Source organism: Bufo bufo, chromosome 8 (assembly GCF_905171765.1).
Source record: "Bufo bufo chromosome 8, aBufBuf1.1, whole genome shotgun sequence".
Classification (NCBI taxonomy): Eukaryota; Metazoa; Chordata; class Amphibia; order Anura; family Bufonidae; genus Bufo; species Bufo bufo.
Window position 1 is genome coordinate 160,897,722 of NC_053396.1, and position 60,948 is coordinate 160,958,669.

The 60,948-nt window shown below is 45.0% G+C and overlaps 1 protein-coding gene across 3 annotated transcripts; it reads left to right on the forward strand.

Annotated features, from left to right (window-relative positions):
* The first annotated feature begins 10,774 nt into the window (after positions 1–10,774).
* On the forward strand, positions 10,775–60,205 carry MOSPD1 (motile sperm domain containing 1). 3 transcript variants are annotated; one of them, XM_040405351.1, is made up of 7 exons: positions 10,775–10,976; positions 29,249–29,283; positions 45,692–45,946; positions 52,132–52,207; positions 55,374–55,597; positions 57,814–57,975; positions 59,678–60,205. In XM_040405351.1, the coding sequence occupies exons 3-7, from the start codon at positions 45,793–45,795 to the stop codon at positions 59,707–59,709; spliced, it is 648 nt and encodes a 215-aa protein (XP_040261285.1). In that variant the 5' UTR covers positions 10,775–10,976; positions 29,249–29,283; positions 45,692–45,792; the 3' UTR covers positions 59,710–60,205. The 3 variants fall into 3 exon arrangements, with proteins under 3 accessions (XP_040261285.1, XP_040261286.1, XP_040261284.1); XM_040405350.1 differs by lacking the exon at positions 10,775–10,976 and adding an exon at positions 22,470–22,628; XM_040405352.1 differs by lacking the exon at positions 29,249–29,283.
* Positions 60,206–60,948: the final 743 nt, after the last annotated feature.

A 60,948-nucleotide genomic window follows, 5' to 3' on the forward strand; every position in this document is an offset into this window, starting at 1 on the left:
GTACTCCGTTATGCATTCCGTTTCCATATATCCGTTTTTCCGTTCAAAGATAGAACATGTCCTATTATTGCCCGCAAATCACGTTGTGTGGGTCTATTCAAGTCAATGAGTACGCAAAAAAAATGGAACGGATACGGAAGACATACGGAGTATATTATTGCGGAAACATCTATTGAAAATTTTATGTCCAGCCCAATTTTTTCTATGTCATTACTGTATACTGTATATGCCATATGGAAAACAGAACGTAAAAACGGAACAGAACCAGAAACACAAAAAAGGAAAAACGGATCCGCAAAACACTGAGAAAGCAATATGGTCGTGTGAACGAGCCCTAAAGTTGTAGATTCGAAGGGCGAAGTTCTTCACTGAAGTCTTGTGCAACTTCGAACTTAATGAAGTTTGTCTCACCGAAGCCCATACATTTTAATGCTTTATAGAAACAGGTCTCCGTACAGCATTAAAACGAATTTGGGGAACTAATCGGCTTCGGATCTTGGATCCGAACCGCGATTCGCTCAACCCTAGTCACCTTTATCAGATTGGTGGGGGTCCGACACCTGGAAACCCCTCTGATCAGCTGTTTAAAGATGCTGTTGCGCTGCGGCCTCCTCACAGCATACCAAGCACAGCGCCGTACATTGTATAGTGGCTGTGCTTGGTATTGCAGCCAAGGCCTATTTACTAGAGTGGGACTTTAGCTGCACTTAGGCCATGAGACTGAAGAACGTGACGCCACTGGCCGAGGAAGAGGCCAGAGTGCTCTCGCTTCACACAGCTGATCAGCAGAGGTGCCGGGAGTTGGACTCCCACTGATCAGATATTGATGACCAATCCTGAGGGTAGCCTATCAATATTAAACAGCCAGGAAACCCCTTTAGTGTTGATACCCCATTTCAATGAATTATAGTATAATATAATATATGGTATAAGTACAGTATAATGTTACCCTTGCCACCTAAATCTGCACGAATTGTCTGAATCTACTACATTTACATGCAGGCCTGGACTGGCTGACTGAAGTAACAGTGAATCCTCTGGGGGGCCCCTACATATTAGGCTACATTCACACGACTGTACGTGTTTTGCGGTTCGCAAATTGCGGATCCGCAAAACACGGATACCGGCCGTGTGAATGTAGCCGGCCCTATGATAGAAATGCCTATTCTTGTCCGCGATTGCGGACAAGAATAGTACATGCTCTATCTTTTTTGCGGGGCCGCGGAACGGATCTACGGATGCGGACAGCACACTGTGTGCTGTCCGCATCTTTTGCGGCCCCATTAAAATGAATGGGTCCGCACCCATTCCGCAAAATTGCGGAACGGATGCGGAGCCAAAAATACGGTCGTGTGAATGCACCCTTAATGAACCTTAAAGGGGTTGTCCAAGTTACTTTTATTGATGACTTATCCTGAGGATAGGTTATCAATATCAGATCGGTGGGGGTCCGACATCCGGCACCCCCGCCGTTCAGCTGGTTGAGGAGAAGGTGTGCGCCGTGCCAGCAATATATTACGCTATTATCAGCGCACAGAAGAAAAAGCGAACATCGATCAGGGCTGAACTGAGCGCTGCTGTATGTGATTCAATAGTGTGTGAGGAAGAAGTAAATTAGAAATGAATATTCAAAACAGACAAGCTGCGACTGTAACAGTACAGCGAGATGTTAGAGTATTCTGTTTCAAATGTATTACACTCTCTACACATACAGCCCGTTTCATTTGCAGTCATAGCAACCAGGGGGCGCATCCCCTTCTCAGTGTCCTCGCTGACCTCCTTCCCCCCAATACATTATTGTTTCTGAACCATCTGCATAAATTTGTCACTAAACGTTTATCATTATCGAAAAACTTTTACCAACATTAAAGGCTATGGACACATTAGAAAATGTTCAGCCGTTTTTGAGATACAAAGGTTAAAAATCTGCCTGTTTGCAGAGTATCACTTCTAAGTCCCATTAGCTGAAGGCTCATGTGAAGCCTTATCATTGATTTCCTGACCTCATAATCACTCATTATAGCTAAACTCTTATCTAACTGATTAAGAATATGGCTTAAAGGGGTATTCCGATAGGTAAAAGTTTATCCCCTATCCACAGGACAGGGGATAACTATGAAATCGGTGGGGGTCCTACTGCTGGGACCTCCATGATCACGAGAACGGGGGCCAGAACCACCTACAGCCCAGCTGAAATAAACAGAGCAGCTGGCTGCTCTGTTCATTTCTATGGGAGATCCGGAGATAGCCAAGTACAGCACTCGGCTATCTCCGGAACTACCATAGGAGATGAATGGAGCGGCCGTGCGCATGTGCGACTGGCCGCTCCAGTCATTTCAGGGAAGCAGCAGGGTCCTGCAGGGAGTATGGAGCAACCATTCGCGTGATTGGTGGGGGTCACGATAATATAGGGTAGTGATGGCTAACCTCCAGCACTCCAGCTGTGGTGAAACTACAACTCCCAGCATGCTCCATTCATTTATATGGAGTTCTGAGGACAGCCAAGCAAGTGTACATCTCGGGAGTTGTAGTGTTACCACAACTGGAGTGCCGGAGGTTAGTCATCACAGAGATAGGGGATAACATTTAGCTACAGGAATTCCCCCTTTAAATGAGTTAAATGTTTATGAGGTCAAGAAATCAGAGACAAGGCTTCACATGAGCCATCAGCTGACCGGACTGAGATGTGATACTCTACAAACTGACAGATTTTTATCCCCTGTATCTCAAAAATGGCTAAACATTTTTAATAAAGACCAATTGAAAAAAAAATTGTATTTAGCCCTAAATGAGTAAAATAGAATAACAAAAAAAAATTGCCCTAAAGTGGTCTATAGCCTTTAAGGATCTATATTATTAAGTTATCTTTTACACATATTATAGTAACAATATGGAAACACTTCCCCCTCCCATCTTTGAGATGTTCATTGTTCTAAACTGCATATAAAGGTTGATGTCCATGCCACGGCTATATATCTTCTTTTACATCTGAAGAGGTGGTGACCCCTGAAACGCGTTATGTTTCTGGAAACAATAAAGCAAGGATTATTTTTATATTGGTTAAGTGCTGGAGTTCATGATTTTTCCACCGTGGTACCCTGGGATTTGTCTGATTATATGTAGCCTCGTTAGCGGTCTGTAGTTTATGTAGTTCATCAGTTTATGGCAATCTGAAGAGGAACCTAACTGCACACTATTGTAAAACAAATGTATCGTGGTACCTAATTATAATAGCGCTCTATGAAGAAACTGGTGCTTTAGCACTTCTCAGATTTTCTGCATAGCAGCTCCTAAATGGAGGTTTCTGTGTTAAAATACTAGGAAATTGCAATGTCCGATTCCTCAAAAAGTAACTTAACCTTTTTAAAACTTTCTTTTAAACTGTTCTAAATAGCCCAAAAAAGATTTTTGTAATGTACTTTATTAATCAATTGTGCTGTTTTCCTACATTTTCATACAGCGCTGACATGTCAGACTGTACTGGTGTACGGACTTAAAAGGAACCTGTCACCAGTTTTATGGTGTCCTAACTAAGGGCAACATAAATAAGTGACTGATTCTCTTAGCAAAATACTGGCTCACTTTCTTTAATTGACCCAATCTGCCAACATCTTGTAATGAAAAGCTCCAGCTCATAATGATGATTCCTGAATATTCATGAGCTCCTGACTCTCCCCGCCTACCTGCTGCTGATTGACAGTTATTTTCCATATGAATCAGCAGCAGGTGGGCAGGGGAGTGGCTATAGCTCTGAATTAAAAAAACACTGGCTTCACTGACATCACGCTGGATTCAAATCAGCTCATTAGCATCTTTGTGTGTATATTATGAGGTAACCATCTGTCACACCAGTAAGTGAATACATCTAAGGCACTTTTTAGTAGTTAATGATAGATTATAATCTAACTAATTATATACAAACAGGTTCCCTTTAACTGGCTTCCGCAGCGAATGCTGCACAGGCCGGAGAACAGATTGCTGCTCCTGCCTGTGCTACCCTGTGCCTTGTACCAATGTGCTATGCCAGGATTTAGCTGAGTGGAGCAGCCTTTTAGATTTTTTTTTTCTGTTATGCCATTCGCTGTATGGGATAAATATTTTTACATTTTAACAGTACTGGCGTTTTTGGAGACGGCGATGCCCATGATGTTATTTTTTTTCATGTTTATGAATTTATTTTTTTATTTTAGGGAAAGGGGGGATTTAAATAAAAAAAAACATTTTTTACCTTTTTTTAGCCCCTCTAGGAGGCTAAAATATTCACTAGATTTATTTTAGCTTATACTGTAGTTCAATTGAACTACAGTATAGGCTTAATTTGCAGTCATCCTATGTTGTCCTGCCACCCTCTAAAGGGAACTGCAGCTCTAATATGCTGAGTTTTTTCAGAGAGCACATTAGAACGAAGGATCGCTTCCCCGATTGCCGCACGGAGGAGCCAGTCCTCACCGGGAAGCACATGCTTCTGGGGTTTTTGCCATTTAGATGCTGTGGTCAAGCCTGACCATGGCATCTAAAGAGTTAAATGCCCATTAGCCACGGGCCTCTGATGTTTGAAACTTGCTCGCAGGCGCCATATTTAAAGACCCTCCCAGCACCATACATGTACAGTCCTAGGAGTCTAAAGGTTAAAGTGGTTATCCCATTATAATGATCACTAAATGATTTGACAGTGATCATTTTTGTAAATATATTTGATTAACCAATTCCCACCGTTTAGGAGAAAATTCATCCCCACTTACCTCATGGTTGTCATTCGGTCTCCCCTTGTTGCGGCCACCAATCTTCTCCGGAATCCCGGTGGCCGCACTTGCGCAGAAGACTCCTTCTTTTCTCCCGGCCGTTCGCTGTCCTGGACGCGCACGCCGCCGCGCATGCTCGATGGTGACTTCTTCCTGACCAGAATAGTACAGAGCTGCGAACGCGCACGCCGGCTCTGTACTATACTGGCCAGGAATAAGTCACCATGGCGCATGCGCGGCGGCGTGCGCATTCAGTCCAGCGCGCGGAACGGCCGGGAGAAGACTTCAATCAAGATGAAGCCCACCCCCAGCCAGAATTCAGGAAGTGAACGGCGCGCTGGCAGCAGGTAAGTATGAAAATGCAAAGTGGCAATACCCCTTTAAAGAGGTTTTACTGGGACTGACAAGTTGATGACCTATCAGCTGTAGTACCCAAGAACAGACACAGTGTATGGCGCTGCAGTGTTTCAGTCTGTACATTCTTTAATTCTGGAATCTGTAGCTGCTACTAACAGCTGATCGTAGGGATGATGAGTGTTGGACCCACAAAAACTATATTTTGGTCCCAGAAAACCCTTTTAAAGGGGTCACCCTAAGACAGATATTGATAACCTTCCTATAGGATAGGTCATAAATGTATGATTGCTGGGGGTCTGACCATGTGGACTGCTCTGATATCTAGAGTGGCGGTCCCGAGCCCCCGGAGCAGGGGGTCACTCCATTTGAAGCATATGGGACTAACAGAGATCAGGGCCGTCTTTAATATTGATTGGACCCTGGGCAAGAATTTACTTGGGCATCCTGGATCCCGCTTTCCCACACCCTAGCATGCAATCACGCCCTCCACCACAACACACACACGCACACAATTTCAGTCCGTTTTGTCTGCGATTGCATTGCGTTGCTCAGTTTTTTCCATGCGAGTGCAAAGCGTTTTGCACACGCGTGATAAAATACTGAATGTTGGTACCCAGACCCGAACCCGGACTTCTTCACTGAAATCTGGCCACCAGCACCATACATCCGGGATGTGACCAGGGATCTAATAATGTATGGCGCTGGTGGCAAGATTTGACACATAAAACAATAGAGCTCGCATATGAATGAATGATCCTGAGACAACATCCCATTGTATCTTATAGACACCACTTTAAAGGGAAAGTGATACATTGTGTGTTGATATACACTGACACTGTAAATAAACAATATTGGCACACATCTCCCACAGTGGACAACTATATACTAATGTGTGAGAGATTACAGTGAAATGGTTGCTGTGTCCTTATAATTTGTGGACAAACACCTCCCTCTCACATTGAGCCACAAGTTTTTAATAAGTAGTATTTAATAAAATGGTATTTTAAGCGTTCTATTTATTCAAGCAGTTAATCAATGGTATAGAATTTTGTATAACGCAAATCTAGTCATCAAATATAAGTTAATCCTTATTATTTTTTAACCCTCAATTGACATTTTACTTAGCATTCTGTATTAAGAATGCTATTATTTTCCATTATAACCATGTTATAATGGAAAATAATAAAATCTTCAGAACACCGAACCCAAACCCAAACTTCAGTGAAGAAATCCGGGTTCGGATCTGGGTACCAACATTCCGTTTTTTATCATGCGTGTGCAAAACGCTTTGCACTCGCATAGAAAAAAATGAACAACGCAATGCAATCGCAGACAAAACTGACTGAAATTGCGTGCGTGTGTGTGTTGTGGTGGACGGCGTGATTGCATGCTAGGGTGTGGGAAAGCAGGATCCAGGGGGCCCTGCATCGGATACTCGTTTTCCCTTCGTATTCACTAATGTAGGTTTGGATCAGTTCTGCTTGCAACAGGAGCAATTTGGTTGACTGTAATCAAAGCAATTATACCTAACTCAATTTTCTGGAAGCTGTAGTGACAGATAAACTAATGTGCAGTGCCCGAAGAAGTGGTGATGATGGATGAAGACGCAGTGCAGGAAGCTGTGGTCATAACTGATGAAGGTGCAGAGTACAAGAAGCAGTGGTGATGATGAATGGAAATGCTATTAGCAGTGATGATGTATGAAGGTGCAGTGCAGGAAGCAGTGGTGATGATGATGATGATGATGATAGATGAAGGTGCAGTGCAGGAAGTAGTGGTGATGATGATGATGGGTGAAGGTGCAGTGCAAGAAGCAGTGATGATGATTATGTATGAAGGTGCAGTGCAGGAAGCAGTGGTGATGATAGATGGAGGTGCAGTGCAGAAATCTGTGATGATGATGATGTGTGAAGGTGCAGGAAGCAGTGGTGATGATAGATGGAGGTGCAGTGCAGGAACCAGTGATGATGATGGATAAAGGTGCAGTGCATGAAGCAGTGATGATGATGCTTGGAGGTGCAATGCAGGAAGCAGTGGTGAAGATGAGAGGTGCAGTGCAGGAAGCAATGCTGCTGCTGCTGATGATGGATGGAGGTGCAGTGCAGGAAGCTGAGGTGATGATGCACGGAGATGCCGGAGCAGTGGAGATGCTGATGTAGGTGCCATACAGAAAGCAGTGATGATGATGAGGATGATGATGATGATGATGGATAGAGGTGCAGTGCAGGAAGCAGTGATGATGATGATGATGATGCATGAAAGTTCAGTGCAGGAAGCAGTGATGATGATGGATGAAGGTGCAGTGCAGGAAGCTGTGGTGAGAATGCATGGAGGTGCAGTGCAGAAAACAGTGATGATGATGCATGGAAATGCTGTGAAGGAAGCTGTGATGATAATGGATGAAGGTGCAGTGCAGGAAGCAGTGATGATGATGATGGATGAAGGTGCAGTGCAGGAAGCAGTGATGATGATGGATGAAGGGGCAGTGCAGGAAGCAGTGATGATGATGGATGAAGGTGCAGTGCAGGAAGCTGTGGTGAGAATGCATGGAGGTGCAGTGCAGAAAACAGTGATGATGATGCATGGAAATGCTGTGAAGGAAGCTGTGATGATAATGGATGAAGGTGCAGTGCAGGAAGCAGTGATGATGATGGATGAAGGTGCAGTGCAGGAAGCAGTGATGATGATGATGGATGAAGGTGCAGTGCAGGAAGCAGTGGTGATGATGATGATGGATGAAGGTGCAGTGCAGGAAGCAGTGATGATGATGGATGAAGGTGCAGTGCAGGAAGCAGTGATGATGGATGAAGGTGCAGTGCAGGAAGCAGTGATGATGGATGAAGGTGCGGTGCAGGAAGCAGAGATGATGATGGATGAAGGTGCAGTGCAGGAAGCAGTGATGATGATGGATGAAGGTGCAGTGCAGAAAACAATGGTGATGATGCATGGAAATGCTGTGAAGGTAGCTGTGATGATGATGGATGAAGGTGCAGTGCAAGAAGCAGTGGTGGTGATGCATGGAAATGCTGTGATGATAATGGGTGAAGGTGCAGTGCAGGAAGCAGTGGTGATGATGCATGGAAATGCTGTGATGATAATGGGTGAAGGTGCAGTGCAGGAAGCAGTGGTGATGATGCATGGAAATGCTATGAAGGAAGCAGTGATGATAATGGATGAAGGTGCAGTGCAGGAAGCAGTGATGATGGATGAAGGTGCAGTGCAGGAAGCAGTGATGATGATGATGGATGAAGGTGCAGTGCAGGAAGCAGTGATGATGATGATGATGATGGATGAAGGTGCAGTGCAGGAAGCAGTGGTGATGATGGATGAAGGTGCAGTGCAGGAAGCAGTGATGATAATGCATGGAAATGCTGTGAAGGTAGCTGTGATGATGATGGATGAAGGTGCAGTGCAAGAAGCAGTGGTGATGATGCATGGAAATGCTGTGATGATAATGGGTGAAGGTGCAGTGCAGGAAGCAGTGGTGATGATGGATGAAGGTGCAGTGCAGGAAACTGTGGTGAGAATGCATGGAGGTGCAGTGCAGAAACAGTTATGATGATGCATGGAAATGCTGTGAAGGAAGCTGTGATGATAATGGATGAAGGTGCAGTGCAGGAAGCAGAGATGATGATGGATAAAGATTCAGTGCAGGAAGCAGAGATGATGATGGATGAAGATGCAGTGCAGGAAGCAGAGATGATGATGGATGAAGGTGCAGTGCAGGAAGCAGTGATGATGATGGATGAAGGTGCAGTGCAGGAAGCAGTGATGATGATGGATGAAGGTGCAGTGCAGGAAGCAGTGATGATGATGGATGAAGGTGCAGTGCAGGAAGCAGTGATGATGATGGATGAAGGTGCAGTGCAGGAAGCAGTGGTGATGATGATGGATGAAGGTGCAGTGCAGGAAGCAGTGGTGATGATGGATAAAGGTGCAGTGCAGGAAGCAGTGATGATAATGCATGGAAATGCTGTGAAGGTAGCTGTGATGATGATGGATGAAGGTGCAGTGCAAGAAGCAGTGGTGATGATGCATGGAAATGCTATGAAGGAAGCAGTGATGATAATGGATGAAGGTGCAGTGCAGGAAGCAGTGATGATGGGTGAAGGTGCAGTGCAGGAAGCAGTGATGATGATGATGGATGAAGGTGCAGTGCAGGAAGCAGTGATGATGATGATGATGATGATGGATGAAGGTGCAGTGCAGGAAGCAGTGGTGATGATGGATGAAGGTGCAGTGCAGGAAGCAGTGATGATAATGCATGGAAATGCTGTGAAGGTAGCTGTGATGATGATGGATGAAGGTGCAGTGCAAGAAGCAGTGGTGATGATGCATGGAAATGCTGTGATGATAATGGGTGAAGGTGCAGTGCAGGAAGCAGTGGTGATGATGGATGAAGGTGCAGTGCAGGAAACTGTGGTGAGAATGCATGGAGGTGCAGTGCAGAAACAGTTATGATGATGCATGGAAATGCTGTGAAGGAAGCTGTGATGATAATGGATGAAGGTGCAGTGCAGGAAGCAGAGATGATGATGGATAAAGATTCAGTGCAGGAAGCAGAGATGATGATGGATGAAGATGCAGTGCAGGAAGCAGAGATGATGATGGATGAAGGTGCAGTGCAGGAAGCAGTGATGATGATGGATGAAGGTGCAGTGCAGGAAGCAGTGATGATGATGATGGATGAAGGTGCAGTGCAGGAAGCAGTGATGATGATGGATGAAGGTGCAGTGCAGGAAGCAGTGATGATGATGGATGAAGGTGCAGTGCAGGAAGCAGTGGTGATGATGATGGATGAAGGTGCAGTGCAGGAAGCAGTGGTGATGATGGATAAAGGTGCAGTGCAGGAAGCAGTGATGATAATGCATGGAAATGCTGTGAAGGTAGCTGTGATGATGATGGATGAAGGTGCAGTGCAAGAAGCAGTGGTGATGATGCATGGAAATGCTGTGATGATAATGGGTGAAGGTGCAGTGCAGGAAGCAGTGGTGATGATGGATGAAGGTGTGATGGTGATGGATGAAGGTGCAGTGCAGGAAGCAGTGATGATGATGGATGAAGGTGCAGTACAAGGAGCAGTGGTGATGATGCATGGAAATGCTATGATGATAATGGGTGAAGGTGCAGTGCAGGAAGCAGTGATGATGATGATGGATGAAGGTGCAGTGCAGGAAGCAGTGATGATGATGGATGAAGGTGCAGTGCAGGAAGCAGAGATGATGATGGATGAAGGTGCAGTGCAGGAAGCAGTGATGATGATGGATGAAGGTGCAGTGCAGGAAGCTGTGGTGATAATGCATGGAGGTGCAGTGCAGAAAACAGTGGTGATGATGCATGGGAATGCTGTGAAGGTAGCTGTGATGATGATGATGATGGATGAAGGTGCAGTGCAGGAGGCAGTGGTGATGATGCATGGAAATGCTGTGAAGGAAGCAGTGATGATGATGGATGAAGGTGCAGAGCAGGAAGCAGTGATGATGATGGCTGAAGGTGCAGTGCAGGAAGCAGTGGTGATGATGGATGAAGGTGCAGTGCAGGAGGCAGTGGTGATGAGGCATGGAAATGCTGTGAAGGAAGCAGTGATGATGATGGATGAAGGTGCAGAGCAGGAAGCAGTGATGATGACGCATGGAGATGCCGGAGCAGTGGAGATGCTGATGTAGGCGCCGTACAGGAAGCAGGAGCTCTCTGACGTCATACACCCAGCGGCCGCTGACTGTGACTGCACTGAGCTCTGAGCTGAGCTGTACGATCACTGACAGAGGCGGCAGCATCCGCAGCAGGAGCTCTGACGTCACGGCTGTGGCTCCGGGGCGGCACTGCGGCCAGAGGCTGCTGACAAAGGGACGGAGAGCTGCGGGACTCGGCGAGAAGGTAAGAGGGGGGAACCGGGGGCGGGGAGGGCGGGGGAACAACGTGACATCCGCACACACTGCCTCATGTGACCCGAGCAGACACCGAGCCGAGTAAACACGGCGGCGGCTGCGGGCATTGTGTGCCCGGGAGGGGGGATCCATGTGTGTGGGCAGCAGCAGGACAAGGGGCAGCACTGCACGGGCATTCGGGGCAGAGGGCAGAAATCTGAGTCTCATGTCTAAAACCATATGAATAAATAATCACTGATGAGGGGGATGGGCTATGCTTTCACCAATATTCCCCCAGCCAAACCAGTGGTTGACTTGTCACCTGCCTGACATCTGTCCATGGGGGTGAATGCAGGAAGGAAATTGGAAGAATTATCCATAAGGGAAAACTGCTCCTACATGGCCACCTCTAGTGCTGTATGTACTAAGGCTCAGGACTTGGAGGCACATATCCCTCACAGTCGCTGTCACATGCTGTAGGACAATCGCAAGATCTCCGATAATGTCTGATTAATTATTTATTATCGATGAGCCGATGTGCTGAGGACGCTGCCATCTGCATAAAGCTCCACATGATATTGAGACCGGGCAGAGAATGGCGATACGTAAGGTCCAGGGTGGTCACAACGTGGTTCAGGATCCACATGCGGCTCGTGGGTTTCTATAAGTGTCCACAGTTCATTGAGTTTCCGCTGATTGATGAGCGCAAGACCTGGCTACGTTCTGGTGGCTGCTGACATGCCATTTCCTGTAGGAAGAGTAGAGGAAGGCGCAGTATAATAGAGTAGAAGCTGTATTACAGGGACACCGGCCGATGCCTGATCCATTTCGATGAGGGCACCGTGGGCACTACTGTAGGATTGGAATGGCTATGGGATGTCACTTGGATCACTAAAGCTTTAAATAGCCATCGACCACCAAACCCTCTTTCGGGTGACAGCTATTCCTACTAACCTCGGCCCCCCCCATACAAATGCATCTTCACCCAAGCGTGCATCTGTTCAGAACCAGCGAGGGCGGAATAATTCACTGTCAAACTTCTTTACCGTCCTCATATCTCTCCTGATTGGGCATGTTAAAGGCCATAAGCCTGATTCTTCTTTGCCCCGACATCTGCTGTTGGTGAAGAGATGGGAGGCCCCCATACACATTAGATGGTTGTCTGGTCTTCTTGAAACCAGCAGGTTCACCCGACGTTAAAAGGGTTTTCCGGGGAGAGTAAAAAAAAAAGGGGGGGGGGCCCAGAACTTGCCTTTCTGACGTTTCTTTGGTGCCCCCCCCCCCCATGTGCCAGTGTTGACGATCATGCAAAAGGTGTTTGGGACAAAATTGACCCAACATATCTGCCCAGCTTTGTGGTTACCAGTGTGTTTTTTAGCTTAATCCTTACCCCCTGCAAGTGAAATGTAGTATTATGTGTTGGTCCACCAAATTGGAAGCCGCTCCTTAAGGGGGTTGTCTGATAGGTGTGGGTCCCAGTGGTGGGATCGGAGGTGATCCGGTGGGATATCAAGAACGGAGTGGACCAAAGTGGTGGCTGGAGGACTCTGGTCAGGCCACCACCAAGTGCTTTCCCCATAGAAGTGAATGGGACCGCACCGCACATGACCGGCCACCGCTCCTATTCACTTCTATGGGCCCGGCTATTTTCACCAGCCCCATAGAAATGAATGGAAGGCGGCTGCACATGCGCAGTGCGCCCTCCACCACTTTCAGGGCTCCGTTTAGGAGATGGGTGCAGGTCCCAGTGGTGGGACCTGCACCTATCAGACAATGGGGACATATGCTAGCGATATGCCCCCGTTGTCTGTGATAGGACAACCCCTATAAAGAGAATAACAGTTCAATGCAAAGGGCAGGCAGCATGTTATAGAGCAGGAGGAGCTGAGCAGATTAGTATATCTAGTTTTGTGGGAAAAGATTGAGTAAAACTTGTATTCATTTACACTTCTGTTCTTATGCTTAGGAGTCATGTGGGTGGTCCTATCAGTCCCCGGCGTGCGCTGAGTGGTACCTCCCGCATGAGTTGTAAGCATAAAAAGAGCTGAGGTTTAAAGGGAGCCAGTCAGCAGCTATAAGTAGGGACTGGGAAGGGCTTCGTATACACAGCATCGGACTGACCCACCAGAGTACCAGAGGATCCTCTAGATCAGGGATGGCCAACCTGAGGCTCTCCAGCTGTTGCAAAACTACATCTCCCAGCATGCTCAGACTGCCTACAGCTATTAGCCTACAGCAGGGCATGGTGGGAGTTGTAGTTTTACAACAGCTGGAGAGCCGCAGGTTGGCCATGCCTGCTCTAGATCCTAGGCTCTGATACCACAGTGGGCCCCAAAGGCCTAGTAGAAATAAGCCCATTTGGAGCTGTCTTGGAAGCCAGTCACGTACCACTAGGGTCTATTTGACTCAAAACCTATTAGACTTTATTGATAATATACGGGTTGGGCCCCAAGAATAATTTCCTCTGGTGGGAACAAGGAAGCCCAGTCCGACACTGTGTATACACACTTAAGGCTCCATTCACACGTCCGCAATTCTGTTACGCATTTTGCGGACCCATTCATTTCTGTGGGGCAATTCTGTTCCGCAATTGCGGACAAGATTAGGCATTTTCTATTATAGTGCCGGCGATGTGCGGTCTGCAAAATGCGGAACACACATTGCCGGTGTCCGTGTTTTGTGGATCTGCAAAACACATACGGATGTGTGAATGGACCCTAAAGGGGTTGTCCTGTTTTTTTCATATTGATGACCTATCCTCAGGATAGGTCCCTATCACTAAATATACTGCCTCAGTTTGGACTTACCTAAGCCTACAATATTCAGGGCAGTGTAGGAACATTACAAAAAAACAAAATGGCTGCACACCATTATATATACAAACAATAGAGCTAAGAAGTGGGGGTCATTCTAGATAAAAGTGGTACAATACCGACTATAAATGAATAATGGAAGCTCTTAGCGCACATACGTGTCGGGCCCATCTACCAGGCGTCAAGGTGGCTTCCGCAGATGGGTCCCCATCACTAAATATACTGCCTCACTTTGGACTTACTTAAGCCTACAATATTCAGGGCAGTGTAGGAACCAGCTACAAACGTACTCTGCTCAGAAGTCCCAGATAGATGAGCGTGTTCAGTCACCTTGACGCCTGGTAGATGGGCTCGACACGTATGTGCGCTAAGAGCTTCCATTGACTCACTTATAGTCGGTATTGTACCACTTTTATCTAGAATGACCCCCATTTCTTAGCTCTATTGTTTGTATATATAACGGTGTGCAGCCATTTAGTTTTTTGTATCTATCCTCAGGATATGCAGGCCATAGACTTCTATTATGACGGAATGAATAACGGAATGCCTCTAAAGGCATTCCGTTATGCATTCTGACATGGTCCGTGGTAACGGAAACCATAACACAATTCAAAATATGAAATTCGCTCATCCCTAGTCATCAATATCAGATCGGCGGGGGTCCGACACTCGGCCCCCCGCCGATCAGCTGTTTGAGGAGACGGCATGAGCTGAGGATAGGTCATCAATATGAAAAAGCCCGGACAACCCCTTTAAGATAATGCTGTCATTCAGTACTGATAAGACGACTTCCGTCTACAGCTGAAACCTGAGGATAGGTCATCATCAGTATCAGCTCCTCCTGCTCTATAACATGCTGCCTGCAGATTACACTGCATTTTCCTTGAAGGGATCCACAGTAGTTTAATGCGCACGTTTGCGACCATGCGATATTTTATGCCATGTTAGCCCATAGAATTGCCTATCTACATGTGTGTGTCCAAGATTTTGAGGAGGTAGCCTTCATCCTTTATAGCAGGGATGCCCAACCTGCAGCCCTCCAGCTGTTGCAAAACTACAGCCTACAGCTATTAGGGTATGCTGGTAGTTGTAGTTTTGCAACAGCTGGAGGGCCGCAGGTTGGGCCTCCCTGCTTTATAGGATAGAAGTCTATATTGAAACAAAACAAGTCTTTTCCCCATGGATATTGTAGATCGTCTCTAAGGAAAAAAGAAATACACCCATATTCACAACAGGAAGCAGCTTAGTCATAAATGTCCGAAGTGGATGAAGGCGAGTGCGCAGGAAACGTATAATGGTATCATTTTATCTTTTTCTTCTCTGGGGCTATATGCTGTCTGCAACCAGGGCAAACATATTTCAGATCTGTCTGGTAGAGACGGGGCTTTTTATGTGGCAGCCATTATATATATGGATGGCGGACCTGCCGTATGAACGCACAGTGGCATCTCTCCCTTTATGAGCAGGACTGTGGCATTGGAAATCAAATTCCATGATGTTTCCCTGTAAATTCATCAGCAGAGTGCAGGCTGTATTCTTCCAGTCTATATTGTGTCCTACAATACAGCGGGCACGAGATATCATAAGATATAATGGTGGTCCTGATGAGACTTTTGGTCCCACCCTCCCCATGATTGGCAGGTTTTATTCCTATGCGTAACAGAAAAGAAAACTGCCAGGGGCGAGGAGGGCAGGTCCAAAAGTCTCATCGGGCCGCTGAAAACAGCACAGCAGAGGGGACAGGTTCCCTTTAAGAGGCACAGGCCTCTTAAAGGGAACCTGTAAAGGCAGTCCATGAGGCAGACTTTCATATCTACACCAGCTACACCCAGCGTAGATTTGAACCATCATTTCCGTCAGTTTCTGGCGTGAATTATAGTAAATCCATCAAGTCACATGAGGCCACGTCCCCTCCCACTAAGCCCCACGGGCTTTTCCTTGCCACTTTTTAAAAGTGTCTAGAGAAGTGAAAAGTCGCAAATTGAAGTAGGGTTTTTTGTTTTGGTTTTTTTGTTGCTTTTTCCTGCTTTTTTATTTGTGTTTTTATTTAACAAATAAGAAATACAATGTCAGCAAGTAGTAGAGCGAAGAGCTCAAAATTACATAAAAGTTACACTGTGAAAGCACTGGAACAAGTGTATCCATACTGTATCCAGTCATCAAGATATATCACATGATGATCAAATCAAAATAATAAAAGACAGAAAAGATTTCTTATGACTCTATGATGTGCCATACCTTTATTATTCCTGCTAGAATTACCAGCAGTTTGCATTGAAGGTCCAGCAATTCATTCATAACTTCTAGAAGTTCTGAAGGGGAATGCAAGTAGTTACCAAAACAGACATGTCAGGAGAGGTGACAGGTCCTCCTTAAAGGGGTTGTCGAGGTTCAGAGCTGAACCCTGACTTGTCCTCCTTTTCACCCGTCCGGCCCCTCTGAGATGAGCATTGGAGCATTTCAAGCTCAGATGCTCTCCCTTTCCCTGCGCTGAATCGCAAGGGCTTTTTCATTAGATCTGGTGACGTACTGGGTCTCTGCTAGGCAGAGGCTTCCGCCTAGCAGTGAGCCCGGTGACGTCACCGGCACTAATGGTCGGGCTTTAGCAATGCTAAAGCTAGGGCAGCACTAAAGCCCACCCATTAGTGCCGGTGACATCACCGGGCTCACTGCTGGGCAGAAGCCTCCACCTAGCAGTGTAAAATGTAAACAAACAGCGCAGAGCAAGGGAGAGCTTCGGAGCATGAAATGCTCAGATACTCATCTCAGAGGGGCTGCCTGGGTGAAAAAGGGGATATGTCCGGGTTCAGCTCCAAACCGGACAACCCCTTAAAATGTTTTGTTTTTTGAATTTGGATGTTTTTTTTCCCTGTCTTATAATATTCTGATTTGATTATGATGTGATTTACTTCTAGCAGGAATAATAAAAAAAATGCTACAACACAGAGTCATTAAAATAGATCCTCCAGAATGGTTTTTAAGAAGGGAATTAATGCAAGTAGTTGGTAAAACAGACCACCTGGGAGCACGTGTTCCCGTCCTGAACTCTGCTCCTGAAATGATTTATAATACTGTGTGTTCCTGCCTGTAATGAACTGTACTGACATAATGCCGTCAGTCCCAATCATTACAGCGGAAGTCGGGCAGAGACACACAGCTCCTGCACTACAGGAGCAGAGTTCGAAATGGGAATCACACTCCCCCATGGAGCGCGTTTCCCGCAGTCAACTCACTCATCTGAAACCGGCCTAGGGGTACGTTTTTCTTCCCCTCATGATGAATTGGTTCACGTTTAAGTGTCTTGTCTTTGTAGTCAATAATCTGTCATTCTGCAGTTCTGATCAGGCCTCTGGAGCAGAATTTTGGCCGAATGCCCACTTTTTTTTTACTAATAATGTTCTTGCTGTATATTACTTTTTTGTTATTTTTAATTAAATACAATATTTAGGGTACAGGACTTTTGCATGAAAAGATACAGTTGCTTCAAAATAATTAAAGGGTCCTATCACTTCTATAAACGGACATGTCAGAAGTTTACATCAGTTGTGCTGAGACTCCACACCCATCGCTATAACAAAGGGCAGAAGTGCTCAGCTCAGGGCTGCACCCCTTCCAGTCTCCTCAGTTCTCCTTGCAGGGCTGAGCATGTGATGCACCATTTTTTCGGCCCATAGGCACACGCTGGCTGGGTATGCTCATGTTTATAAGTAAGTCACTTGCTCTGTTGCTTCAGACATTACACATCTCCAGGCAGCTGCTGACGCTGGAGTATAAATATGTCACGTGTAACGTATTAGAACATAACCATGGACATTCACATTCCCTTGTATAGTATCCGAGGTGCACTTACACAGTCAGAAACAACTCAGGGCAGCTACATAGAAAGAACCATAATCAAAAACATGATCATGAAAGTTATGGTTAATAATTACATACACATTAGACTAAACTTGACTTGTGCTCCATGCACATTACACAGGCTGACCATCTAATGCGTATGGGGGTCCGTGACCATAAATGTCGGTGGAAAGGAGGATTGGGCATGTTGCCTTTTTTTCCCTTGGGAGCCATGCCGCCGTCGGAAAGGGTCTGGCATAGCCTTTTCCCCACTCCACGTTGAAGTAAGCATGACGAGCATGCATGCTTATGGGGACATCGAGGAGACAAGCTTTTTAGCCGCTAGCAAATGTGAATAGGTTTTAAACATTGATGGCCTGTTCTCATGTTAGATCGGTGAGGTCAAACTCCGGGGATCCCTGCTGATCAGTTGGGACTCAGCGACCCCTTCACACAGCTGATCGGAGGGGGGGGGGGGGTAAAAAGAGTCAAACCCAACCACTAATGATGACGGCGTAGCCTGAGAAATGGCCAACCCATATAGTGTCCAGCACATTAGTGCTATAGTATTTTTAGTGTTAGAATTTTTGGCAGAAATAACACGCCGGATGTAAACCAGTCAGTATCGGCAGCTTGGCTGTGGCTGAAGTGTCAGGGTGACCGGCCATTGTTTCAGGTGGTCAGGACATTATGCAGACTGCTACTCACCTTACAGACCGTTCGGGTCAGATCTGCTATAAAAGTACATGTCACAGAATGTGTGATTTTCTTTTCTTTTCTTTTCTTTTTTACATACTGCTTGTGCCCCCATTTACACAGAGAGATCATTGATTTTTGATCCAGACAGATGAATTCCTAAAGGTGTTGTGCCAAGTTTAGAATAGGTGATGACTATAACTGATCACTGGGGGTCTGACTGCAGGGACCCCAACCCATTCTGAGAACAGGGGTCCCTTCCCCTGTTGTAATAGAGCAGCAGGTTGGGCATGCGCTCTGCCGCTGCAGTCATCTTCTTTGGGCCTGCCGGAGATGGCCGAGTAAAGCACTTGGCTATTTCCGGCGTTCCCATAAAGAATGAGTGGAGCAGCAGGGCCCTGCAGCTCCATCAGATCGGTGGAGCAGGACCCCTGTTCTCGGGATCGGTGCGGGTCCCAGCTATCAGACCCCCAGCGATCAGTTAGATATCCCCAGAGGCGTATCTAGTGAAAATGGCGCCTATGGCAAGCACTGAAACTGCGCCCCTGTCAAAATATTTTAAACCCATCTTTCAGATAACCTTAACAAAAAAAAAACCACGATAGCTCTTTTGTAGAACCCCCATAAAAACTTACAGTTACTTGACTTGGCCCTTGGGGATCTCGGACGCCACTTCAACACTATGGCCGGGGGCTCGGCGGAGCTGATGTTGTGCTTTAACCTAATGAGAAAGATTTCATAATAAGGATTTGGAGAAAGGGCAGAGGGATAGCAGAGCAGGGAGAGGCTGGTGCTGCTACTAGGGGGTCATACCATGGGGGAGTAATAAAGCCCACCATAATGCCCCCCAGTAGTAATAATTCTCCTTATAATATGCAAAACATTTGTAATGCCCCCAGTTGAGCTAATGTTCCCATAATGTGCCAATATAAAATACCCCTTCTCAGTGCCCCCGTAGATGACCCCCATAGTGCCCCCCCCTTCCCCATAGTACCCACCATAATGTGTCCCAGTATAAAATGCCCCTATACAGAGCCCCCATATAAAATATCTTCTTTTTTAGCCTCAGTAGATGCCCCTATAGTGCCCCCCAATAATCTGCAGTAAGATGTGCCCCCATAGATGCCCCCAATCATGTGCCAGTAATAAGAGCCCCCCCACCATCATGTGCCAGTAGCCAGAGCCCCCCCATATCATGTCAGTAGCCAGAGCCCCCCCATATCATGTGTCAGTAGCCAGAGCCCCCCATATCATGTGCCAGTAGCCAGAGTGCCCCCAATCATGTGCCAGAAATAAGAGCCCCCCCACCATCATGTGCCAGTAGCCAGAGCCCCCCATATCATATGCCAGTAGCCAGAGCCCCCCCCCATATCATGTGCCAGTAGCCCCCCATATCATGTGCCAGTAGCCCCCCTTATCATGTGCCAGCCCAGTAGTCCCCCCTTATCATGTGCCAGCCCAGTAGTCCCCCCTTATCATGTGCCAGCCCAGTAGCCCCCCTTATCATGTGCCAGTAGCCCCCCATATCATGTGCCAGTAGCCCCCCATATCATGTGCCAGTAGCCCCCCTTATCATGTGCCAGCCCAGTAGTCCCCCCTTATCATGTGCCAGCCCAGTAGTCCCACCTTATCATGTGCCAGCCCAGTAGCCCCCCTTATCATGTGCCAGTAGCCCCCTCATCATGTGCCAGTAGCCCCCCATATCATGTGCCAGTAGCCCCCCATATCATGTGCCAGTAGCCCCCCATATCATGTGCCAGTAGCCCCCCTTATCATGTGCCAGTAGCCCCCCTTATCATGTGCCAGCCCAGTAGTCCCCCCTTATCATGTGCCAGCCCAGTAGTCCCCCCTTATCATGTGCCAGCCCAGTAGCCCCCCTTATCATGTGCCAGCCCAGCCCAGTAGTCCCCCCTTATGTGCCAGCCCAGTAGCCCCCCTTATGTGCCAGCCCAGTAGCCCCCCTTATCATGTGCCAGCCCAGTATTGTACCTATATAAAAAAATAAAAAAAAATAATACACTTATACTTACCTCCAGCAATGCGATGCGATGCAGGCCACCTCTTCCGTCTGTGTGTCCCTCGCTATACGGCTCAGGCGACGACGCGATGACGTCATCGCGCCATCACCGGCCTCTGATAGGCTGCCAGCACTAAGCCGGCAGCCTATCAGAGGAACAGGAGGGGACACACCTCTCCCTCCTCTGCCGCAGCACAGACAGGCATCTGTATTGCCGTCCTGAGGACGGCAATACAGATGACTATGGAGATGAGCGCTTCCGCAATGGAGGCGCTCATCTCCTGCTCTGCCCTGCCGCCGGCCGCGGCCGCCCCCACTTGTCACCAGGGCCGCAGCGCTGGGGTGCGGGGCCCGGGCACCCACTGCACCCCGTGTAGGATCGGCCCTGGTCGCCCCCCCCGCTTGGCGCCTATGGCACTAGCCATGGCTGCCATAGCTTGGATACGCCACTGGATATCCCCTATCCTGTGGATAGAATAATTGTGGAGAATCTTTTCTTAGAAGTTTGCTTTGTGGTGTTCCTCTGTTTTTCCTTCTAGAAATGTATTAATAAATTGTTAGCTGGGCATTACCATTTGAAGAGGTGTCCCTGCACACTCTGACACAGAGTCCACAGAGAGGCATGTCCGTAGCAGTCAGAGGCCCTCTTTAATATGTACTGTTATTTTAGATACAGAATGTGAATGTGTTGTCGATATAAACAGTGATAATACTAGATATAAATAGAGACATACTCGATAGAAAGAGGGACATAGAGTCATAATACTAGATATGGAATATGACAATTTGCGATGTAAAAAGTGACAATACTCAATCAATATAAAGAGTGATAATACTAGATATAAAGACTTCTAATACTGTATCTAAAGAGCGATAATACTATGTATAAAATGTGATACTACTAGATATAAAATGTGATAATTCTAGATAATAAAGTGATAATACTAGATATAAAGAGTGATAATACTATGTATAAAATGTGATACTACTAGATATAAAGACTGTCAATACTAGATATAAAATGTGTTAATACTAGATATAAAGAGTTGATAATACTAGATAATAAAGTGATAATACTATGTATAAAATGTGATAATACTAGATATAAAATGTGAGCATACTAGACAATAAAGTGATAATACTAGATATAGAGTGCTAATACTAGATATAAAATGTGCTAATACTGGATATAAAGAGTGATAATACTATGTATAAAATGTGATACTACTAGAAATAAAGAGTGCTAATACTAGATATAAAATGGGATAATACTAAATAATAAAGTGATAATACTCGATATAAAGAGTGATAATACTGGATATAAAGAGTGACAATACTAGATATAAAATGTGATAATAATACTACAATAATATTACAAATAATAATACCAGACAATAAAGTGATAATACTAGATACTAGAATGATACTAATCGATATAAAGCGTTACAATACTTGATATAAAGAGTGATAATAGTAGATATACAGAGTGATAATACTGGATATAAAATGTGATAATAATACTACAATAATATTACTAATAATAATACTAGACAATAAAGTGATAATACGAGATACTAGAAAGATACTAATGATATAAAGAGTTACAATACTTGATACACAGAGTGATAATACTCAATATACTAGATGTTTCGAGTGGTAAACAGCTCTCATAATGTATATATATAAAGAGAAAAAGATTTCTATTAATTTTTAAGTTTTATTTTCATACAAAGCTTTTTAATATGTGCTCCATACTAAAGCAGTTGAACAGCCATTTTAAGGGGATTATGGAGTAGGAAACATGGCACCATCTGCTGTCTTGTTCTTTCTTCTGGGACAGGACCCCTTTGTTTTCGTGACTCAGGGCGGACCCTGTCTTGCAACTCCTACTCCTGAGCCTAAGATTTCACAGACGTCAGCATTGTCTGCGATCGGCTTGTCAGACCACAGTCAGGGTGACACTGCTGAGGCAGTGACATTGTAACCCTGGGCCTGACAGACGGCAGCAGCGCCCTGTAAACATGGTCACATGACTAGCCACGTGGAGCCCGGGCTGAACATGGAGGGGGAGGGAAGGAGAACTGTTGTGCAAGTTACAGAGGCTGGGAAAATACACCGGGGAAAAAAAAAAAAAAAAGCACTGCTTGAAAAACAAAGAGCAGAAATCCTGTGAGCCCAAGACGAGACGCTGAAAGCAGCTCAAATTCTGACATTCTTCTCATTTCTGATAAGAGGGAAATGTTTGCGCTCATATGGCGTACAATTTACGGCATTCACGTAATATGGCGGCACATGTAAGGTAAAGTTCCTTCAGGTCATTTATGTCTCTTTAGTATTTTAGGGGGAGTTCACATCACTGTTATTTTTCCGTTCTTCTGATCCATCAGAACAGAAAAATAAGGAAAAAAAATGGATCCTGTAAAAAAAAAACGGATCTCTTTATTTTTCGGTTCTTCTGACGGATCAGAAGAATGGAAACATAACGGTGACGCGTACTCCCCCCTTAGTTTATTTTTGGTAATAATATAATGCATGATAGTGGCTGTATGCACGGTGCGTGGCTCTGTTCACATGATTTATCCAGTGTTTATAGTGTTTTTGATGGCAAGAATGATGTAGTCTGCAGCAAAATACTTACAACTCCAAATACTGGAAACGTGACGGACCCTAATGTAATGCCTAATTCACACAGTCAGTGTAGGGTCAGTTATTTCCATCAGTTATTGTGAGCCAAAACCAGGAGTGGGTCAAAAACACAAACCAGGTGCAGATCTTTCCCTTATACGTAAGGCTACTTTCACACTGCCGTTTCTAGGTCCGCCTGTGAGATCCGTTTCAGGGCTCTCACAAGCGGCCCAAGCGTTTTGATGTCCGCCTGACGAAGCGGAGCCAAACGGATCCGTCCTGACTTACAATGTAAGTCAATGGGGACGGATCCGTTTTCACTGACACAATATCGTGCAATTGAAAACGGATCCGCCTCCCATTGACTTTCAGTGTAAGTCAAAACGGATCCGTTTGCATTATCATGAACAAAAAATGCAAACGTTCATGGTAATGCAAACGGATCCGTTCTGAAAGGATACAAGTATTTGCATTATAGGTGCGGATCCGTCTGTGCAGATACCAGACGGATCCGCACCTAACGCAGGTGTGAAAGTGGCCTTATGTCTGTGGAGGCTGCAGACCTGGTTTTGGCTCACAATCACTGATGGAAAACACTGACCATCTGAATTATACCTTCATTCACACGGATCCGCAAATCCGTGGATACTGTCCGTGTGCATCCCGCACTACTCAAGGGCCCCATTGTCAAAATGCCTATTGTCCACAATAAAAAGGACAAGAATAGGACATGTTTTATAATTTGTGGCACAGATGACGTCCGTTTGCAGAATGGGTCTGCATGTGATCCGCTAAAAATTCTGAATGGATGCTTACCGAAAATATGGTTGTGTGAATGAGGCCTAAGTCAATGGGATCTCTCCTGGATGTGCTTGAAAATTAGTTTGTCATGGCTTTTTTAACCACTTCCCATCTGGGCCATTTGCCCCCTTCCTGACCAGGCCTAATTTTGCAAATCTGGTAAAACGCCTTTACTTATCCAAGTCATTCAGAGATTGTTTTCTCGTCACACATTGTACTTCATGATAGTCATAAATTTTAGTCAATATATTTCATCTTTAATTATGAAAAAATCCTAAATTTACCAAAAATTTGGAAATATTCGCAATTTTCAAAATTTCAATTTCTCTGCTTTTAAAACAGAAAGTGATACCTCATAAAATATTTATTACGTAACATTCCCCATATGTCTACTTTATGTTGGCATCATTTTGGAAATGTCATTTTATTTTTTTAGGACGTTAGAAGGCTTAGAAGTGTAGAAGCAATTCTTCAAATTTTTAAGAACATTGCCAAAACCCACTTTTTAAGGACCAGTTCAGGTCTGAAGTCACTTTGTGGGGCCTACATAGTGGATACCACCATAAATGACCCCATTGTAGAAACTACACCCCTCAAGTTACTTAAACCCCATTTTACAAACTTTGTTAACCCTTTAGGCGTTCCACAAGAATTAAAGGAAAATAGAGATAACATTTTTAAATTTCACTTTTTTGGCAGATTTTCCATTTTAATCCAATTTTTTCTTTAACAAATCGATGGTTAACAGCCAAACAAAACTCAATATTTATTACCCAGATTCTGCGGTTTACAGAAACACCCCACATGTGGTCATAAACTGCTGTATGGGCACACGGCAGGGCACAGAAGAAAAGGAACTCCACATGGTTTTTAAATGCCATGTCCCATTTGAAGCCCCCCTGATGCAACCTTACAGTAGAAACTCCCAAGAAGTGACCCCATTTTGGAAACTAGGGGATAAGGTGCCAGTTTTATTGGTACTATTTTTGGGTACATATAATTTTTTGATCATTCATTATAACACTTTATGGGGCAAGGTGACCCAAAAATTTGTTGTTTTAGCACAGTTTTTATTTATTTAGTTTTACAGCGTTCACCTGAGGGGTTCGGTCAAGTGACATTTTTATAGAGTAGATGGTCACGGACGTGGCGATACCTAATATGTATACTTTTTCTTATTTATTTAAGTTTTACACAATAATAGCCTTTTTGAAACCAAAAAAATGATGTTTTAGTGTCTCCATGTTCTAAGAGCTATAGTTTTTTTTATTTTTTGAGAGATTTTCTTATGTAGGGGCTCATTTTTTGCGGGATGAGCTGACGGTTTTATTGGTACCATTTTGTGGGACATACGCCTTTTTGATCACTTGGTGTTGCACTTGTTGTGATGTAAGGTGACAAAAATGCCTTTTTTTGACACAGTTTTTTTTTTTTTTTGGGTGTTTATCGGACTAGGTCGATCATGTGATATATTTATAGAGCCGACCGTCACGGATGCGGCAATACCAAATATGTCTATTTTATTTTTTCTATTTTCAAATTTTTTTTTTATTCCTTATTTTTTTTAACACTTTATTTTTTTTATTTTTATTTTACACTTTTCGTCCCCCATAAGGTCATACAAGACCTCTGGGGGACATTTACTTCACTTTTATTTTTTTTGCACTGTTGATTTCTCCTGTAACTGGGTCTGACATAGTAGCCCCAGTTACAGGAGAAATACACCCCCCAGAGAGGCTGTACAGCACAATACAGCGCTGTACAGCCTCAGTGCAGGGCTGATCGAGGTCTCTGAAAGACCTCACACAGCTCCTGCACTCTCCGGAGCATAGCGCTTCCTGCTCTGTATACACAGCGCTCGGTGAGCGCTGTGTATACAGCGATCTAAAAGGCAGTGACCCCTGGGCACTGTACCTGCCTTCTCGAAGGGTTGCCCTGCTGTCACTGACAGCGGGCAACCCGATCAGCAGCTGCACGATTAGCGTGCAGCTGCGATGTCTGAATGGATGTTTTAAAACGTGCATTCAGACATAGAGATCCACCTCCCGGATGTTTATATGCAATGGGCGGACGGGAGGTGGTTAAGAATGGAAAATATGAAGGTTGTGTGACCAGAGCCTAAAGGGGTTCTCCAAGAAAACATAAATATATATACACATACATACACAGTCGAGTCACATTATTATGACCATTTCCTACTTTCGATGTTGGCAGCACGTAGCTCATGACGGCAGTCAGGTGTGGTGATCTGGCCTGGTGGGTATATAAGGTGTGTGATAGGCTGTCTGCACACATATCCCTCTTTGCTGTCATGGGGTAAAAAGGGGAAATTTATCAAGAGTTGCAAAAAGGGATGATTAATAGCTTTTGGGCCAAGAGTGGCGGTATTTCTGAAGCTGCACAGTTTGTGAAGTGTTCACGTGCTGCTGTGGTGCAACGTGGAAACTGCAGAGCACCATGTGCCACTGATGTAAGAGGGGCATGTCGGCCACAAAGGTGCGGGAGCGCGGACCAACAAGCTACAGTGGAGACGCTCACCACCAAAATGAACCAGGGGGCTACCAGACGTGTGTCGAAAACAACAGTTCAGCAAACCCTACTGCGTATGAGTCTCCGAAGCAGACAGATGGTCACTGCACCTCTTCTATTGAAGTTGCATCAGCAGAAAAGGTTTACATTTTCACGACAGTATCAGACTTGAACCTCCACTGATTGGCAAAGGTTTGCCTTCTCGATGAGTCACGTTTTCTGCTTCATGGAATGGATGGACGTTGGCGTGTCAGGATAAAAACGTCAGAAAACAAACACCCTGCAACTATTGCTGGAAGGACACAAGCTGGTGGTGGTAGTGTTATGGTCTTGGGAATGTTTTCGTGGCATTCTCTTTGTCAACTCATCCATATGGAAGGCACTCTCAACTGATCTGAGTATGAATCCATCCTAGCAGATCGCATTCACCCATACATGCTGATTGTCCTCACTGGGGCATATGGGATCTTCCAGCAAGACAATATGACATGTCACATGGCTAGAAATTTCCAACATTGGTTGGAAGAGCATGACCAAGACATCTAAGTACTAACCTGGCCCTCTACTTCCCCAGACTTGAACACAATTGAGCATCTGTTGGACCACCTTGATCGTCGTGTTTTCTCTATGGATCCTCCCCCACGCACCCCGTGGCGGCTGTGGGATGCACTGCAGGCAGCATGGCTCCAGATACCTGTGACAACCTACCAGGACCTTATAGAGTTACTTCTAGATGCTGTCCATGCTGCACAGGGCGGTTACTCTGGATATTAGCTGGTGGTCATAATAATGTGACCCGACTGTGTAACTTGTAAATGTAACTAACCCTTTAGTCAAGTTTGTGTAAAAATGTTCTAAATCCCCATGAAGTTCAGGTGCTTATTGCACTTTAGAATCAGTACACTCATACACCGCTGACATGTCAGTAGTGTATGGGTTCCACTGTAGGGGCCACAGCAAGCGATATACGTGACAAAGCACATATTGCTGCAACTTGGCTAAATCCTGGCACAGCACATTGGTGCAGGAAACTCTATGCAGAGCTTTTACAGTGGCGGAAATAATTATTTGACCCCTCACTGATTTTGTAAGTTTGTCCAATGACAAAGAAATGAAAAGTCTCAGAACAGTATCATTTCAATGGTAGGTTTATTGTAACAGTGGCAGATAGCACATCAAAAGGAAAATCGAAAAAATAACTTTAAATAAAAGATAGCAACTGATTTGCATTTCATTGAGTGAAATAAGTATTTGAACCCTCTAACAAAAAAAGACTTAATACTTGGTGGAAAAACCCTTGTTTGCAAGCACAGAGGTCAAAAGTTTCTTGTAATTGATGACCAAGTTTGCGCACATTTTAGGAGGAATGTTGGTCCACTCCTCTTTGCAGATCATCTCTAAATCCCTAAGGTTTCGAGGCTGTCTCTGTGCAACTCTGAGCTTGAGCTCCCTCCATAGGTTTTCGATTGGATTAAGGTCCGGAGACTGACTAGGCCACTCCATGACCTTAATGTGCTTCTTCTTGAGCCACTCCTTTGTTGCCTTTGCTGTATGTTTTGGGTCATTGTCGTGCTGGAACACCCATCCACGACCCATTTTCAGTTTCCTGGCAGAGGGAAGGAGGTTGTCGCTCAGGATTTCACGATACATGGCTCCGTCCATTTTCCCGTTTATGCGAATAAGTTGTCCTGTGCCCTTAGCAGAAAAACACCCCCAAAGCAAAATGTTTCCACCCCCATGCTTGACGGTGGGGACGGTGTTTTGGGGGTCATAGGCAGCATTTTTCTTCCTCCAAACACAGCGAGTTGAGTTAATGCCAAAGAGCTCTATTTTGGTCTCATCAGACCACAGCACCTTCTCCCAGTCACTCTCTGAATCATTCAGGTGTTCATTGGCAAACTTCAGACGGGCCTGCACATGTGCCTTCCTGAGCAGGGGGACCTTGCGAGCCCTGCAGGATTTTAATCCATTGCGGTGTAATGTGTTTCCAATGGTTTTCTTGGTGACTGTGGTCCCTGCTAATTTGAGGTCATTAACTAACTCCTCCCGTGTAGTTCTAGGATGCTTTTTCACCTTTCTCAGAACCATTGACACCCCACGAGGTGAGATCTTGCGTGGAGCCCCAGAGCGAGGTCGATTGATGGTCATTTTGTGCTCCTTCCATTTTCGAACAATCGCACCAACAGTTGTCACCTTCTCTCCCAGCTTCTTGCTAATGGTTTTGTAGCCCATCCCAGCCTTGTGCAGGTCTACAATTTTGTCTCTGACATCCTTGGACAGCTCTTTGGTCTTTCCCATGTTGGAGTGTTTGGAGTCTGCTTGATTGATTGATTCTGTGGACAGGTGTCTTTTATACAGGTGACTAGTTAAGACAGGTGTCCTTAATGAGGGTGACTAATTGAGTAGAAGTGTCTAACCACTCTGTGGGAGCCAGAACTCTTAATGGTTGGTAGGGGTTCAAATACTTATTTCACTCAATGAAATGCAAATCAGTTGCTATCTTTTATTTAAAGTTATTTTTTCGATTTTCCTTTTGATGTGCTATCTGCCACTGTTACAATAAACCTACCATTGAAATGATACTGTTCTGAGACTTTTCATTTCTTTGTCATTGGACAAACTTACAAAATCAGTGAGGGGTCAAATAATTATTTCCGCCACTGTAGCTGAGTGTAGCAGGCACTGGCAGGAGCAACAGCGCCTGGATATTACAGCTTCAGGTTGTGTGGGTGATCACAAAGTACTTGCTAATTAAGAGATTACTGAATGCAAAATTCACAATCCAGGACATCAGTATAAACTTGTGTAGGCAGCCTAAGTACACAAGGGGCGCCATGTTTAGCTTTGGCATGCATTAGGGATTCCAGCGCTTCCTCAGACACAGCTTGATTCACCAATTACACTGGGAATTTATTAGACCGCTTCCTGCTGATGATTACAATACATTCCTTTGATATTTTACAGCCTGAATAATGGAAAGGAACACGGTGTTATAACAGGTAAGAGCCTTTCCACCTCTTTATTTTATTATGCCTTTACTTCTATTGGTAGAAAAGCATTTACTCCCAGGTAGGGCTGCTGTAAACGATTATTTTAGCAATCGAGTATTCTACCGATTATTTTTACGATTAATCGAGTACTCTAATAATAAAAAATTAATTAATAGACTGTTTTTCTTTATAAAAACTCATCAGACCCCCTGCCATCAGTGCCCAACACCCTTTGTTCCCACCTGTGCAATCAGCTCAAGTGCATCAGTTCCCCCCAATGCCATCAGCTCCACTATCCCCCAGTGCCATCAGCTCCGTTCTCCCAGTGCCTTCAGCTCTCCCCCAGTGCCTTCAGCTACCCCCCCAGTGCCATCAGCTTGCCCCCCTTAGTGCCATCAGCCTGCCCCCCTAGGTGCCATCAGTTTGCCCCCCATTGCTAGTACTTACCTTTCCTGTAGGGGCTCCACAGCTCCTCCATCTTCTTCTCCTTGCGTTGCACTGCCGTCCTGACATCACACAGCGTCGGGTCATAGTGCACGCATACGTGCACCATGTCCTGACGATGTGTCAGGGCTGAAAGTGCAGCGCGGTACGGGCCAGCAGGTGACCACGGAGCGGTAAGTAATAGCAATCGCTTCACTGCCTTCCTATGTCACATGACACAAACGAAAATTTGCATCAAGGATTTGTTTGTGTCGAATTACTCGAGTAATCGTTTCAGCCCTACTCCCAGGCTACCACCGGAGCTACTTCTAAAGGCCCCAGCCCATACACATTAGTATAACTGGCTGTTCAACCAATAGTCTAATGTTGGTCCAATAGTCTAATGCACTGATGAGCGACGGCAGAGGATGGGAGTGTAGTGGCCCCCTATAGAGGATATGTCACTGTGGTCTCCCCAGACTGTCAGTTTGGTTCAGTGAAAAGGAGGACTCACCCTTTCTTCCCTCGTTACACTCCCTGTAGTTGGAGTGCCTGCCTGATGGTAGTTTGGGGGTGCCTTTGATGTTGGTAGTTGTATGGGTGCCTGGAAGGAGGTGTAGTAGGTGCAATACAACACAGTGTCCAGCGTGTGGTGTAGTAGGAGTCAGTAACCAGGCCAGGTTCAACAAAACATTCCTTACTTGAATGCAAAATAGAAGTTGTAGTGCATGGCGATGTGCAGGTCTAAAGATACGACTAGACAAGTCATTACTGAGGTGTGTAGGGTGTCTTAACTTGTTATCCCTCCACAGCAACAGGGTCTGGAAAGCTTGACGCAGGTTATCTTGCTGACTGACTCCTCACCTGGTCATGCAGATTACCCAGTCTTCTCTTGCTGTAGTAGAAGCAGAGTTTTCCACGGTGATCTGTTAGTCTCCAGATTCTTGAAGCCTATTCTTTGAGCCAAGATAATTAAACCTGGCTGTTCCTACCCCATGCTCAGACGTTCTAAGTACACATTACATTGCATAGAATAAAATTACATTATTGTATATAACATTAAAAACATTTGCAGATACCCCCTGTACTGGGTACTGCACATGTGCATGACAGAGTCGTGAGAGATAGCTGTCAGCTGAACAATCTGTCGGCTGACAGCTATTGAATGTACTGTATATGGCCAGCTACCTTTTGTAGTTTTGTATGTGTGTGGTTTATCTATAGTTCCAACGTTTTCTGCATCACTGTGCAGAAATTCTGGAGTGTAGCTGATGTCCTCAGTCTTTAGGCAACCATACACCTTCAAAAGCTGTCAGCCGATTGTTTGTTGCCCGATAGCTATTCCTCATGACCCCTCCATACACATGCATGCAGGTACTCGGCCAGGCATGCATTTGTTCTATATAGGGAGAAGAAAATAAGGCACTGCCAGACACCTCTGGCGGCAGCTCATCTCCCAACAGCTGCTGTCCGGGGGTAAAGTCGGAGTACCTCCATACACATCAGGGGAGGTCATTTATCAAACAGAAATATGCCTAACTTAGGCTTAATTCTTGCGCAGATTGCAGCGCAGTGGGCCTTTGCCCCGCAATCGGCGACTTTTCCCCGCTCACGCCAGGTCTAAAAAAGTGGGCTGTTTTAGGCATAGAAAATGTTCTAAATGTAAGACAACTAGGACTCTGTCTTACATTTCGAAGTGGCCAGGGCTGGCGCCTCTTCATAACTCTGGTGGATCCACCGCCAGGTATAGGGGTTATTAAGACCGGCGTCTAAAATGTTGGTCTTAATAAATGTGCCCCTAGATGTTCAGCCTGGGTGCGGCAAACATTAAGCTAATGTATATAGGCACATGTGTAACAATCAATAATAATAAAAACAACATCAGGGTATGCAGACCCTAAACATTATCACTTAGAAATGGGATATACAGAACCCGAAACAAAATCACTTACAACTGGGGAACGCAGACCCCAAAAGAGTGTCACTTACAAAAGAGTCTGCAGACCTCGAAACAATGTCACATATAAATGGGGTACACTTCAGCACATAAATAGAGCACCAATAATGTCAGCTTAAAAAAAAGTGAAAAAAAGAAAATACATGAATTGCAAGTTCACCCCCCCCCCCCCCACCCCCCAAATACTTGTGCCAGTGCTCATCCAATTATCCACTAAGGGGAATCCTGTTCAAGAGTCTCTCTGCCCATGTCTGATATCAATATCCTGTAGGAGCAGCCTACCCAGTCTCCCCCTCATCTGCTCCACCAAATACCACTCTGTCAAAGAGGCTGCATTATATGTTGTATTTTTGAGTCTGACATAAATGTAACAATAAAGCTCCATTTCTGAAAAAGCCTATTTTTATGTCTATCTTTGGATCGCATTGTATCTGAGCTCTCAATATGTAATAATTTTTTTCAGTTGTTCCACAATAGTGGGTTTTGTAGGCATCTCCATTAGCAGCCACCTCTGCAATATACATATTTTGGTCACCATACAAATCGAGTGGAAGAGACTCCCCAAAACCCTCCCCCTCCTCAAAATGAAATAGAAAGAGTTTGGGCGTTAATTCTACTCTCTGCCCCCATATCTCTCTGACCATCCTCGCCACTCCCTCCCAGAGCTGCTTGCTCTTTGGACATGTCCAGAGCCCATGATAAAGGTCTGGATAAACTCTTGCCATATTGAGGACAGTTTGTTATACGTTCAGGTCTATCTGGATGTGGGGGTATATTAAAACCAAAGATGGCTCTGTGTATAATTTGCAATTGAGTATCCCTCCAAGCTTCATTTAGAATATGACTTCTCACCCGCATCCATCCTTTTTGTATTTTCTGATCTATATTCCCATCTCCTAGCTGTTCATCCCAGTTTTTGAATTCCCACTGCCTTTTCGCTTGGGTTCTTTCCTTTTGCATTCTATAATAAACAGAAGAGACTGATACCTTACCCCCTCCCAGTTCCAGAATTCTATCTAGGGTGTTTTGGTTCACTTCTTTGTGTACTACTACAAGGTTTGATGTAATAGCTGCTTCAACCTGGGCAAGTTGGATAGTCTGGAAGGAGCGTAAAGCAAATTTAGCTATCAGCTCTTCACCATAGAGCCATCTGGGTTCCGAGTCGTGAAGCAGGTGTCGTGTGATCCCTTTAGATTTCCACTCTGCAAAAAGGCTATTGGTATGTCCATGCATGAACTCTGGATTATTCCATAACGGAAGATGTTTAGATATTCTATAAGATAACCAGTACCGTCTCCTCAGTATTCTCCACGTTGCTATAGTATCTTTTATAACTATAGACTGTTTGATCCACACAGGAAGGCACTGCAACCTAGCATGTAAGAGCGCCACTAAGGACCAGGGAGCACAGAAAGCCGAGTAATAACTGGTCCCATTAATCCAATCTGCTATATGTCTAGCCATGCACGCCAAGTTATACCCTCTAATGTCTGGAAAGGCTACACCACACTGCTCTTTTGAAGCCATAAGCTTATGCAGTTTGATTCTGGGACTAACACCGTAAAAGCTTTTGGAGGAATAGTCTGTAGGGGGTATAGCAATTTGGACATTAATGATAGTGGGAGGTCATGCCACTATTTCAGTTCTCTCAGAATATTAGCAATCAATGGAGCATAATTTAGTCTATATATCGACTCCAAGGTATTCCCTTTTTTTATTCCCAGATAGGTAATATAAGCGCTAGCTACCGGTATTCCCTCCACATCGGTGACTCATCCCCCATGTTGTTTACTTTGCATGAAAAGCACTTTACTTTTTTGTATAGTTGATTCAGAGTCCTGGAAAGGACCCAAAGGCCCTTAATGCGTGCATCACTTTGGCCATATCTGATAAATAGGGTCCGCTATAAATAATGCTATATCGTCAGCAATAGTGCTAGCCGCAATGTCTGCTTACCCACCTCCAGTCCTTCAAAGATTTCTGACGAGTCCAGGTATATGGCCAGTGGTTCTATTGCCAGATCAAACAGTAATGGGGACATAGGGCATCCTTGTCTGGTACCCTTCTGTAAGGTAAAAGGGTCAAAAAAACATCCCACAGTACATATCCTAGCCTTAGGGTTCATGTATAGACCTTTAAGAAAGATTCGGAATAAACCTTTAAAACCCATGGCGTCCAAGACCAGATCTAACCATTTCCAACAAACATTGTCGAACGCCTTTTCGGCATCTAATGTTACAATAGCTGAGTTTCTCTCCAGATAGGCCGGTGATCTCGCGACCGACAGCGCCAGCAGTACCTTGCGAATATTAGTGACTGCTGATCTACCCTTAACAAATCTCACCTGTCTAGAGACCAACGGGGGAAGAATATCTACTAGCCTATTGGCCAGTAATTTGGAAAGTATTTTCAGATCCTGATTTATCAATTAGATTGGCCTATTTTAAGATGGGTCGGGTCTTCAGGATCGTTCCCCTCCTTGTGTATTAAGGTAATGAAGGCTGTATTCATGTGGTCAGATAGTCTGTTCCCTTCTCCTGCAGGAGCGCGATATCTGCCCTAAACCTTTTAAGGGGGCGCAAGACTTTCATGCTCTTGTTCGGGGAGCGCAATGCCTTAACGTTCCAAGAGATAATTCTCATATTCTCCCTCTGCAGGAAGATCCATGTCCCAACCTAGTATTTGCACTAAGCAAAGCTCTATACAAGAAACGCCTATGAGCAAGGTGTTACCTCCAAGCGCAGCAACTCCCCTGCTACTCAGTACCCATGACATGCCACAGTGACACCCCAAAACATGTGGAAACCAAAACTTAAACAAAAAAAAATGAAAAAACAGCAACTTGGACATATCTCCAGACATGACTTCCTTTTTTCTGGTATTCGCAGCAGAACCTTGCTGCATCAGTAGTAAAGCAACATCCTTAACCGGAACCTAGAAAAGTGTCCATGTGACCTTCCAATGCAAAGTCTCTGTTTTCTACAACTCCATGGATATTTTGCTCCAATTGCGCCTCAGGATAAAGCTTGATATCACTTTCCTCTGGCAGTCTTGAGGTGTTTCCCATTGAGAAGGCGTTGTGTTTTCGGCGATCTCTGAGACTTAGCTGACGACCCTGAAGGAATACGGCCCCATTCCCTATGCCTAGATGACATATCAGTAGAGGTCATCTGTGGTTCAGTGGCCCCTTCCTCACTTTCTCTTCCTTCTGGGAGCAGTAAATAGGCCTCTGCTTCTCTTGGGTCTTCAAACTGCCAAAATGATCCATCCTGCTGCCAGATTTTCAATATGGCAGGATAAGCAAGTTGAAATCTAATCCCTTTCTTATGCATACCTGAGCAAACAGCACTAAAGGCTCCGCACTTCCTTGAGACTTCCGCCGAGTAGTCAGCAAATAGTAGCACTTTGACTCCTTGCAAGATCAGGGGTTCCCGCCAAATTCTGTAAGCCCTTAGTATGTCTTCCTTATCTGAATAGTCTAAGTACTTGCAGATTACTTGCCTTGGCCTTTGGTTTATATTTGTAGAAGCCGTTATAGGGAGTTCTCTCGGGGGGCCCCACACGGTGTGCTCTCTCCACTTTCCTCCTATCCGACAGACCCAGGGTCTGGGGCAATTCATATTCTAACAAGTGGCGGAGATCTTTTGGCAGCACCGATTCAGGTATCCCTACCAATCTCAAGTTGCTTCCGCGAGACCTATTCTCCAGGTCGTCGACACGATCATTTAGCCGATTAGCCAACTGGAACAGATCATGAAGTTTGGTTGTGACTTCGGCAGAATATTCTTCCATGCACGCAACGTGCTGTTCCACTTCTAATAGCCTATGCTCATGTAGCTCAACCTCCTCCTGCAGCTTATTCAGCGCCGTTTGCACTGTCGATGACAAGGACTCAATAATGTCCGGAGCTAATTGTTTTGCCACCTCTATGGCAAGTTGTCGTATATCCACATTTCCCCAAAAAAATTTAAATAGGTCCACCTGCGAGTCCACTTGTCTGTTTTCTAGCGTTTCACTCTCCATGTGCTTTGGAGTGGAAGGTGGAGACGGCACCATCTTGAAGAGCGGAGGCCCTTTATGTCGGTAACTCAGCCCGAGGAGATAGATTTCTGCCCGCCCGAAGTAAATAACGCTCCATACACTCTCAGGAGTCGGTAGTCGTTGAAATAATCTCCCGTCAATACAGGAGGATGCAGCGGAGCGGGCTACAATGCGATGAGCGGCGAGGAGCTGGTGTCCCTGCGCCCTCACATACCAGCGCCGGAACCGGAAGCCTCTATATGGGCGCATTTTAAAGTCTAAAGCCTGCAGCTGCACTTGTCCTAGGTCCACATGACATCATACCTGTGAGGTGCCATAAGGATGTTGTATGAATGCAAATCACTAGTTGATCCACCAGAGCAGAGACAGTATGTTTTGCCATAGGGGCATGTACAGTCAGAGAGGATGCAGCCGTAGGTCTCTAACTATAAACACTGATATCTTGTTGAGGTAAGCTATTAAAACTGTTACACAATTTTTGCTTATATAACACTTCTGGTAAAGGTTATCAAGTCTGGCTGATTGCAATATAAAAGCAATCAGTCCACAGCTCCTCTACAGATACATACAGTTTTTAAAAGGGATGACCCAATAGGATTACTCCTGTCCATATGCTGTATCTGGGAATATGAATTACTGATTTCAAAGTTCCCCGTTTAGGAATACCCCTCGGTTAGCCAAAATCTCTCTGCTCCGGAGAATTCAATTTAACAATACATGGTCGACCATCTATTTCAATTAGCACCATGTAACACCACGTTTCTACTGTAGTGGCCACTTCATCTATAGTTTTTGCCATTTTTGCAGGTTTTTTACGTGCCCAGATGTTACTTTAATGGGGTTGTTGAACTTTAGGGGTCTTTCTGACTTTTTTCAGACTTACCTCTTCCCCGACGCAGGGTACTGTGCTAAATGGAGGTACCATATGATCGTTCACAGAGTGCCTATGGCTCCATAAGGCAGGACCATATGAACTCGGAGTGCTGCCATGTAGGCTCCAAACCTGTTGTATGAATAAGGCCTAAGGCTACGTCTACATGACGACATTTGTTGCGCGACAATAAGGCGCGAGACAGATAGGGCACAACTACACTGCAACATTTGTAGCGCAACATTTTGTTGCACTAATGTCGCGTGACAATTTTTATAATGGCAGTCTATGGTGTCGCACTGCAACATGCTGCGACGCAACAGTCGCAGAAAAATCCATCTCGAATGGATTTTCTGCGACTGTTGCGTCGCAGTCGCAGCATGTTGCATGTTGCAGTGCGACACCATAGACTGCCATTATAAAAATTGTCGCGCAACATTAGTGCAACAAAATGTCGCACGACAAATGTCGTCGTGTAGACGTAGCCTTAAAGGGAACCTGTGACCTCAAAAATGCATCTACACCGCTCAGCAGTACCTCATAGTAGCCCGCAGCCTGATAATAATCATATGCTTCATCCTGTTGTCTGATGCTGCGTAAGTTCAAAAAACACAGTTTTATTCTCTATCAGCGCTATAGTGCCGGCCAGCTTGAAGTCAAGGGGGCAGCGGCCTCCTTGCTTCAAGTCAAGGTAACCACGCCCCCTAACCGTCCCCTCTTGCCTGAGAGTGACAGCCTGCAGTGCGGCCGCGATTCCCTAAGTCTTGCGCATGCGCGGTGCGCTCTGTAGTTATGCGCTATCCATCTCCTGCTGCCGCTGTTAGCCTGGTTCCAGTGGAGCAATGCGCATGCGCGAGACTTAGGGAATCGCGGCCGCACTGCAGGCTGTCACTCTCAGGCAAGAGGGGACGGTTAGGGGGCGTGGTTACCTTGACTTGAAGCAAGAGGCCGATGTCCCCTTGACTTCAAGCTGGCCGGCACTATAGCGCTGATAGAGAATAAAACTGTGTTTTTTGAACTTACGCAGCATCAGACAACAGGATGAAACATATGACTATTAACAGGCTGCGGGCTAATATGAGGTCCTGCTGGCGGTTGTAAATGCATTTTTAAGGTGACAGGTTCTCTTTAAATAAATCTTTTTAAAGACTATAGATACCTTAGACATGGGGAAAAAAAATAATTTTACATATGTTAGGGATTAGCATGAGTTAAAGAAAATCAGTCCACTATCTTTGTTCCTTCATTTCAGACCTCCTGATATTGATTTTGTAACCAGCTTCTATATTGACAGTGTTCTCATATGGAAATCTCCCTCTAATATAGGCTGGATGTGAGGCCAGTGTGTCCAGGATGCTGCTGTCTTCACTAGCTCCCATTTATAAGCACAGCTTTATTCCAGGACTCCTTTCCCTTTTTGCAGCCAATAATGCTGAGAAGTGTGTGATTTCCCTTTTCCTGCAGAGCTGTTGATGCTCTGTTTTTCTGTACTCTTGTACACAGCCTTTGTGATTTCCCCCTTTGTGTGTGCTTTCCTCCCTATCTACAGCCTGTGTACACTGCCCTCCTTGAGTGCTCTCCCTCCTTTCCACAGTCTGATTTGATATGTACCACAACCTTTCCTTTCCTGCTGCAATCTCTAACGCTTTGTGAAGGGAAGGGGAGAGCAAAAAGAGCTGTCAAAAACAGAAGCAATACCCTGACAGATTTATTGTAGATTCAGTAGCACCAGCAGCAAAGTGAAGGAGTTATACACACTGTGCAGAATCAGAATGGTAGGAAATATTTAATAAAGACTATTTTGAAAGTTGCTTATTTTTACATTTAGGAAGCAAATTAACTACAAAAAATCCATGCTAAGGTGTCCTTATCCTTGGACAATTAAAGAGGTTGTCCAGGACTAGAAAAAGATGGCTGCTTTCTTCTAAAGACAGCCCACACATGTCTACAAGTTGTGTGTGGTATTACAGATCAGCCCCATTCACTTCAGTGGAGCAGAGCTGCAATATATACCAGACACAACCTGTGGACAGGTGTGGGGCTGTCTTTGGAAGAAATCAGCCATGTTTTTCTAATCCTGGACATCCCCTTTTAGGGTCCATTCACATGTCCGCAAAATGGGTCCGTTCCGCAATTTTGCATAACAGATGCGGACCTATTCATTTTCAGTGAGGCCGGAATGTGCAGTCCGCATCCGCATTTGCGGATCCGCACTTCCGTTCCATAAAAAAAATAGAACATGTCCTATTCTTGTCCGCAATTGTGGACAAGAAAAGGCATTTTCTATGAGAGTGCCGGCGATGTGCAGTCCGCAAAATGCGGAACGCACATTGCAGGTGTCCGTGTTTTGCAGATCCGCAAAACACATACAGACGTGTGAATGGACCCTTAATATAGCCTAATGTGACTGAGGAAGCTGTTGTTGCTATACAGGTTACGCAGGCAGCATAGGTCCTCCCCCGTGGGTGCATTGTTTACATCTGACAGACTCACGCAGCAAGAACTTTGTTTTTCCACTTCGTCATACTGGTTATTTATTGTGTTAGTACATAGCTAGTCATTAACATTATCGAGAGGACAAGTCAGAGCTGTTCTGCATGCATTTTATCAGTCTGGCGCACAGGGTTGTGACCAGACAGCCATATCATTTCTGAAACATGCAGTCACTGATTAAGTATACCCAATAAAGGGAACATGAAACATGAAATTAAACCTGTATCATACACATCATCTACAACCTATAGCAAACTTGAAATATACTTTCAATAGAAGACTCTTTTTTTTTTTTTAAGTGGATATTTATTATTGCTCCATACATACTAGATAATCTGCGTAATTTTTATCATATTGAGGTCATAAAGAAATCTAAAATGGACTTTGCTTATCTTGTTGGCCCTCTATATATTTTACATCATTAAATATACATTAGTGCACTCATTAGGGTACTTTCACACTAGCGTTTTTGTTTTTTTTATCAGTTTTATTCTAATGCATTCTGAATGGAGAGCATTCCGTTCAGGATGCATCAATTCAGAGTCCCTCTTACGTTTTTTGGCCAGAGAAAATACCGCAGCATGCTGCAGTTTTCTCTCCGGCCAAAAATCCTGAACACTTGCCGGAAGGCCGGCATTAATTTCCATTGAAATGCATTAATGCCGGATCCGGCCCCAAGTCTTCCGGCAAAATGGATTCGGTTTTGCGGTCTGCGCATGTGCAGACCTTTAAAAATTAGAAAAAAATAAATACCGGATCCATTTTTCCGGATGACAACCGGAAAGACGGATCCGGTATTGCAATGCATTTGTGAGACGGATCCGCATCCGGATCCATCTCACAAATGCATCCGTTTGCGTTCTCTTTCGGTGACATCATCGGCGCAGGCGCACTGAGGGAGTGCTGAGGAGGCGAGCGTCCTTCTCTCAGTGCGCCTGCACCGAATGAAGACAGGCGCGGGATTTGAAATGCTGACAGGGCCAGCCGGAGGAGGAGAGCGCTCGCTGGCCCTGTCAATCAACAGGAGGAGGGGGCGTTTTTTTTGCGTTTTGTGGTAAAAGATGAATTGCGTTATGGATTCCATTACCACGGACCATAACACAATTCTATGATGGAATGCTTTTAGAGGCATTCCGTTATTCATTCCGTCATAATAGAAGTCTATGGGCTGCAAAACGGATCCGTCCCATTTCAGTTATGCAGGAGAGGACTCCTGTGCATAACGGAAACTGGACGGATCCGTTTTGCAGGCCATAGACTTCTATTATGACAGAATGAATAACGGAATGCCTCTAAAAGCATTCCATCATAGAATTGTGTTATGGTCCGTGGTAATGGAATCCATAACGTAATTCATCTTTTACCACCAAATGAAGTGTGAACAAATTTCAAAATATGAAATTCGGATCATTAATACTTAATTCAGAGGGAGGTCCTTGAAGCCCCAAATAAATGATTTACCCTGCCGGGGTGAGCCATCTTGCCTCCAGCCGTTGAGCGCCAGCTCGGAGGCACCCCTGAAGACCCCCGCAACTTCTGCCACAACCAACCGCCAACCAGGGGAGTCCAGCCCCAACCGTGGAGCTCTACCATCATCCCCACCTGAGAGTATCTCCAACTTCAAGGACCTCCCACCTCCACAGCCATGACAAATTGACTCCCTACTACCACCCAACCCTACGAACCCAAACCATTGCTTACACGAGACACCACCCTCTTCAACGGTTGAACCAACTCCCCGTCATGTGCGCCTCCCCTAAAGGCCCGGCCCCCCGGTCCGGCTCTTCTGTTCAGGTGACAGGTTCCCTTTAAGAACTTCATCTCTTGTCAGGTGCCACTTAACTTTTCAGTGTTTTTTTTCTGTAACTTATATTTTATTGAGTTTTCAAAAGTGAGAAAAACATACACCTCTCCAGTAGTGTTACATACAAGTACAGTAATATCAAAGGGTCAATGGACAGAAATAACACAGACTCATATCTGGATAAGTAATACAGTCTTTGAAACCCGTTTGAAAAGGTTTAAAACTGATATTTAAGGAAAAAGAAAAAAAACAGCAAACAGATATAACATTGAAGTGCACCACTTTTCATCAGATTTGTCACAATTACAGGAGGCCAGATAGCCCATCACGCCCACATCATTTTTCTTTATTTCCAAATCCTAAAGAACACACTCAGTGCTGTCTAAATACACTCCATTTTTCCCATTGTGAGGCGAATGTGGATAATGTGTTTAATCTCCTAGCAATAAGCTCCTTAATAGGATAGTTATAATTGACCTTCCCTATAATTTCTCCCATGGCAGGTAAAGAGGTACTTTTCCAACATTTAGCCACCAAAGTTCTGGTGACGGTAAGGATGTGTGATATAATGGTCACATCTGGTTTTGGCAAGGGGTTCTAGACCAGGGGCGGATTGGGAACTTAGAGTGGCCCTGGAAAAAAAAATAAAAGTGGCCCCATGTTGTAGGTTGGTTCAAACTGACAGAAGACGGGCCAAAACAAGTAGGCGGGGACAACCGAAGTAGGCGCGGCCTGCAATACTGTAGTGCAGCGCAGAATACCGCCCCAGCAGAACCAAGTACCACAGGACAGCACAAGATACTGCTTCCCTCACCATAGTATTCAACTGTATCACCATCATGAGGACAGTAATACAGTTGAGTTCAGAAGGGCACCTGCAGCCGTTGAGCATCAGATCATTATGTACCTGGCCTGCGGCCATCAAGAGGGCTTGAGTGCCCCCCTGGGCATCGACCCACCGGGAAATTTCCCTGTAGGGTCTATGGCCAATCCGCCCCTGGTCTATACCCATAGACAGAAGAGCCACTTCAGGGCCCCATCGTATTAGTGTCTTAACTTTTCAGTGGTTTTAATGTAATTTCTGATTGATGTGTTTATATACATCTCCAAAGAAAAGGAAGCAGCGCTCAGTACCAGTCAAGTAAGGGGTGCCAGACAGTTTTCTCAATTTTAGACTGGCAACAGATGTCCAGGTTGTGGAGAACATATTCCAGACAAGTTTCCCTAACCAGCCATGGGTATAATGAACCAAACTCACTGCATCATCGATCCCTATATGACTTAAGAACGTGTCAACATGAAAATACAGTTCAGTCTTTAAGGCCTCATGCACACGACCGCTGTTGTGGTCCGCATCCGAGCCGCATTTTTTCGGCTCGGGTGTGGACCCATTCACTTCAATGGGGCCGCAAAAGATGCGGACAGCACTCCATGTGCTGTCCGCATCCGTTGCACCGTTCCGTGGCCCCGCAAAAAAAATATAGAATGTCCGATTCTTGTCCGTTTTGCGGACAAGAATAGGCATTTCTACAATGGGCCGCCCGTTCCATTCTGCAAATTGCGGAAGGCACACGGGCGGCTTCCGTTTTTTGCGGATTCGCGGTTTGTGTGCATGAGGCCTAAGCAGCATGGTCGTGTGCATGAGGCCTAAGAAGCATGTTATAGAGCAGGAGACCCTTATCAGATTGATATATAGTTTTGTGGGAAAAGATTCAGTGTAACATGACATTTCTTTCCAGGGCTTAGGAGTCAAGTAGGCGGTCTTATCAGTGATTGACAGCTGTCTCTTTAAGCAAATATATACAGGGAAGGCTGTCAATCATTGAGTAGGACAGCCCACTGGACTCCTAAACCCAGAATGTGCAGGAATTAAATTGAAAGAATTACAAATTATCTGGAATCTTTTTCCACAAACCTATATATTAGTGTGCTCAGCGCCTCCTGCTCTATTCCTTACCCACGGGATAGGCGATAACTATTAGAGACTACCTTTTCAGAGTACGAGGTCCCAATTTTCATGATCGGTGGGGGTCCAGTGGTCAGATCTCTGACGATCTAATATAGGGGATAGCTACTTAATCTCTTTATGTGACGGTGAGTTATTAGGAAAAGTTATGAACTGCTGGGCCTGTCTCTGAATTATTTTATCAAGTTCATATGAGGTTTCAGGATTATGTGAAATGCTTCTTTAAAAAGAGTTCATTCACAGGCGAGACTTCCCTGAAGCACACCGCAGAGTGCATATGACTAAAAGATCATCGGAGCAATTAAGCTCTATGGAGATAGAAGGATAAATGGGACATCTTGTAGCTCTGGCAAGAAGCAGTGTGCTTACCTGTTTGTCTGGCAGCACAATGAAAGCAGCAATCACTGCCAAGTGTGTACAATGCAGTGTTCACCTCATGTTACCGCTCGCTGCTGTGGTTACTGCCACAACATTTGCTTTAGTGCAAAAGTACATTACTTTCTAAAACACAATTTATTTATTATTAAGAAATATATATTAAAGCTGCAGATTGTGTTGCAAAAGGGCTTTTCCCCGCTCACACCACTTTTCCGAGTTGGTGGAAAAAAGGGGCGTGATGAGGACGGGCCGGTTTCCCCATGTCATTTATCATTTTCGACGCCAGTTTACGGTGTGAAAAATGGTCTTAAACTACGCCAGCAAGGGAGTGGCGTAGTTTAAATCATGGCACACGACCGGCAGCACCAATAGACAAAGTTATGTAGAGGCCTGCACCTCTACATAACTTTGTCGCATCCGCTGCCAGCGCATGGGGATTAAGACTGGCATATAAATCGCCGGTCTTAATAAATGACCCCCTCAGTCCATATAGTACATTTAATAGGGCTTGTATATCTGTTACAGACACATGCCTATTTTAAAGAGTAACTAAACTTCAACTTTTTTTTTTTTTTTAAATGTCCCAAAAGCCCAAAAAATTATTTTAGTAATTTACTTTATTAATTGATTTTGACTTTTTACTAAAGAAATTTCCCCCTAAAGCACTGATTCCAACTTTAAATTCACTGTTCTCCACATCGCTGACTTATCAGAGGTGTACGAACTCTGCATGGTATCAATGGGGCCACAGAGAACGGTGTACGGGCAGGAGTGCACATTGCTGCCCCTGCTTGTGCCCCCTGAGACTGGCTAAATGCTGGCATAGTACATCAGTACCCTGTAATAATGTGCTATGCCAGGGTTAGCTGAGTGCAGCGGGCTCCTGCCTGTGCCTGCTTCGCTAAGCTAAAAGTCCTGCATGTAAGCTTTTAGCTAAGATAAGCTTTGACAATCGCCTATTGTGACTGGTGGATCCTGTCTTATCTATACACAGAGGTGATATCATCACAGGCAGGATTAGAATAATATATAACTGCAGTAAAGTGATCTGTACAGACCAAGAAGTGGTGCATATTATTAGGCTTAGTGGCCAGTGCGGAAACTGCAGACGATTGTGTGAAATACAAACTGAAAAAGATCTTTTTTTTTTAGGCTACTAAAAATACGGATCCGTCACCATTGACTTACATTGTTTTCAGTTTTTATGACCGGAAACAAAACTTGCAGCGGTTTTGTGTCCGGTCACAAAACTGAATGCTGCCGGAACGGAAGACATCCTGATGTATCCTGAATGGATCTCTTTCCATTCAGAATGCATGGGGACAAAACGGAACCGTCAGAGGATCTCAATACTGGAAAAACACAACGCAAGTGTTAAAGTAGCCTTATTTGGTCAGTTATTTCCATCAGTTATTGTGAGCCAAAACCAGTAGTAAGGCCTACACAGAGATCAGGTATAATGGAAAGATTGCGCGATTTTGCAGGTTGGATGCGGACTCATTCACTTCAGTGGGGCCGCAAAAGATGCAGACAGCACACGTGCACATCCGTATGTCTGTTCCATGGACCTGCAAAAAAAATAGAACATGTCCTAATATTGCCCACATTATGGACAAGGATGGGTCTGTTCTAACAGGGGCCGGACGTTTTGTTCCGCAAAATGCACAACGAACATGGCCGATATTAGTGTTTTGCAGACTGTGAACAGGCTACGGTCGTGTGCATGAGCCCTTAATCATACAGTCAGTGTTTGGTCAGTGATTTCCATCAGTGATTTTGAGCCAAAACCAGGTGCGGCTCTAAACACAGAACAGGAGCAGATCTTTCCCTTATACCTTATTTCTATGTAGCCGCCACTCCTGGTTTTGGCTCAAAATCACTGATGGAAATCACTGACGTGTGAATAAGGTCTAAGGCAGGGACGGACTGGGAAGTTAGTGGCCCTGGGAAAAAAAATTGGCCCCATGTTGTAGGCGGATCAAAATTGAAAGGAGGGGCAACACAAGTAGGCAGGGACAATAGAAGTAAGCAAGGCCTGCAATACCGTAGTGCAGCACAAAATACTGAGGACAATGATACTGTTGATTAAGGGGGCACTGGGGCCCATTGTCCAGATGAATAAGTACCTGATTCTCCTACCAATAATTAATGCTGGGACCATCAGATCATTATGTAATTGGCTTAGAGGATGGCTCGGGCGGGCCACTGGCCATCGACTCACCGGGAAATTTCCCTGTGGGGTCTATGGCCAATCCGCCCCTGGTCAAAGCTAGGTGAGGTAGCAGAATAGAAACGGAGCTCACTTTTCATGCCTGTGCAGTTATAGAAGACGACTCCTAAATGGCAAAAGCTTCCTGATATTAGCTGCTGCACCAGTCCCATTATCTTCCCTGAGCAGAATGGAGCTGGGTTCATAGTTACTACAAGGACTGTCCTCGTGTAGGGAGCCAGAGTGCAGTATTAATGCTCCTCTTCCTCCTGCAGATCTGACAGCATGCACTAGAGGTCTTCCAAGCACCAAGAAAACAAGACTTGAAAGTCCTGGAGACAAAAGGAGCTGGGGTGGAAATACAGATCCTGTGCCAATGCAGCAACACAAACGGCAGCCAGAGTTAGTGGAAGGAAACCTTCCCGTGTTTGTCTTTCCAACTGAACTTATATTTTATGCTGATGATCAGTCAACTCACAAGCAGGTGTTAACTTTGTATAACCCCTATGAATTTGCCTTAAAGTTTAAAGGTAAGTTTAACAATACAGGTTTATAAATCTTGGTAAAGAGTTAAATTGAGTCTAACCTTTTGAAGAATTTTATTCAAAAAAACTAATTCTAAGCACCATAAAATTCACTTTTGTAATATGCTTAATTTTTTTTCTTCACATTTTGCTTACAAAATAGGCACCTGGAGTTCAGGTGTCTATAGTGCTATGAAATCTGTACTCTCGTATACTGCTGACATGTCAGTAGTGTATTGGTGGGGCCACAGTGAGCGCTGTACTGGCAGGAGGACACATTACTGCTCTTGTCTGTGCCAGCTCCGCTCAAGCCTGGCATTACACATCCAAGGAGGAGCACTGGGACATTATGGAAGGTCTGATAAAATTAGGGGCCTGATGAACATTGGAGGGCTCTGAACTGAGGTCTGATGAAGATTGGGGGTCTGATCTGAGGTCTGATGAAAAAATATTTTTTCTGATTTTCCTCCAAGGTGCGTCTTATAAAGCAAAAATATGGTATATTACAAAAAATTATTGTATGGCCCTTAGAAGAAGTGATATATTAATCTTCACACTTGGTTACTTTAATATTATATTTTCACCAGCTTGAAGTGAAAAAAGATTATGATCAACAAATATTGCTATAAAATATAGAAGGTCATTTATGAGCAGATACAAACATAAAAGTGGCGTATATCTGGCGCAGATTCTGTTGCAGAATCTGCAACTTCTTTCCCGCTCACACTAGGTATAAACAAGTGGAAGGGGACGGGTCGGCAGGCCCATCTCATTCATCATTTTCTACACCTGGTTTAGAAGGCTTCTTACATTTAGAAGTGATACTGGATGCGCTGAAGTTATGTAGAGGCCGGCACCAGCTATAGGTCTTAATAAATGTGCCCCATAGTGTTTGCCAGGGTTACTGATTTTACGTGCAAATTAATAAGGAAATTCATGTATACAGAATGACAAGTCAGTGGGGCCACCTCCCAAGTACATTGTGCTCCCTGTGAACTTGCCTGAAGCCCCAGGAAATGATTTTTCATCATGTAGGTCAGAATATCCCTTAAATCTACCAAGAACAAGACAGTACATATAAGAGACACACCTCAACACATACAGATCTAGTAATTAATTAAACAGATGACGTGGACATAAAGGAATAACAGAAAACCCTCCAAAATAGAATCCTAAGAAAAGATGCTCCACAATTGTAATTTAATGTGGAATTACATTTCCTAAAACGGACATTTCAGGAGTGGCAACGCGTCCTCTTTAAGAACACTCCTCAATCATCTCTCCACCATAGAGCCTTGCATCACCATCCCGTTTATTGACAACCTGTTGAGGAGCATTTGAGTTTAAAAGTTGTCGACTGATTAACTAGGAACAGAAACACGCTTCAAGACTGGAGACAACCAGACATGATAAAGTGGGGCTGAGGCAAGTGTTGCCAGGGAATTATCAAGTACTGGCACGGCAGTTATATCAGCATTCAAGGCCATGTGGCAACTGACCCATGAAATGTATTTATATTATATTTTGTAATTTACGGTTTTACCATATAAAGGTCTATCTTTTCCAGCTTGGACCTAATTAATTGAATATATATTTGCTAACAGCTTAGAATGTTATAAAATAAGTCATACCCACCTCACCAAACCCCTGCGCTCCTGGTAATATATATTTATATATATTTTTTATGATTGAAATCTATATTAACCCTGGCCCGCCTGACCACCTCCTGCTGGCTGCCGCATCCATGGCTCAAGTGATGTCCAGGTTTACAGAAATAGCTGTCTGAGATGAAGATGAGAATAACCTCTAAAGAGCGGTGCATAACCATGGTTTGCGGCCCCCGTCCTGCTGGACAGAAACACAGCTGATTGTGCAATTATCTGTGGACTGTGCTGGGTTAAAGGTCCTGCTCGTAAAGTCTAGCAGGAGCAGGTCAGGTCCCTCTCTTTCAGTGACCGCAGGGGACCAAGGAGAAGACAGAAGCAGTTTATTACCGCTTCTGCCCTCTCCTCAGATAGGTGTATAGCATTCAATGAGCGCTATGCCGCTTCCTCTATTGGACCTGTGTTAGACGCCTCTCTCCCCTGTGGGCACGGACGCTGCGCAGCTCACCCTGCCTACCGCTGTCCCAATGTCCTGCTGGCAGCACTCCCAGCCGCCAGCATCTTTGATAGTGTGTTAAGGCTGCGGCCTGAACATCTTCTGTTAGGCCTCCTGGCCTGTATCATAGTGCACGCAAATGTCCAAATTTTTCCCCAGCCAATGGCTGGATGTCCCTGGGTATTTAAGCCTACTTTCACATATGCATTTTGCATTCCGGGTCTGAGATCCAGCACAACCTGGCAAATATGCCAAGGAGCTGTTGGACAAATACCGCTGCACGCACATCCAGCACGCATCCGTGTGCATGAGCCCTTATAGTGGAAATAGTGCAAAATAAGAATAAAAAAGTGGGCATGTCCCCCAGAGGATTTTCAGTGACCTCTGGTGGAACATATTATATGTCGGAAAAATATATTAAAAAGATAAGTAAAGTAAAAACGAAATGGTAAAAATAATATAATAGCATAATAATAACATTCACTTGAATCGGGCTGAGCTGCGCCCAGGCCATGGGACTGATGAACATGACGTCACATGGCCTAGGAGGAGGCTTAAGCTGTCTTAGGGTACTTTCACACTAGCGTTTTTCTTTTCCCGCATAGAGTTCCGTCACAGGGGCTCTATACCGGAAAATAACTGATCAGTTTTATCCTCATGCATTCTGAATGGAGAGTAATCCGTTCAGGATGCATCAGGATGTCTTCAGTTCAGTCATTTTGACTGATCAGGCAAAAGAGAAAACAGCAGCATGCTACGGTTTTATCTCCGGCGAAAAAAAAAAAAGACTTGCCTGAATGCCGGATCCGTCATTTTTTCCCATAGGAATGTATTAGTGCTGGATCCGGCATTCAAAATACCGGAATGCTGGATCCACCCTTCCGGTCTGCACATGCGCAGACCGAAAAAAAGTAACTAAAAATTGCTAAGTAACCATGGCAACAAGGACTGCAGTAGTGGCCAGGTTGCCATGGTTACCGATCGGAGCCCCAGCGATTAAGCTGGGACTCCGATCGGAACTCTCCGCTGCCACTAATGATGGGGGGGGGGAGGGAGGGGGGGCCCACTTTGCGGCACCTGAGGGGTTAATTGTGCGGATCACAGCCCCCTGTAAGATCGGGTGCTGCCAGGCAGCAGGGGGCTTGTACACAGTTCTTAGTATATTCTAACTTGAAGCGTCCCCATCACTATAGGAACGCCTCTGTGTTAGAATATACTGTCGGATCTGAGTTTTCACAAAGTGAAAACTCAGCTCTGAAAAAGCTTTTATGCAGACGGATCTGCGATCCGTCTGTGTGAAAGTAGCCCACGGCCACGAATCACGGACGCGGATGGCAATCTTGCGTGCATCCGTGTTTTTTCACGGACCCACTGACTTGAATGGGTCCGTGACCGTTATCCGTCCAAAAAATAGGACAGGTCATATTTTTTTGACAGACAGGAAACACGGATCACGGCCGCGGATGAACAACGGTGCGTCTTCCGAGTTTTCAACGGACCCATTGAAAGTCAATGGGTCCGCAGAAAATCACGGAAAACGGAACAACGGCCACGGATGCACACAACGGTCGTGTGCATGAGGCCTTAGGGTGCATTCACACGACCGTACTTTTGGCTCCGCATTGGACCTATTCATTTCGGACCTATTCATTTCAAAGGGGCCGCAAAAGATGCGGACAGCACACAATGTGCTGTCCGCATCCGTAGATCCGTTCCACGGCCCCGCCAAAAAAGATAGAGCATTTCCTATCCTTGTCCGCAATCGCGGCCAAAAATAGGCATTTCTATAATAGGGCCGGCTACATTCACACGGCCGGTATCAGTGTTTTGCTGATCTGCAATTTGCGGACCGCAAAACACATACGGAATGTGAATGTCAATGTGAATGTAGCCTTAATATACATTGGTGTGAGTTTAGGCATAGCCCTCCATAAATGTATGCCACACAGATAGTTACTGGCCTCAGTGGTACATGGCACAAGACCACTGAGGCCAGTGGTTGGCTGCAGCAGTCACAAGCCTTATACACCTATGTCACCACTGCAGCCTGTAAACAGAAACCAGAGGTGAGGACCAGAAATGCAGCGCTGGATACTGCAGCGAATTAAGTGGTGAATACGGTATATGTTGTTTTAATATTTTATCACATTTCACGGCATCTTAAAACTCAGACAACCACTGGTTAGAGTTTAGAAAATGTTAATAATAAATTATACCTAATAACCACCAGAGGGCGTGTGTCCACAATTATAAATAGAATTGTAGATTAAGGCCTCCTGCACACGACCGTATGGTTTTGCGGTCCATTTTAAACGGATACATTTTTCCGTTTTTTTGTTTCAGTAGTGTTTCCGTTCCGCTTCCGTTCCATTTTGCCGTTCCGTTTGTGATCCATTTTTTTGCGGATCGTAAACGGAAGCATACAATAATGTTTAAACAGTAAGTACATAAAAAAATTGGGCTGGGCATAACATTTTCAATAGATGGTTCCTCAAAAACAGAACGGATACGGAAGACATACGGATGCATTCAGTTTTTTTTGCGGAACCATTGACTTGAATGGAGCCACGGAACGTGATTTGCGGGCAATAATAGGACATGATCTATCTTTGAACGGAACGGAAATACGGAAACGGAATGCATACGGAGTACATTCCGTTTTTTTTGTGGAACCATTGAAATGAATGGTTCCGCATACGGACCGCACATGGAACCGGCAAAAACGGAATGGAAACGTAAAGAAATAAAAATAAAATGTTTGTGTGCTGGAGGCCTGATGGTTTTTATAGCATATAAAATGTAAAAAAACAAAAAACAAAAACAAACTTAAATGGCCTAAATAGAAAACCTGCAAACCTTTTCCGATGAGTGTGATGGTTTTTTGGTGCATTTTTTTAGACAAAGTATACCAGCTCCAGATATTACATGAAATTCTTGAACAAACATTTCGGTTTTTTGTTTTTTGTAATGGCGTTTTTTAAAACTTGAGGTGTTTTGATGCAACATGCTCTGAGTGTGGCAATTTTTCATCATTTTCTGGTGTTTTTGTCTCATAGACATCAATTTTTTTGACCTTTTGTGGAAAAAAAAAGAGTGGCAGTGCATGTTGAAACTGGCATAAATTAAGATAAATTTGTTGGGGTGGCTGGTCACGCCCCTTCCTGAAGTTGCCACACCCCCTTTAAGGAAAGTGTCGTAAAAGCCTAGAGATGCGATCATTTTAAAAAAAGCTGCGGTTAAAAAGGCGAAAACACATAGTTTGTGACTTTTTAAAGCTACTTTTCAGCGGACCTACTTCAAAATCAGAACATAAATGCTTAAAAAAAACGAAAAAAAAAAAACCCTCAGGCCTCTTGCACACGAACGTTGTGTGCCCGTGGCCGTATTGCGGCCCGCATATGGCACCGGCCCGTGTGCACTCTGCATCACGGATGCGGACCCATACACTTGAATGGGTCAGCAATCACGGAGATGCGGAACGGAAGCACGGGTGCTCCGTAGTGCTTCCGTGGTGTTTCTGTCCGCGCCTCCGCAAAAAAATAGAACTTGTTCTGTTTTTCTGAGGTGCGGACAGATCATGAACCCATTCAAGTTGAATGGGTCTCGATCCGCCCCAGCCGCCGCACGGACGTTGCCCATACATTGGGGACTGCAAATTGCGGTCCCAAATGCACAATGTTCGTGTGCAAGAGGCCTCACAGTGTAATAAACAGTGTGGCAACACCCTAAGGGTCCATTCAGACGTCCGTAGGTATTTTGCGGTCCGCAAATTGCGGATTCGCAAAACACAGATATCAGCAATGTGCATTCCGCATTTCACGGACCGCACATCGCCAGCACTATAATAGAAAATGCCTTTTCTTGCCTGCAGTTGTGGACAAGAATAGGACATGTTTTTTTTTTCCCAGGAACGAAATTGCATCCGTTCCGGCCCCATTAAAAATGAATGGGTCCACACCCATTCCGCAAAATTGCGGAACGGATCCGGACCCAAGTTGCGGACGTGTGAATGGACCCTAAATCAGTTATTGTCAAAGATTGCTAATAAAATGCAAGCCTTTGCTCACCCACATGCCCTTCTTTCTTTGCAGTCCTGTGTACATCCCCAAACAAGTATGCTGTTGTTGATGCTGCTGGTGCCGTGAAACCTCAGTGCTGTGTTGATATGTGAGTATATTACAGCCGTTTAATTTATTCTCTTCTCTGTCATTACAGATTCAGTCTCCTGAATATAATCAGATTAACATAAAATATGGCTTAAAGGGATTGTACCATCTCAGACATTGGGGGCATATAGCTAGGACGTCCTCCATTCGTTCCTATGGGAGCGCCGAAAATAGCTGAGCGGGGTGCTTGGCTATTTTCAGAAGTCCCATTGAAATGAATGGGAGGCGCAAGCACGGCCACCACTCCATTCATTGTTATAGGAGCTACAAAAATAGCCAAGTGCTGGCTTGGCTATTTCCGTCATCCTCATAGAAGTGGAAGGAGCGGTGGTCGCCCTTGCGCAGTGCGCCTCCCATTCTTTTCAATGGGACTTTTTGGCACTCCCATAGGAATTAATGAAGGGCGGCCATGCCGGCTCGTTCTAAGTATAGGTGTGGGACCTGCACCTATCAGACATTGGGGGCATATCCTAGCGATATGCCCCTAATGTCTGAGATGGTAAAACCCCTTTAAACTTATAGACTAAGCGAATATTGGACCGAATGCCTCGGTCAGATCTGTATAATATGGCGTTGTCTACTCACTTACAGACCACATAGAGGCGTGGTACTTTGTAGTGAACGATTTACAAGTGAAAGTACGAACGAACATTGCTCTGTGTAATAAGCATATTTTTGGCGAGGCTGTCTGTACCAAAATTCCACTTAAAAAGCTGCCGTGTGAACCTCCCCTTAGGCTGGGTTCACACGGGCGTTGCGGGAAAATGTGCGGGTGCGTTGCGGGAACACCCGCGATTTTTCTGCACGAGTGCAAAACATTGTAATGCGTTTTGCACTCGCTTGAGAAAAATCGTGCATGTTTGGTACCCAAACCCGAACTTCTTCACAGAAGTTCGGGCTTGGGATCGGTGTACTGTAGATTGTATTATTTCCCCTTATAACATAGTTATAAGGGAAAATAATAGCATTCTGAATACAGAATGCATAGTAAAATAGCGCTGGAGGGGTAAAAAAATAAAATAAAAAATTAACTCACCTTAGTCCACTTGATCGCGTAGCCCGGCATCTCCTTCTGTCTCCTTTGCTGAACAGGACCTGTGGTGAGCATTAATTACAGGTAAAGGACCTGTGGTGACGTCACTCCGGTCATCACATGATCCATCACATGATCTTTTACCATGGTGATGGATCATGTGATGACCGGAGTGACGTCACCAAGGGTCCTTTACGTGTAATTAATGCTCACCACAGGTCCTGTTCAGCAAAGGAGACAGAAGGAGATGCCGGGCCGCGATCAAGTGGACTAAGGTGAGTTAATTTTTTATTTTTTTTATTTTTAACCCCTCCAGCACTGTTTTACTATGCATTCTGTATTCAGAATGCTATTATTTTCCCTTATAACCATGTTATAAGGGAAAATAATAATGGTCGGGTCTCCATCCCGATCGTCTCCTAGCAACCGTGCGTGATTTTCACGCAGCCCCATTCACTTCTATGGGGCCTGCGTTGCGTGAAAAACACTGAATATAGAGCATGCTGCGATTTTCACGCAACGCACAAGTGATGCGTGAAAATCACCGCTCATGTGAACAGCCCCATAGAAATGAATGGGTCGGTATTCAGTGCGGGTGCAATGCGTTCACCTCACGTATCGTATCCGCGCGGAATACTCGCCCGTGTGAAAAGGGCCTTACAGTAAAACTTACCATACACATCGGACTCTTGTGTGGCCGACAGCTATCTTTTCCGACCCCTCGGCCGAGCTTGCATGTGTTCTGAGTCGGGAGAAAGGAGAAAGACACTGTCAGACATACCTGGCAGCAACTAATCTCCCCAAGATTAAAAGGATTGGGCATGTTAAAGTCCAACTGCCTGATCTTTATTTCCTCTAATATCTGCTGTCTGGGCAGCCCCAATGCACATTAGATGGCTGGCTGGTCTCCCTCTCTCTGGGCAGTTCTGCCTGAGTAGTTTGTGACTGACAGGTTACTAGTATGGGTTTGCCTGACAGTTGCACTAAAAAGTCCTTGGTTTTTGGGCGTTATATCCCTAGCAACTTATCTGTCTGACACAATTTAGCTTTCCTCGCTCAGAGCTGACAGGAGAGTAGGCAGTGGCATGTCACGTTATAGGCCATCTCTATCGGCATTTAGATTTTGCTAAACTCAGACTAATGGAAAACCTTTTTAAAGGGACTCTGTCAGCAACCAGTACCATTTGGATGGCAGTGTAGCTCTCTTAAAGTCATTTACGAATATACCTTTAAGTGCTGAAAAGAGCCCAAGGGGCTGTACCCAACCTCCCAGCCTCGGCAACGTCATCATGAGGCCGCTGGAAATCTTTTACAGGTGCACACTTCTTTATGTGTGCTCCTTCTCTGTCTCGTCCCTGCTGCGGGCAGCGGCTTCAATAACTGGACTGCGCATGCGCCAGAATGCCATGAACTGCTGGAGCATGCGCAGTTCAGTTATTGAAGCTGTTGATCGCAGCAGGTAACACACGACCTGTGCAAGATTTCTATAGTCTTCATGATGACGTCGCCAAGGTGGAGAGAAGGAGAGGAGCGGGGCTCCGTTCCGATGGGTGCGGCTGGGCTACAGCACCCATAAGTACAGCCCAACTCTTTTCAGTTTATTTGCATTATTATAACAACGTGTGTTTTTTTTGGGGGGGGGGGGCTAGAAAAGATAAATTAGCACAGGGATCAGCAACCTCCAGCACCCCAGCTGTGGTGAACTACAACTCCCAGCATGCACAATTGCTTGTCTGTTCTTAGATCTCCCATAGAAGTGAATAGGGCATGCTGGGAGTTGTAGTTTCACAACAGCTGGAGTGCCGGAAGTTGCTGATCCCTGGATTAGCACATATATTCGTAAATGACTATACCTCTGAGAAAGCTACACTGCAGTCCAAACGGTTACAAACGGTCCCGGTTGGTGACCGACTCCCATAGATCAGCAGTCATTAGCAGTAATGTGCCCTGTATCTCCGCAGTTCCTGTAATCAAGAACAATCTGATAAATGTCAGTAATTGTGTTTGGTGAGGTCACTCTTGATGGTCAGATACATCTGAGGAAAAGACACACACGGCAGTACTTCAATCAATGCATTGATATACATTATATATTGTCGTAACATTATTGATTGTGTATTCTTGTGTACTCCAGTGTTATCCGACACAAAGATGTCCGAGCCAGTCACTTTGGCGTTATTGACAAATTTCGCCTTCAAGTGTCCGAACAAAGCCAGAGAAAAGCGCTGGGACGCAAAGAGGTAATAGCAACGCTTCTTCCGTCAGCTAAGGAGCAACAGCACAAAGAGGAAGAAGAGAAGAGGATCAAGGAGCATTTAGCAGAAAGTGTCTTCTTTGAGCACACACCATGCCAACCGGGTAAGTGAAATTATACTCGATATTAAATGAATACGTAAGGCCTCCTGCACCGTAACCGTTATGCGGTCTGCAAATCGCAGATCCGCAAAATATGGTTGCGGTCCGTGAGCATCCCGGGACCTACTGTACAAAAGCCTATACTTGTCTGCAAAACTGACAGGAATACGACAAGTTCTATCATTTGCAGCCAGGCCATACAGATGCGGACTGCACACGGATGACATCTGTGTGCTGTGTTTTTTTGTGCGGACCCATAGAAATGAAGAGGTCCTTGTGCAGACACTGACCAAAAATATGGTTGTGTGCATGAGGCCCAATTCAACAACAGTCACATCACACTGACCCCTGAAATATAGTAGCTCTATTGGCAACAATGCAGTTCGGCACCATGTCTCCACAGATCTGTAGGCTCTGTTCATATATGTGTTTCAGATGCTGTTATATTTAACAGTAGTGCAGCGAGCATCATTATTTTTTCCTGCCAAATTTCAGACACTTTAGTGGAATCAGACAGCCCCATTTTATAAGTCATTGGGGGTCATTTACAAAGGCTGGCGTTTTATGCCGGTGTTTGATTCCCCCCTGAGCTGCCAGAGGATGCACCTGATTTATGACAAGGTGTAAAAACTATTGCAGCCGCTGACTGGAGTAGTGTTTCACCAACATCTACACCTGTTTCCAGGAGTAAACGTTAGTAAATTTGTCCTCGCTCTTGCATGGCCCCCATCACTCCCAAGTTGCGAGGACAACGCAAAAACACCCATGTGACAAAATATTGTTGCAAAAAGGGGTCTTACAACTTATTTTTACACCAGAAACTAGTGAAAAATGTTAGTAAATGACCCCCTTTGAAATCTGTCATGTAACTAATCTGGTGGAGCAGTATGTAGCTTATGCAGTGTATCAAAGCCATAACACAAATGTGAACATAGACTTACTCATACATGTAAAGTACCGTATTTTTCGCCCTATAAGATGCACCGGCCCATAAGACGCATCTAAGTTTTTGAGGAGAAAAAATATATTTTTAACCAAAAGGTGTGCTTTTGGTGGGTTTCAACTAATGGCGGTCTGTGCATGACACTATTATGGGGGATTTGTGGGTGGCACTGTTATGTGGGGGATCTGTGAATCGCACTGTTATGGGGGGGATATGTGGATAGCATTATGATGGTGGGGGGTCTGTGGATGGCATTATGATGGTGGGGGGGGATCTGTGGATGGCATTATGATGGTGGGGGGGATCTGTGGATGGCATTATGATGGTGGGGGGGGATCTGTGGATGGCATTATGATGGTGGGGGGGATCTGTGGATGGCATTATGATGGTGGGGATCTGTGGATGGCATTGTTATGGGGTAGTGGATCTGTGGATGACACTTCTATATGTGTCATCCACAGAGCCCCCCCATAACAGTCCCATCCACAAATCCCCCCATCATAATGCCATCCACAGACCCCCCCTTCCCCCATCATTATCCCATCCACAGATCCCTAAGGAGGGTCTGTAGTAGGCGGGGAGAGCGGCGGGGCCGTGCAGGCACTGTACTCTGGCCCCGCCGCTCAGTATGTACTGTATACGTAGTGTTAATCATCATATCTAAACTGCGCATACTTTATGAATGAAGTAGGCGGAGCAGGCACATGACCTCATTGAGTTACGGCCGCCTGCAGCCCGGCCTGCCTGCTAGCTGCTAGTGCTTACTACAGGAGCGTGACGTGTACCGGTAAGTACGGTACACATGGGGAGCAGGGGGAGCGCAGTTTAGATATGATGATTAACACTACGTATACAGTACATGCTGAGCAGCGGGCCAGAGTACAGTGCCTGCACGGCCCCTCCTCCCTCTTCACTAATACATCGCAGACTGCGATGTAAATTGCCACCACTTTTGGGGGGGGGGGGGGGAGTGCATCTTATGGGGCGAAAAATACGGTATACCTCTACTGTGAGGGGATGACAGGTACACGTCCTGTTGCTTTGTGAGCCTTTGTTAGATGGAGTATTGCTGAAATTTTGACCTTGGTTGTGTGATGCTTTGTTTGTTTTTAACTTATGTTTAATGGTTCCTAACAGCTTCATAGCTACAAATCTGTGATAGATGCCCTTTAAAAAGTCATTTGCTAGCCTATCATTCATGTGGCGAAATCCGGATGAAAACTTGCATTCGAACAGCGCATGAATAATTATTATTCATTTTTACTTATTCTTTCAGATATCAGAAATTCTTCCTCAGGACCCAGCTTGCTGATGGTCCTCCTTGGCATGGTTTGCATTGCAGCACTGATGATGCCCACTTTGGGTGAAATGGACTCTGTGGTGCCTCTCTACCTCCACTTAAGTGTGAATCAGAAACTAGTAGCTGCCTATGTTTTAGGTAAGAATATTATGCTAAACGCTTCATCTTGCCCACAGTGGAGCCACATTAAAGGGGTTGTCCTATCATAAGAACTTGTCCCCTATCCACAGGATAGGTGATTATCTGATTGGTGGGGGTCCGACTGCTGATCACAAGAATGAGGCACCAGGGTCCCCAGAGTGCAGGGAACGGAGGTATGCATGCTCTATTAAACTGTATGGAACTGCCGCGGAGAACCCAAGTACAGCGCTCGGCTAACTCCAGCAGTCCCAAAGAGTTGAATAGTGGCAGCATGCATGTGTGACCACCAGTCTGCTCGCGCCAGCGTTTTATTTTAGCGGAGATCAGTGCTTTTTATGGTTACTTAGGAGTTTTAGTTGGTATTCCGTCTAAATGTATGTATAGTAATTATTAGCTACTAATGTTTTTATAACTAAGGGTGTTTTTGAAGGGGTTCTTTAAATGTAACTCCTCCTAACCCCTATATAATTATGTATTTCTGCTTACACGTCTGTTGATCCTACATGGCACAGACACTAAGCAGCACTCTTTGTTCCAGCTTTCATGCTAATGGCTACATCCACATTATGAGGCAAGTCTTACACAGGGCCGTACACAGCCATGTATATTAGTGAAGCATTTTGAAATGGTATGATTCATTACATGAGGGCAGCTACACGCCCTTGGTGCTTTGTTAGGGAGAACAAGCACACAAATCAGTTTCTTCCAGGTCGTTTCCATTTATCCTCAGCAAAATCTAGGGATCATAATCTAAAGATGGCAACAAGCCTTTGAAGTCTCGATGTGAAGAAAGACAAGGAAGAATTTCACATGATATGCAATATTGTTCATAAATTAAAGGGGTTGTCCATCGGCACCTGTGGAGAAATCCATACTCTTCTAGTCCCTGCTGTTCAGTTCCGGCTGCTGGACTGTCTTCAGTAGACTTCCGCTCCTTGTCAACTTCCTGCATGGACGGTATCACGTGCGCTCCTGCAGCCAATAACTGGTCCCAGTGGCGACATGTCCCCAAGCGGCACGTGGCCAAGCAGTGTGTAGCCACTTCTGAGGCCAGTCATTGGCTGCAGTGGTGTACGTGACCCCGTCTGTGCAGGAAGTTGACTGGAAGACCAGTAAAAGGGAATCTGTCAAAAGTGACTATTTTCATAGAGACATAGAGCCTGGTTAAAATGCTGTTTTTGTCTTGTTGAGCCGAGGCTCCGTTCCCGAGTTATGATACTTTTTTCGTAATATGCATATTAGGCCTTTGGTGCAATGAGGGTGTAACCTTTGCTCCTGTTGCACACAAGCTCCACTTTCTGTTGCCAGCTTCTCCCTGGCTGCTCTGCCACAGCCTGGCCCTGTCAATGAAAGCAGACAGAAAGGAGCAGAGCTTGGGTGCAACAGGAGCAATGATGACACCCTCATTGCACCAAAGGCCTAATTTGCATATTAAGAAAAAAATTGCATAACTCAGTAATGGAGCCTAGGATAGACAAAAACAACAAAAACAGGGTTTTAATCAGGTAAACTATGCAGATAGTTGGATAGGGAGGTCGCTGGACAGGGAGGTCGCTGGTGACAGATTCCCTATAAATGCTGTAACATACCGTATTTAAATCCTGTTTTCACAAATATAACATAGTATCCTTCCCCTGTTATCTGTGACAGTTACATGTGCGTCATTGACACTACCTATCCTCTCCTGTGTGTTTTGTAGGTCTTATAACAATGGTTGTTCTGCGGACATGAAGGTTTTAGTTCACCTGGACTATGGCAGTGTTTGTTCACTTCATCACATGGACTGCGTCTGGCTGTTCCTCCGGCAGCACTATCCCTCCATACAGACCTAGCAGTGGTTTTAAGGAAAAATGCCAGAAACGTAATCTATTTTAACTGTGTATTACTGTAACTGAATGGCTGATAACATATTACCGGTGAATTTGTTACAGACAACCAAGATTCTTTGTTAAATGAGGTCTGTGAAGAAATCGGAAGAATCTGCATTTTATATGTATGCCTCTACAATACTTTTCTTGTAATATGGACGGTCATTTTCTACATTTTGTTTGTGTTTCATTTTTCAGTAATAATAAAAATGGAAATAACATGAGATTTAATCCAGCCAACATGTAACACGTCATGATTCATATGTTCAGTCATTGTAATGTGTATAGGGATTATTGCTCCTGGTAATCTTGTATTGGAAAAATAGACACTTAAAGGGGTATTTCCCATAACAGACAATAGGGGCATATCCTAGCGATATGCTCCCATTGTCTGATAGGTGCAGGTCCCACCTCTGGGACCCGCACCTACGCCGAGAATGGAGCAGGGAGAGTGGTGGCTGGAGGAATCTGGGTTTCCCGGGGTCCAGCCTCTGCCGCGTTTGCGCGGCCACTGCTCCCATTCATCTCTATGGGGCCGACGGAAATTGGCTCGGCTATTTACGTTGTCCCCATAGAAATGAATAGAGGGAGGCTGCTCATGCACAGTGCACCCTCCACCACTTTCCCCACTCCGTTCTTGGTGTAGGAGTGGGTCCCAGAGGTGGGATCGGCACCTATCAGACAATAGAGGCATATCCTAGCGATATGCCCCCATTGTCTTTGATGGGAATATCCCTTTAAAGGGTTTTTCTCATGAAATGAAGATAGACAATGAATAGTACATTTCAAATGAAGTATTATCCCAATATAATGCAATAAAATTGTTAATTTTGTACATTACATTTTCCTCTCTGGTAGCGCCCACTGTTTCTTCTGTGGCCGAAACTCTGATCCTTCTCCTGTATTCGGTGGTGGACGGGCATGCCCAGTAGCTTCCCTGCTGTCTTCCTCCTTCTCGCTACTGGTGTAGTGATCACATAGTGATATGGGTGAAGCCACCCATACACATTTCATTCATTTGTCCCTACTTCTAAGGTCTCATGTACAGAGTCGTATTCGATTTTCAGTCCACGAAAATGAATATCTTCTGCTTGCATTCTGT

Bases quoted from the DNA above. Each gene is read 5' to 3' on its own strand.
- MOSPD1 (XM_040405350.1), top strand. From the start codon at position 22,582: ATGGCGTACAATTTACGGCATTCACGTAATATGGCGGCACATGTAAG. The intron at 22,629-29,248 runs GTAAAGTTCCTT...GATATTTTACAG, and splicing joins AATATGGCGGCACATGTAAG to CCTGAATAATGGAAAGGAAC. The intron at 52,208-55,373 runs GTGAGTATATTA...TGTGTACTCCAG, and splicing joins CCTCAGTGCTGTGTTGATAT to TGTTATCCGACACAAAGATG.